General features: G+C 34.9%; 1 protein-coding gene, 1 long non-coding RNA gene and 1 other non-coding gene across 3 annotated transcripts; 1 reads left to right on the forward strand and 2 right to left on the reverse strand.

The window, feature by feature from the left end:
• Window positions 1–24,207: 24,207 nt before the first annotated feature.
• LOC107923569 (uncharacterized) lies at window positions 24,208–25,603 on the reverse strand. Its single transcript, XM_016853754.1, has 4 exons — window positions 25,427–25,603; window positions 25,110–25,178; window positions 24,340–24,383; window positions 24,208–24,232 (listed from the first exon to the last, which is right to left on the reverse strand). The coding sequence occupies exons 1-4, from the start codon at window positions 25,601–25,603 to the stop codon at window positions 24,208–24,210; spliced, it is 315 nt and encodes a 104-aa protein (XP_016709243.1).
• A 2,027-nt stretch (window positions 25,604–27,630) lies between these two features.
• On the forward strand, window positions 27,631–27,737 carry LOC121210742 (small nucleolar RNA R71). Its single transcript, XR_005905856.1, has one exon. It is a non-coding gene; the product is annotated as a small nucleolar RNA R71 (small nucleolar RNA).
• Window positions 27,738–29,075: 1,338 nt separating this feature from the next.
• Window positions 29,076–47,107, reverse strand: LOC121209736 (uncharacterized). Its single transcript, XR_005904828.1, has 3 exons — window positions 46,880–47,107; window positions 30,684–30,741; window positions 29,076–29,570 (listed from the first exon to the last, which is right to left on the reverse strand). It is a non-coding gene; the product is annotated as an uncharacterized lncRNA (long non-coding RNA).
• Between the last annotated feature and the right edge of the window lie 16,320 nt (window positions 47,108–63,427).

Raw genomic sequence — 63,427 nt, forward strand, 5'->3', positions numbered from 1 at the left:
TTTCAACACTTTTCAATTTAATCCTTAAAACATGTTTTTCCCTGATCTTGAGCTAAATTAATAATTTCTTTCAATTTTGTAATTTAAATAATAAAATAATCCATTTCATGCAAATTGGTCATTTCTAACATTTTTTTACAAAATTGCCCATAAAATTTTACTTTTATTCAATTTAGTCCATGAGCCTAAAACATACAAATTAGCCATGCTAGCTGAATATTCATACATATTTTCCTCCTCCTCCTCTCCATTCCACATCCTTCATTTATATAACATGCAACAAGTAACATTATCAATAATTTCACTATTTACTTATGTATATTCAAAACTGTCCATTTGCATCATAGTCACTAAATTATTTATATCTTAAGCTAAAGAAATCGAAATTAAGATCCGCTAATTTTCCCTGAAACTAGACTTACTTATCTTATTACCATAAAATTTTTAGAATTTTTGGTTTAGCCAATAAGTACAGTTTATTCTTTAAAGTTTCCCCTGTTCTGCTGTCTGACAATTCCGACCCTTCTTCACTAAGAATTTATTATCTCATAGTACGAGATTCGGATGATGTTCCCGCTTATTTCTATTGAAAATATACTCTTTAAGGATTTTAAACATATAATTTTAATCCCTTAATTATTTTTCTCCAATTTTTTATGATTTTCCAAAGTCAGAACATGGGAACCTGAAATCATTCTGACCTTGTCTCACAAAAGTTATTTTATCTCATGATTTACATTTCCATTGCTTACATAATTTATTTTATAAGAAACTAGACTCAATAAGCTTTAATTTTATATTTTATTCATCCTCTAATTCGGTTTATACAATTTTTGGTGATTTTTAAAAGTTAAACTACTGCTGCTGTCCAAAACAGTTTTAGTGCAAAATGTTGATTTCCATTTTACCCCAAGTTTCACAATTCATACAATTCAGTCATTGCTCAATTAACCCATCAATTAAGAAAATTTTCTCAATTAATACTTTTTCTAGACATTATAAGTTATTTCATAACTATTGAAATTCAAAATTTCCACATAAAACTCTAACTTCAAACTCTTTTACAATTGAGGTCCCAAACATTCACTTTCTATTCAATTCTTTCAATAAAATCAGCATATAAACAATTTAAAGCTCTAATTCTATGTCAAATCATCATATACTTCTAGCACATATTCATAGAAACTTTCAATTTCTTTCATAGAATCAAGAACTAATGAATTCAACAAATGGACCTAGTTGTAAAAGTCACAAAAACACAAAAATTTCAAGAATTAGTCAAGAATTGAACTTACTTGCAGTAAAAATATGAAAAACCAGCTTAAGGGAACTCTTCCATGGTGTTTTTGCTGATGAGAATGCAGAAAAATAAAGAGAAATCTAGATAATTCCACTTTAGTCCTAGCTTTATTAAGTAAATTTTGCAATTTTCTAATTTTGCCCTTATTTTCTTGGTGATTTCATGCTCTTGCCGTCCAGCCCAAATAGACCTTGGGTCTATTTGTCTTTTAAAACCCTCTTTCTTTTATCATTTAAGCTATTTAATCATTTTCCACAATTTTACATTTGATATAATTTAGTCCTTTTTGTTCAATTAGCTATCAGTACTTTAAAATTTCTTGACGAAACTTTAATACTAACTTATTAACACTTCATAAATATTTATAAAAATATTTATGGCTCGATTTAAAATTCCCGAGATCTCGATACCTAGTTTTCAATTCTAATTATTTTAATATATATATATTTTGTACATTTCACTATTTCAAAAATTTTCCTAACTTCACATTTAACTTATACTCACTAAATTATTAATATTTCCTACTCATTTGTCAGATTTAGTGATCTCGAATCACTGTTCCGACACCACTGAAAATTAGGCTGTTACACTAACAGTGTTCACCGAAACCGCTCGAACTGGTTCCTCCATCCTAGCTCTCTTAACAATCCTGTTTGCAGCACCAGCCGATCCAGTATCTCTCCTGAACCAGTTTCGATCCCTGTCGCTGTTCTGTCGTTCGACTTGCTTCACCTCTTCGGCTATCTTAGCCTTTTCTACCAATGCAGCAAAATCGCGCTCTCTCTGCGGAGCTATGAGCACCCTTAGCTCATCCCTGAGGCCATCCTCAAAGCGAACACTGCGTTCATATTCGGTAGAGACAATTCCACTAGCATACCGGCTCAATCGCAGAAACTCTGCCTCATATTCAGCAACGGTTTTACCACACTGGGTCAGGTTCAGGAATTCCTTCCTTCGCGCATCCACATAGCTAGCTCCGACATACTTCACCTTGAAGGACTACTTAAACAACTCCCAAGTTACCCTCTCAGCTGGGGTACCCTCTCTCACAGTGATCCACACTGATATGCCTCATCCCGCAGTAAGGACACTGCCCCTTTTAACTTTTGTTCCACTGAGCAGTCCAGATCCTTCATAATTCGCTCCGTGGCTTCCAGCCAGTACTCAGCCACATTTGGAGCTACTCCAGATACACCCCTAAAAACTTCCGCTCCGTTGGCTCGGAGTCGCTCAGAAATGGACCCCCTATTCATGGGCCCGATATTAGCTCCGGCCACCCTTTCCAAAACTCTTAGCATGGCCTGGGACAGAGCGTCATCCCCCGCGGCCCGATCATACGACCCATTCTCATCCACTGGTGGTGGTCGTGCTACCCCAGCGGGTATGTGCTCAGAAGACGAAGATCCAGCTTGAGTACTACCTCGGCCTCGACCACGGCCTCTTCCCCGAGTAGCTCTCGTACTCATATCGATTTATCTGATTACAAATTTTATACAGTTAGTTTACTGTTTCCACTGTTTATTACAGAATATCTTATGAACAGATAAGGTTTCAGAGTTGTTCTCTCGTAACCACAGTTTAGCTACTGACTTAGTTTCCTAGGGCTTAGTTTACCCTACAGTCTCAGTTTTGTAGCCTTTATGTTACAGTATCTATAGTACTATCGCTAAGGCTTAGTACTAACTACAATACAGTTCAGTATGTAAAACAGAAAGGTACTTACAGCCTTGGTGCCGGGGATTCAGTGTGCCACCTCATCAGGTTTCAGATAAACTCAAAAGATTTAGGATTTTTGAAATCCATTTTTCAAACATTTGAAAAAAAAAACAAGTTCGAAGATTATCCCCTTTTAAACAGAAATTTTATTTTCAAAAGTCAAGTTTTTCCGAAAATACCCTTTTTGGCATAAAGTTTTGAAAACACTTTTTGGACCCGATCCACAGACGAGTTATTGCAACTGCGCTCTGATACCACTAAATGTAGTACCCCAAACTCGGCCCAGACGTTATGGCCGAATTCGACATGCCACATTGAAATTAAAAAAACCCATGTTCCCTTTTTAGTATTTTAAAAGCCGACTTTTGTTAAGCTAACCAAGTGAATGAAAGCTGGGCACCAGGTAGGTATCCATAACAGAGGAGGTGAGCCATGAAGGCTGCTTAAGTACCAAACTCTTCGATTGGATCCAATCCTAGACATGCCCACATCCATTGCCACACTTGGTTATAACGGATTGAAACTTCTTTGAGTGGTTATCTTTGATAAATCGAATATTCGTGACGTCGTGTTATTTTAAAAACAAGTATCGTTTTGAAATTGCGCCCTAAGTCTAGCCCATTTGAATTATTATCCACCATAATAAAGTTATTAAAAATAATATAATCCCAGAAAATCAAAGAAGAAAATAAAATTAAAATGGCCTTATTACAACCCAAAAATTAAATAGTAAATAAAGATAACTTAAGGAAACCAGTCTCTTTTCAAACCCAAAAGCGTTCACCATGGCCACTCTGAATCCCCTCTGGCTCCAAGACACCCACATCAAGGCCCACCTGCAAGGTTAAAGAAGGGGTGAGTTTGGAAACTCAGTGTGTAAGGAAAACCCATTCAAAGCCCAGGTCAGCTCAAGCCCATCGGGCCTAAGCCCATTCAGATAACAGTGATACTGGGCCAGATCCCTTTTCAGATTACATTAAACTGGGCCTTAGCCCCTTATTCAGATAACAGTATGGCCCATAGGCCCATTTCAAATACATGCAACATCAATAAACATATGCAAGCCCATTTGGGAGTCTACTCAACCTACCAACCGCTACACTCCACCCGTACCAGCCCTACACTTCATGTGAGGAATAGCTCAACCCACCTAGCCCTACACTCCACAGTTGCAGCCTTGCTGCTCAGTTAACAGTAAATTAGGCAAAGCCTCCAGTACGTGGACAAGCCACTTTCAGTACTTCCTCCATCAATATCCCAGTCCCATGCATCAGATAATAACAACATGGCATGCAGTAAATAACAACAGTCCAACACGCATTTAGGTCAATTTACTCCTAGAGGTATTTCGATAGTTTATCTCCTAGGGGTAAAACTATAAATTTTCCACTTTTTAAAGGTATTTTAGTAATTTATCTATTTTAGGGTTTTTCATGCATATTCTTACCTTTCACGTACTAACAGAATCACTTACCGAGGGTTCTTACCGAATTGGGCCCGTTGGCCCATTATTCTAATTTTGGCCCATTAAGCCCAAAAATATCGAGGGCACAGAAATCATGCACTTTGCAGTCCAAACATTGCAGCTTACCAAAAACATTAATCGATTTACCACACGAGCATTCGCACATTCACAAATCTACAAAATACCGGTTTTCAGCATTTTGGCTTTTCAGCTTTTGCCGATCTAGACTAAGAAAGGGTGTCAGTTACACACCTGTTTTATGACGATTCGTTGACGAGATCCATGCTCGAACTACCTACAATTATATTACTACCACGTTAATCTACTACCGAAACGAACTACATAATAACTCCTTACCTTATTTGGCCATAACACCTTAGGCACTAGCAATCCTACCTTTGCCGAAGTTTGCGACTACACTTAGATCCCGTTGTCCCCACGCTCGAGACCGTCGCCGGAGTCGAGTATGAGGTGTTACTAAGCTTAGTTTAACATTTTTAGAACTTTGGATTATTGTTTCTACATTCATAGCTTTTAAGCTACTTGCATCACAGTCACAAGAAAAATCATATCTCGAGTTACGAAACTCGAAATTAAGATCCGTAAATTTTCCCTGAATCTAGACTCATATACCTATCTAATAATTTTTTTATAGAATTTTTGGTTGGGCCAAATTGTACAGTTTATTAGTTAAAGTTACCCCTATTTCAGGACTCGACTGGTCTGACCTCTGTTTACTACGAACCACATTTCCCTCTGTACAAAATTCATATGACTATGAGATTTGTTTCTAATAAAACTAGACTAAATAAGGATTCTTAGGATATAAAATACACCACCTAATTATATCTTTACAATTTATGGTGAATTTCTAAAGTTGGAACAGGGGATTCAAAAACTGCTATGACTCTGTTTCACTAAAATTCAAATATCTTCTAACATATAATTCCTTTACTTGTTTCATTTGTTTTATGTGAAACTAGACATAATAAGATTAAATTTGATATGGAGTTCATCACCAAATTCAATTTCTATGATTTTTAGTAAATTTTCAAACTCTCGTCAGTGTTTCTGCAGTATTCTGTTTATGGCAAATTTCATTCTTTTTATGAGTTTTTATGCACTAAATATCTTAATAGTTTTCCTTAACATCAAACATAATCTAAACTAACCATTTTCATAATTTATCATTATCAAGCATTTCCTCAACCATTCCACAACCATACCATAAGATCATTTACACAAAATAGGTATATTGCTATACATGCCATACTTAAATTTACAAGCCATTTACCAAAAGTCTTCCGGATAGTGTGACTGAGCCTTCGACCTATCCCGACTCCTGAGCTGGCTTGTCTAAAACTTGGTACCAAAATACAAAGATTTTGCAGTTTAGTCCACAATCTTTTCTTTTCCTCGATTGAGGTCGATTCCACGTCTTTCTTGATTATGAAGCTTGAAAGTTGAAGAAACCCGAGCTATGGTGAGAGTGAAGTTTCGGCAGCAACTAAATGGGGAAGATGACTATTTTGTGTTATTTTTCCCATTTTATTTCATTTAATATCAAAATGACCAAAATACCCTTAATACTAAACTTTCCAAAAATTCCTTCCATGTCCTAAATTTGTCCATGAACTTAAAATTGGTCAAATTGCTATTTAAGACCTCCTCATTAATATTCCAAAACAATTTCATACTAAAAATTTCTAGAATGCAAATTTTGCAACTTATTCGATTTAGTACCTACTTTCAATTTAAGCACTTTAGGCATAGAATTTCATCACGAAATTTTCACACAATCATGCAATCATATCATAATCATCAAAATAATTATAAAATAATTATTTCTATCTCGAATTTGTGGTCACGAAACCACTATTCCGATTAGGCCCTAATTCGGGATATTACACTCCACTTGTCCAAGCCATTGATCAGCAGCCTCTAGATCATATTATTATCAAGACAAAACAATTATCACAACCCCTTAGGGCTACAAGTCCAAGTCGACAGCCTCCCTAACCTTTAGGGGTTTCTATTTTTCTAAAATACGAAATAAAGACTAGATTGAAAAGACTTACCACCGGTTCCTTCTGTTAATGATCGCAATTAATTTCTACTCAATTTTGATGCCGATCTAAGCCCTCAAAAGATAACAAAAGTCGAGCCTTCAGTGATCTCACGATTCGTCCAAGTCCCTAAGAAAGTGGGGTTTTCGGCTTTTGTTGAAGCTGTGTAAAGAAAGATGAAGTAGGAGGGTTTTGCTATGGTCCTATCGATAGAACCTTGAGGTTTAGAGAACTAGAGAATCGGCCAAGAATGATGGAAAATATAATAAAATTGGCTAGGAGAAATCGGCACAGAAAAAAGTATAGTTTTCGGGATTTCGACTTTTTTTATGGCAATGGCTATGAAGGTTTTAGAAACGTCTGAAGAAAAAATGGAGATACACAGGTGGTTAGAGAGATTCGGATATGGAGGAAAAGAAGAAAAAGAAAAAGTTGAAGAGAAAAGGATAAAAGAAAGAAGAGGAGAATGGTCAGCAAACGGCACAACTTTCCCCCTCATGCCGAATTTATACTGGCACTTAACCTAGCCGAATTTTCCCATGCTAGAGGCCCTTGGCTGGCCAACTCCTGCTCCTTGATCAGCTCCTAAATCTTCTCCTTTATCAGCTCCTAAACCCTCTCCCTTATCAGTTCCTAAATCTTCTCCTGACAGCCTTTCACTTTAGTTCCACTGCTTACCTTTTCTGTACATAAAAATTAATATCACCAATTTGCTTACCTTGCGACTCGAACCTTTACTCTCCTTGGTCATCCACACGCCACCTCTCAAGCCCCCAAGTGACACCACAAGCCAACTTACCACGGGCTTCCTTGTGTTTTATTTTACCTAGTTAATACCTTAAAGCCCAACTAACCAGAACCCCTTCTTCTATAGAATTAAAATTAACTAAAATTACTGGATTTTAACTTAAACTTGGGCCTTCTAGAGACCCACTAACCTGATTAAATCTATGCCAAGCAGACAGAACACCAAAATTTAAAATTTTCCAACACTCACAGAATTCCCGAAAATTAGGGCATTACAGATAGGTGCGCTTGCCTTAAGTCGAATTTTTAGTTAGTTTAACAACCATCATAACCCTTGTTTTAATATTCCAGGATATTAATTCAGGTTTTGATGTGCTTATTTAGTGGAGTAAAAGTCCCTGTTTAAGAGGATATTCTTCATAATTAAGCGGAGTTGCATGCAATCCTAAAGATAGAACGACATAAATCTGCCGGATTACAGTCAAATCTAATAAGGGAATCCATAGATTGAGTTAATGCGACAATAGGGGTTTTAATTAGAAAGAGATTTCGATTAATCAACCTAGAGTCAGTTGTTTTTAGTCTCGAGAGAGATAATAACATAAACTAGAGATTTTTACGGATTAATTCAAGTGAATAAATCGTCTAATTCAGAAGTAATAAGTGAAGTCTAGGTGGATTCTTCCTTGGGTATTATCTTCTCCATCGGTTTTCCAAAAGTATTCTTCAACTTTCATCTCTGTCGCGTTCTTAGTTAATTAGATAATTAATTTTAGTTAGAAAACCTCCTTTAATTCTTAAGCTAGATAATAAAAAGATAGTAATTACTAGTACTTTTAGTCCTCGTGGATACGATATTTCCGGTCTCACCATAACTATACTACTGTTCGATAGGTGTGCTTGCCTTAGTCGAATTTTTAGTTAGTTTCACGACCATCAATAATACCTTAAACTACCTCACAAATCAGTGTAATTTGAAGATATGACTCAACTTAATTTATTACACCAATAAATTCTTTTAACCTCTTTAAGTATTTTTTCGTAAAACCCCTTTATAATATATCTCAAACACTTATGTATGATGACATCATGGACTAACTAAAATACGATAAAGGCAAGCGCACCTATTGAATGGTAGTATAGCTATGGTGAGTCAGGAATATCATATCCACGAAGACTAAAAGTACTAGTAATTACTATCTTTTTATTATCTAGTCGAATAAATTGAAGGGATTTATTTTAACCCAATCTTAACTAATCTAATTACTAAGAAAAAACAGAGAATAAAGTAGGAAAATATTTAAAGAAAACTAATGAGAGAGACAATACCTAGGAAAGAATCCACCTAGACTTCACTTATTATTCTAAATCTGAACTAAACGATTTATTCACTTTTCTTGATCCGTAGAAATCCCTAACTTATGTTAATATCTCTTTCGAGAATAAAAACAACTGATTCTTTGTTGATTAGTTGAAATCTCTTTCTAATTAAAACCCACATTGTCGCATTAACTCGAACTATAGATTCCCCTACTAGATTTGACTTTAATCTAGTATATTTATGTCGTCCTATTTCTAGGATTGCATTCAACTCCACTCAAATATGCCAGATCTACTCTTAAACAGGGGCTTTTGCTCCACTGAATAAGCACATCGATCATGAATTAATATCCTGAAAACATTAAAACATGAAATAAGAACACATAATTGAGATAAAGATCAAATATTTATCATGTAATTCAGAAAAATCAAATAATAAGATTCATCTTAAGTTTCATCTTCCGTAGGTATATAGGGAATTTAGTTCATACTTTGGAAGGAAAACATCTCAAAATTAGGAAAACAACAAAACACAAAAAAACCCAAAAACTTCGAGAGAAATTGAATGGAGATATTCAGTTTTGAAGGATATCCTGCTTCTAAGTTGAATCTGTTGGCGTCCTTCGAGTCTTTTCTTCGTTCAGCTCTACGTGCTCTCTTAGGTCCTCTTCTAGTATGTATTTATAAACTTTAGAACGCTCAAAAACACTAAAAATTGGCTTTTTTCGCGTATTAAGGAAACAGGGTTCGAAATCGACATGGGCTGGCACATGGGCGTGTGGCCAGCCCGTGTAGGAAAAGGCTTGGCCATGTGGATCCTTAAAATAGCCCGTTCTGTCTGATTTTGGCCCGTTTTTAGCTCCTCTTGTTCCCCTATGCTCTCTTAATTATAAAACATGAAATTAATGGATTAGGAGTATCAAATTCACTAAATTAAATAATAAATCAACCAAAAATACGCTAAGCATGGGATTAAAACATGTTACTTTTATGGTTTATCAAATATCCCCACACTTAAGCATTTGATTGTCCTTAAACAAAATCCTCAACTCACAATTAAAATTAAACTTTTTCAATTCATAATTCTCATTAATAATGTTTTGTCATAATTCACAAATAATCATACATTGATAATTCAACTAAAAGAGCACTAAAGATTCAAACAATCCAAGTCACACAATTTAAAAGTATGAAAATATATGTATTTCCCCTTATCTAAGTAATTACCTTCAATATAAAACTTGACAAGAATTGACATCCTCACTCAAGATTTACTCAAATAACTCAAGGTGTTTAAGGTTAAAAAATAAGCACTCAAAAGTCAAATGTGAAAAGTCATCACATAGGCTTGCATGAAACTCAAATCTCCACCACTATAAAATGAGATGATACACAAATCAAAAGGTTTTTAAAGGGTTATAATGGGGCTTGGGTTGAAGGTATGGATAAAGGTTGAAAAAAAAGGTTTGAGTCGAGATTGAACTAATAAATTACCTAACTAGAAAAATAACTAATGTTGAATAATTATATTCAAGGTCAATTGACATAGAACTACGAAATAATCAATAAATAAAAATGTAAATGAATATAAATATTTTTTTCATCATTTTTTTATATCAAAGACAATAAGAGATAATTTAATAACTGAATAAAAGAACATAGTTAGACAATTAACCAAATCACATCTTGACAAAAAAGGGAGTCAATAAAATAGGAAAAATTCTCAATGAATCAAAAAGAATGAGTTATGAGTTAAAATTAAGGGTATATTAAGAAACGGTTTATTAGGCTTAGAGTGGTTCAGTATAAAATTCTAGTGAAAGAGAGGTAAGTACACCTGTGATTTGATATACTGAGATGATAAAGTGAGCAAGAAAAGTGTATGCTCTAAAGGCTCAAAATCTCACAAAAATTATGGTTTGTGATATCAAACTTGCAAATTTCAAACTTCAAGGTAATACCTCAATTTAGGGAAACAACCTAGCAATTTTTAATTCTGAAAATAGACTCATCAAGCTTGATTCTCTGATGCCTTAAATTTTAAACAATCAATGCAAAATTACCTATGAATTTAATCTAAAACATATCAATAAAAATCACAAATCGATAAGAATTCATTCTAATAGTAACATGAGAAAATTACTGGAACACAAGACATAATTCAGGGATTTCCTAATGATCATAGAAATAACCTCTCCACACTTAAGATGTACATTGTCCTCAATGTAAAAAAATAGATAAACACAGTAGAAACAAAAAATATCATAAGAGAGGAAGAGAATTGAAACTGCCCTGAATATTGGATGAAATGCCCAGAATAGTGAAAAGTGGAATTGTAGATAAATATAGATGTAGGACATGATTCCGAGCAATTGATAAGAAAATAAACACAATGCTGAAGAAGATTAAAGGGTTACTCGATTATAAACAACCATAATAATTAAAAATACAGTTCAAAATATAAAATCAAAATAAGTCTAAAAAATAACCATAAACATAAAAATAGAAATAAAACTAAAACTAAAAATAAAAATAAAATAAAATAAAATAAAATAAAAATAAGTGATAAATGGACTCAATAGTCCTCATTGTCAGATGCATCAGCATCGTGAGTTGTCAGCGCTGGAGGAGTAATATGGAAATGCTGACAAATCTGCTACAATGTCGTGTCAATACTGTCGAACCTCTGAACGCAGTACTGACGGAAGCTAGTGAACTCCTCAGTGGATACTCTTCGGAAGCTAGCAACCGAATGAACAGGTCGGTGACTCAAAGGTGGAGGCTGTGGTGGGTCCTCGTGATAAGGAGGAACATCATCAGTAAAGTCCTTGGGTTCATTTCAGAATGAATCAATCTGTACTGAGGAAGATCTACTCCACGACTCCGCTCGATCATCCTCATGTGTATCATGCTCGAGATGCCCTGTGGGACATCTGGCTGACAAGTGTGAGTGTAGAGAACTGCTCCAGTGTGTCGAGGAGACCGAAGTGTCAAGCGAGGCGAGTTACGTAAGGGCCGAGACAGATGAGGCCCTTCCTATGGCGGTCAGTCTGATGGCAAAAGGCTAGAGCGATGAAGTATGCCAAATCAAATATATGCCCGTCCGCCATGCTCCATAAGAATAAGCGTTGTAACACTTCCTAACCCTTATCCGTCTCCGAAACAGGATTACGGGGCATTACCAGTCAGTACAGTTCATTTACGGTTATTAATTAAAATAATTATTTACACTTATCACAAATTTAACAAATTATCAAATAATTCAAATTTATACCAATTAAGCCAAATCCTATTATATGCCATTACCAAACCTAATTCAAAATATTTCATCAATACATTGACAATTCAAAATACACACACGTAAAATATCCTAGGTACATGCCATTACCAACTATTAACACGCTTTACCTCATTGAATTCGGGATCGGCCTGGAATGTTGATTCCACGTTCTAACTTTGACTTAACCTATATAGCTTTCCATGATTTATTCACAAGTCATTTCAACAATAATATTATTCACTTTTATCCAATATCATTCAGTAACGATCAATTGTTTAGTAACAGTCGATTATTTAGTAACAGTCATTTATTCAGTAACAGTTGTAATAGCCCAAATTTGACCGGGCCTTAAAACCAAAACAGAAACACAATAAATAAATAAATAAATGTTTGTTTATTTAAACAGTCCATGTTACAAAGCCCAAACCGTAGGCCCAAAACCGAAACAATTCAGCTAAGCCCGTTTACACCCTTGACCCAAACAACCATACCCAGCTATACCCTACGCCAAATATACTAAACTAGCCCAATATTTAATTGGCCCAATTAGCCTAACTTATTTTCAGTAGCAGAGAAACCCTAGCTAGGGTTCGCGCCGCAATCAGCCTAAGGGTTGCGCCTCTTCAACTCCCATTGTTTCAGCTGCCCTCCATCAGCGCCGTAACTCTGCCTCCGTGATTAGCGCACGAATCCACACCAGCACAGTCACTACCGGATTCCTCGATGATACCTGCGAGAAAAGGAAACAAACAGCAGATACGCGAAAAAAAACAAAGCAGAAATGGCAAGAAAATCATAATATATCAGTCAAAGATACAGAAGACATAGAATGGAAAGAAATCTAAGATTTCTTTCCCATAATATGTAAGGGACCAAGGCTATAAAGCCTTTCCTTTCACTTGTAAAAGTTACGTTCTGAAAAATACACATAAAGAAGTAATAAAAAATACAGAGGTTCATTACGAAAACAGCAGATTCAAAGGTTTTACTATTTTTATTCTCTATTATTTTCTTTCTTTTTTATTATATACATACATGTATTTTTAATACAACAAACGATCCAGAAACAGATTTTAAAAAAGCAAAGAGAAAACAGTTCATTTTTGAGTTGTAATACAGGAAAATACTTTTAAAAATAAAGAGGAGAAATTATACCTGTGATTTGCCTGGAAAGGGGAGAAATTTAGAACCTCCGACCACCATGTACGATGGCGCGTGAGGCGCGTGAACGATGGTCATCGGTCGTTGTTGGAACTCAGGCCAGAGGACGGAAAGGGGGTTTCAGAGTTTTTTGTTTTTTTTTTTAAAAAGGGTGTTAGAAATGAATTTTAAAATCAAAATTTAACTTATATAGGGCCTAAGATCCGACCCGATCCGACCCGGAGGGTCCGCGTGTTTTAAGAAAATGGGATAATTGTCCCTTTAGTCCTTTTGTCTTTTTATCTGTCAAATTAAGTTTATTGCAATTTTTAATTTTTGCCCATTATTTTTATTTTGATTTCTATATGATCCCTGACCTTTTTTTAAACACAGAATTAAAGCGCTGACGTTTTGGGAATAGGGTATTTTGCCCAATGAGTCCCTTTCGTTTTTCGCGCGTTTCAATTAAAACCTTAATCCAATGTTATTTCTTTTAAATTTGCCCTATAATTTTATTGAATTTCAAATCTAACCCTATATATTTATCATTATTATTATATATATATTTTACATTGTTATTTGTTTTATTTTTTTTAACCTTATTTTTTATGTTATATAATTAATTTATTATTTATTATGTATTATTTTTCATAAATTATTATTATTTTACATTATTATTTATATATTATTATATTATATATTTATTAATTATATTATATATTATTTATATATATATACCTTTATATTATACATTATAATTATATTATATATTATTATGTCATTTTTATATTATTATCCATTTTTATCTATATATTATTATCATTAAAGGTTTTAAACTTGTATTATATATTTATTTTTTATTTATATGTTAATAATTATTTTATTTATATTCTATTATTACACATTTTGAAGATATTATAATATTATAATTTGTATAATACGTAGATTTCATTATTAATTATTCATTTTAAACTTATATTTATATATTATAATTATTTCATTATAAATATAAATACTTTTACATATTTCATATTCTATACATTATTTTACTAAACCAATATCTTTTATATTTTTTTTATGTAATTATTATTCTTATAATTATTTTTTATTATATTATTAAATATCACATTTTATTATTTGTTTGTATTATACACATATTTTTTTAAACTTTTGTTTTTTTTATTATTATACAATATTTATTTTTACTTTAGTATTAATGTATTTTTGTTATGTTATATGTTATGTAATATCTTAGACTTTTATATTTTATGTTCAAATGCATATTATTTTTTTATGTACATTGATATATTGTATATCATGCATCATTTATGTGATTAAATATATGTTGAATTATATGTTTAGGGATTTTACCTATTTCTTCTTTAATATGTATTCCGTTTTATGTATATTTTTCTTATTTAAAAAATTGTCATATGTTTATTAGTGTATGATATTTATGCCGTTATGCTCTTACTTTCCTATCATTGTAACATGTTATCTCATATGTTATATTAATATGTACCTTCATGCATTGATTTAAAAAATGAGACTTCAAACTTTTCAAAAAATAAAAATAAAAAGGCAATGCTCGGTGTTTGGAAGCTTCGAGAAAAGTAGTGCCCTAACTTATTGGGTTGCGACTTTTCTCATTGAGTTCAAATAGTCAAGTACCATTCTAAGTTTTTAAGATTTTCAAAATACAAGCAATTGTCTTAGAATTTCAAAGCGTTGTGTCCTAACTTATTGGATGTGACGATTTGACGTTTCGAGATAGGGATTTCCAAAAGGTTAACTTAGTGTCAATGTTTTGATACGAGTGAACCCAAATTTTCAGAATCAAAGTATTTTAAAGAGGATTACATCTTAAATTTCTTTAAATTTCCGACATTAAAGACATTTGATAATCAATTAGGTACCAATTTTTTTTGGGCGTTACGAGGGTGCTAATCCTTCCTCGTACGTAACCGACTCCCGAACCCGTTCTTTTATTTCATGGACCAGAACTAATGATTTTAAAACAAAATGTTTTAAAGGTGATCCAATCACACCTAAAAAGATTTGTGGTGACTCCCGTTTTCATTTTTTTAAAATTGATTCCCATTTTACAAAACTCGATTTAAAAATGGTCTCGACAGCTTGGCGCTCCACTGGGGACTAATAAGAGAGTCAAGCCATATAATTGATTACCTTTTGTCTTAATGTCGAAAATTTGAAAAATTTTAAAATTCAATCCTCTTTGCATTACATGTGTTTGTATTATTGCATTTGTTATATATTCTGATACACATTGCATTTGCATGACCGTTGTGGTCACACCCTTAAGTGAGAGTGAGAAACTACGCCTTCGTGAGGTTTTCGCCTCCGTGCAGGATAGTGGATCACTTTCGGGATACATCCGTACCTATGGTTTCGTGAGATTTTCATCTCCGTGTAGCCATAGGGAAATGTATTCCCCTGAACTGAACTCGATTCAAATGAGCCTATAATGGGTGAGGATCGAGGAATCTGCTGGTTCAGGTACCTCAACTTTAGAACTAAAACCTCATATAGAAAAACCGTAAGAGCTCAACCTAGTTAGAATTATACTTTAGATATTACCCTTATAAATTATCGTTGAGATTTATTGATATCATGTGATACTAACTATTTCTTTTCTTTTGTTCGCATGTCATTTTGCATTTACAAAGGTATCGATTCACGGTCAGTTTCTAAGTTAGGAAGTTTTATTTTGGAGAACGGACTTCTTGATAGAGTGGAGGGCAATGCTAACGTCCATAGATGGTCTGAGCAAACTCAACTAGAAAAGGGGGACAGTATAACTATGGGATATGTGTCTGAGTTATCAGATTATACTCGTATTAGTGTCACACAGAATAATCTCCAAGAGCTTAAGGAAATTTGGGATCAGTGGGACAAAGAGACCAAGCAGTTATTCTATGGTAATTATGGAGACTTACCTTACTTACTTGATGTTCAGATAGACGAGCACTTATTCCGAGTCCTTGCTCAGTTTTGGAACCCGGCGTACAATTGCTTCACTTTTGGGGAAGTAGACATGGTACCTACTGTGGAGGAGTGCACGGCCTTGCTCCGTTGTCCCAGATTTCAGAATGATAGGATCTATTCTCGAGCTGCTTGTGTCCTTACCTTTTGGAAGAAATTGATGATTATTACGGGGATGAGCGAGCAGTGGACCACGGCCCGAATTAAGGAAAAGGGTGGGTGTAAGTGCATTTCGTGGGACACTTTGAAAGATTTGATTCTGACACACCCTGATGAGACGAAGAAGGTAGATGTTTTTGCCTTGAGTTTGTATGGATTGATGGTTTTCCCTAGGGCTTTGGGATATGTGGATGAGGCAACCACGGATCTTTTTCATCGACTCAGTAAAAAGGTCACTTCTGTCCCTGCAATTTTGGCGGAAACATTCAGATCTTTAGGTGCTTGTAGGAGGGCTGGTGCTGGCAGGTTTATAGGGTGTGCTCAGTTGCTTTTGGCTTGGTTCTACAGTCATTTTCAGTTAATAGATAGGGTGGTTTGTCGGGTTTTCTTTGAGGACTATTCACCGTTGAAAGATATAACAGCTTCAACTAGGAGAGTTGATGTTCAAGAAGAGAATTGGATAACGCTACTTCAGAACCTTCAGTCGAAAGATGTCGAGTGGAGGGCTCCGTAGATTATGCCTGGTGAGGTTCTTTATCGATGTGGCAGTTTTGATTGGGTACCCCTACTGGAAATTTGGGGTGCCATTGGTTATGCTCATTTGCTCATGCTGAGGCAGCATGGATTGAGACAGTTTGTACCAGCGACTCAGGGGTTGGCTCAAAGTGAGTTCGTATATAGAGGAGCCGATTACAAGAGGAAGGTTAGTGAAGTTTCTAGAGCTTGGAAAAAGACTTGTCGGTTGAAAGGAGTAGCTATTAGTCCTGCAACCACACCAGAATACATTGAATGGAGAGGCAGAAGGGTTAACGATAATATCCCTAAGCCAAGTGTAGAAGAAGCTCGACCGATGGAAGAATATCTGCAAGTAAGGCCCTCAGAGTCAGAAATTATGAAATAGGAGTTCGAGAGAAAGAACTTGGAGTTCGAGAAGAGGATAGCAAAGCTCAAAGAGGAAAAGATGTACTTGAGTTTGGACGTCGATGTTCAAAAGATGGAGCTCAAGAAAGAGAGAAAAGAAAATAGGAAGATTGAAGAAGATCGAGATGATCTAAAGGAACATTACAAAAGGGCACAATTATCCTTAAGAAGGGCGAGAGTAGGAGGATCTTCAGATCAGTTGCAGAAGGAGGTCTAAGAGGAAAAGGCTAGGGCCGAATATTGGGAGAGGAAGTTCCAAGAGATGCAGGTACAGAATTTGGCATTAGAAGAAGAAAATAAAGGGTTGAAGACTAGGGTAACTGAGCTTGGAAGATCCCTACATTGGCACCAAAACCATAACTCTACGGTCGAGTTAAAGGAGCTAAAAAGCAAAGTTGAGGATTTGAAAATGGTATTGCATGACGATGAACTTCGAGTTGAGCAGCTCGAGGCGCAGGAGGACTATTTGAAGGGAGAGCTTCATCAGGCAAGGGGACAGGTCAGAGAAAGGGATCATGTCATTGGTGAGGCCATAGCCCAGATTCGAGAGGTCGCCGAACATGTGCAAGACTTAGCAATTCAAGCTGATGTATTGAGTCTGATGTATTCATCATCGTCGGATGTAGGACGAGAGTTAGCCCTTTTATTAGATAGAGTTAAAGCTTTGGGCCTTAGGGCAAAAGCATATTTGTAATCCTCTTATATGTAAAGATATTCTTTTTCTAAATAAAATTTTCTAAATGAAGTTGAACCAGAATCGATATCCTTTTTGCATTCATGCATTTACATCTCATAGTATTTCATCATATCATTTGCATGCAAAGTTATAGAAAGACCCTGATTAGCTAAAGTTTACTTTAAATGGTAGAAAAGAAAATCTGGAAATCACACATCCTTACGGCACTCATACTAAAACTAAGAGCATGGATCAAAGGTTCGAGCAATTACAAAAAGACATGCAAGATCAAATGCAATAACAGTTGGCCAAAATGCAGAATAAAATGAGGGAGCAGATGCTAGAGGCTCAGAGAAACATGATGGCTGAAATGGCTCAGCTGCTAAGAACCACTGATAAAGGAAAAGCTCCCATGGCGATCACTGAAGAGGAGAATGAAGGTCCTCCTCCGGGTTTTACTTTGCCTCATGTGCCCCTGCAAACCGAGGCACCTCCTAGAAGGCCAACTGTCACTGTGAGGCCTCAACATGGGCCAGTGGATGCTGGAATCCCTGTAAATTTCCTATCTGGGTTGGGAAATAATTTAGGTGATAGCTCGATCAACCCTATTACTCCTGATTTGGATTTAATGGATAAGGAAAGAATGGCCACTGAATCCTCGAAACAATTGGAAGATCGTTGCAGGTGGTTAGAGGAGAAGTTTAGGGTTTTGAAAGGTGCTGGCAATTATCATGGGATTGATGCCAAAGACTTAAGTTTGGTTCCAGATTTGGTGCTTCCTCATAAATTTAAGATGCCAGAGTTTGAAAAGTACAACGGGACTACTTTCCCAGAGGCACACATAATGATGTTTTGTAAAAGAATGACTGGTTACGTGAATAACGATCAACTATCGATCCATTGTTTTCAGGACAGCCTAGTGGGAGCAGCGGCTAGGTGGTACAATTAGTTGATCCGTGCAAGAATCAGTTCATGGAGAGATTTCGCACAAGCTTTCATGCAACAGTATAACCATGTGACTGATATGACGCCAGATAGGATCACACTTCAAAATATGGAGAAAAAGCCTAATGAAAGTTTAGGCAATATGCACAACGATGGAGGGAGGTGGCAATGCAAGTACAACTACCATTGTTGGAAAAAGGAAACCACCATGTTATTTATTAATACTTTGAAGGCACCATTCATTACTCATATGATTGGAAGCACCAAGAAAAGTTTCGCGGATATAGTTATGGCAGGTGAGATGATTGAGAATTCTGTGAGGGGTGGTAAAATCGAAGGGGAAGTGGCTAAAAGATCGGCCCTAAGGAGAAAAGACAATGAGGTGAACAACATGAACAGTTTCAACTCTAGGGTAATCACAGTTGGACAACCTAAAGCAGCTATGGGTGAGCAACAAAGTACTCAAAGACAGGAATCGGGTACAAGACAGAATTCGGAGAGGATGCAATTCACTCCTATCCCTGTGACATATCGTGAGCTTTATCAAAGCTTATACGATGCACATGCCATTGCTCCGTTTCACTTAAAATCACTGCAGCCACCGTACCCCAAATGGTATGATGCAAATGCTAAATGCGAATATCACGCGGGAATATCGGGGCATTCAATTGAAAATTGCACTGGGTTCAAGAAGGTCATGGAAAGGCTCATCAAAATGGGGGTTGTGAAATTTGATAGTACCCCTAATACTGAAAATTCGTTACCGGATCATGGTAATCAAGGAGTGAATGCCATTGATGAAACAAAGAAAGGAAAAGTCAAGGAAGATATTGCTGAGGTGAAGACATCTATGAAAGTAATATGGAAGGAGATGGTGAAGAGAGGTATGCTGACCTCTAGAAAAGGAAGAGAAGGAATAGAGAACCATTGTGAATTCCATGGAGAGGTGGGTCATATGATCCAAAATCGTAAAGAATTCAAGGCTATGGTACAAGGCCATATGGTTAACAAAGAACTACAGGTTTCTGAGGGTAGTTCTTGTGAAGGACAAATATGTGTGCTGGGGAATGAACGAAAAAGAACCAGCCAACCAAGAATTATTATTATCTTTCCAAGGAATAATGAGGTGGGGTCGCAAACTAGGCCCAAAATAGTCATTCATAAACCCAATCCTTTCCCTTACAAGGATGACAAGAGGGTGCCATGGAGCTATGAATGCAATATAACAATACCTGAGGTGAAGAGTATAGCTAGCGTGGCCAGGGGCACGCAAAATGAAGGTTCCCATACACGAAGTGGGAAACGTTATGACGGGGGGAATATCAGAGTGGAGCCCGCAAAGACGAAAAATGCCGAGGCTGAAAAGGAAAAGGAGACTGAAGTACCCATCAATGAGCCGGTAAAGGAGGAAGAAGCTAAGGATTTTTTAAAATTCCTGAAACATAGCGAGTATGGCGTGGTAGAGCAGTTGCGCAAGCAGCCGGCACGTATATCAGTATTAACCCTACTCTTAAGTTCTGAGGTGCATCGAGATGCGTTGTTAAAAGTGCTTAATGAAACATATGTCACCCATGACATATCCGTTAACAAGCTGGACCGGTTAGTAAACAATATCAGTGTTGACAATTTCATCTATTTTAATGATGATGAAATTCCACCTGGGGGCATAGGGTCGACCAAAGCCCTACACATCACTACTCGGTGCAAAGGATACACACTTCCAAGTGTACTCGTGGATAATGGGTCTGCTTTTAACGTCCTGTCGCTATTCACCTTGAACAGATTACCCATTGACAGTTCACATATGAAAACATGTCATAACGTGGTAAAAGCCTTCGATCGAACTGAAAGGAAAGTAATGGGACGAATTGACATCCCTCTGGAGATTGGGTCGAATACGTATGAAGTTGATTTTCTAGTGATGGATATCAAACCCTCCTACAATTGTTTATTAGGGAGACCATGGATACACTCAGCAGGAGCGGTGCCCTCTTCATTGCACCAAAAATTGAAGTTAGTGACAGATGGACGCTTAATAATCATTAACGCGGAAGAGGATATCATAGCAGAAGTCACCAGCAAGGCCCCTTATGTTGAGGCCAATGAAGAGGCTATCGAGTGTTCTTTTCGCTCTTTAGAAATCATTAATGCCACCTTCATTTTGGAAGGAAGCGAGGTGCCGGTACCCAAAATGTCTAGAGCCACGAGGATGGCCCTGTAAATGATGATAGGGAAAGGAGCATTGCCGGGAAAAGGGCTAGGAAGACAGTTGCAAGGAGGGGTTCAAATCCCAAAACTGATTGAGAAGAAGGACCGCTTTGGCTTGGGCTTCAAGCCAGACCACAAGCACAAGAGGCAGGAAATAGAGAAGCGCCAAACGAGAAGAAATGCGCGTTTGAATGGAAGAGAAGTGGAGTGGGAACCGATGACATTCCCACCTATATCCAAATCCTTTAGGTCAGGAGGATTGCTGATAGAGGAAAGTCATCAACTTAATGCTGTACATAATGAAGGATCGGAGCAAGGAAACCTTGAGGGCATTCGCCCTTACGAATCGGGAAGTTCTCTGAATAATTGGACCGCGGAGGACCTTCCTGTAGTCTTTAGAAACTTTTCAGAGTAATTCTCGAAACATGTTTGTTACTCTAGGCCCTAGGAGTAGTAAGATTTTGTTTGTGAAAAAGGTCTATGTTCATCTATAATTATTTAAATAAAACATAACTTTTATCAATTTAAACGAGTATTGTTTCATTTTTATCAACCAATATTCCTTTAAATTCTGGCAATTCTTATTCTTTTATTCATAGCACATAAACAATCATTCTTAGATTCATTTATTCTTTGTATATTCTTTCATACCCCCACAGGTCCCTAGATATCAATGATATGAATGCTGATACTGCAGCTCCTAATTTCTCTGGCGAGCAAAACATGTGTTTAGAGGAACCTCAGGATTTTGAAGATGTTAAGATTGTGACATTTCTCTCGATCTGTTAAGAATGGTAAAGCAAGAGGAGAAACAAATCATGCCACATGAGAAAGAGGCAATAGAGAATATAACCCTAGAGGAAGGGAAAGAGTTGAAAATCGGAACCCTAATTAGCGAGGATACAAGACATGGTCTGGTTGAGTTACTTCGAGAGTTCAAAGATATTTTCCCCTGTTCATATCAGGATATGCCCGGATGAGTACCGACATTGCGGTATATTGACTTTCGATAAGATAGGATTGTAAGCCAGTCCAACAGAAGTTACGAAGAATGAGGCCAGATATCATTTTGAAAATAAAGGATGAAGTCAAGAAGCAGTTCGATGCAGAATTCTTGCAAGAAGTGAAGTACTCTGAATGGGTAGCTAACATTGTGCCTGTTTCTAAGAAGGATGGGAAATTGCGAATGTGTGTTGATTACAGAGATCCGAACAAAGCAAGCCCAAAGGATAATTTTCCTTTACCACACATTGACACTTTGGTGGACAACACAGCAGGATATTCGTTGTTCTCCTTCATGGATAGTTTCTCAGGATACAATCAAATAAAGATGCATCTAGAGGACATGGATAAAACCGCCTTCATAACCTTATGGGGTACTTTTTGCTACAAAGTAATGCCGTTTAGATTAAAGAACGCAGGGGCAACGTACCAAAGGGCCATGGTGAACTTGTTCCACGATATGATGCATAAGGATATTGAGGTATATGTTAATGATATGATTGCCAAGTCGCGTACAGAAAAAGAACATATTGAGGTTTTGAGAAGATTGTTCTTGAGGCTGAGAAAGTTTCAGTTGAGCATGTCCAGGCCATGTGGGTTACATGGCCATATTGCCAGGCCGTGTAACTCGCTATCGCACACCTGTTACGCCACACGACTAAGGACACGCCAGTGTGTCCAGGCCATGTAGGTCAAAAACCTGCATTTTTTATTAGTCAATTTTAGATAAATACCATGAAATGAAAATAAGGAAATTAGCGGTGTTAACACTCGGGTTGCCTCCCGAGAAGTGCTTATTTAAAGTTTAAGCTAGACTTACTTGTACACACGATTACGAAGGTTCGCGGAGCTAAAGCTCCTTTCTATCATTTCTAAAATCCTCACCACTATAAAGTTTAAGTTGATGATTGTTTACCTTGAATGTACCATATTCTAGATGAGTTACCTCTATCGTATTGTAGGGAAAAACGATTTGTACTACGAATGGACCTGACCATTTATATATTTATATTAAGTTTATATTAAGTATGGCATTAAAAATTAGAAAAAAATTCTAGTTTTTCTAAATTCGAGTTTATAATTCATATTAATTATGAACAACTAATAGATAGTAAATAGATAAGATCTAATAGTTTGCTAAATCCCTATGGATACCAAATTTCTATTATTTGGGCCCGCTTAGCTCAGAGGTTAGAGCATCGCATTACAGAGCCTTGAATTATATAAAAGGACAAAATCTCCAGCTAAAAATTGTTTGGGTTGCTTCAAACGAGCATCATGGCGTCACTTTGTCGCTTTTTTATATAATCGCGAGTTCTCATAAGCATCCACTCGCCACTCGTCTAACTCGTTCGGCTGTATCAATCTCTTTTTACCTACAAGTTTGAGATCATAGTTTAGGAATTTTATAACCCAGAATGCTTTGTGCTCTAATTCAAATGGTAAATGACAACTTTCTCCATAAACAAGTTTGTAAGGAGATGTTCCTATGGGTGTTTTAAAAGTAGTTCTATAGGCCCATAAAGCATCATCTACTTTCATCGCCCAATCCTTCCTATTTGATTCTACGGTTTTCTCTAGGATGTGTTTAAGCTCTCGATTTGCGACTTCAACTTGTCCACTGGTTTGAGGTTGATAAGAGGTAGTTATCCTAAGATGGACTCCATACTTCTTAAGAACTTTATCAAATTGAGCGTTACAAAAATGCATACCATTATCACTAATAATTGTTCTAGGTGTTTCGAATCGAGAAAAGAGCTTCTTGAGAAATCTAACTACCACTCTATCATCATTAGTAGGTAAAGCCTGAGCTTCTACCCATTTTGACATGTAATCGATCATTACTAAGATATATTTATTACCAAACGAGCTAGGGAATGGACCTATAAAGTCGATGCCCATACATCAAATATTTCACATGAGAGCATATACGTTTGAGGCATTTCATGACGTTTATAAATATTACATGTTCTCTGGCATCTATCACAAGAAGTAACATACCTATTTGCACTTTGAATAGTGTGGGCCAATAAAAACCTGATTCAAGTGTTTTATGTGTTCTCCTATTCCAACTGTAATGTCTTTCTATTGGTCCTAAGTGGCAGTGTTTCAAGATCTTACTCGCTTCTGATTTTGTAACACATCTTTAAATTACTTGATTTGCACATACACGAAAAAAAAGGTTCCTTCCAAAAATAATTTTTCACATCGACAAAGAATCGTTTCTTTTGATGATGTGTCAACCCTTTTGGTAGGACGCTAGCAGCTAGGTAATTCACAATATCTGCAAACCAAGGAACTTTTGAGTCAGTTATAACCAAAAGTTGTTCCTCGGGAAACGAGTCATTCATCTCATTCTCATCAAGCTCCTAGAGATGTGAATTCTCTAACCTGGAAAGGTGATCTGCTGCAAGATTTTCAGCTCCTTTCTTATCCTGGATTTCAAAATCGAATTCTTGCAATAATAAAATACATATTATAAGTCAAGGTTTTGTATCTGATTTAGTGAGGAGATAATGAAGAGCCGAATGGTCAGTGTAAACGACAACTTTAGATAATATTAAATATGACCTAAATTTATCGGATACAAAAACCACATCTAGCAATTCTTTTTCTGTAGTAGTGTAGTTTTCTTGTGTAGCTGTCAATATTTTGCTAGCATAATAGATCTGCTGAAAATGTTTATCTCTTCGCTGTCTAAAAACTGCACCTACTGCAAAATCACTCGTATCACACATTAGTTCAAAGGGTAAATTTTAATCAGGTGTAACTACAATCGGAGCATTAGTTAATTTTTCTTTAAGAGTATTAAATGCTTCTAAACATTCCTGACTAAAATCGAAAGGCACATCTTTTTCTAACAAGTTCGTTAAAGGCTTAGATATTTTAGAAAATTTTTTAATAAATCTTCTATAGAATCCAGCATGCCCTAAAAAGCTTCAAATAGCCTTAACTAAACTAAAGGGAGGTAATTTTTCAATGGTTTCAATTTTCACTCCATCAACCTCAATCCCTTTGCTACAAATTTTATAACCTAACACAATCCCTTCTCGAACTATGAAGTGACATTTTTCCCAATTAAGTACAAGGTTCATTTCCTCATATCTCATTAGGACTTGTTTTAAAATTTTAAGACAAAGATGGGAAGAATTACTGAATACCGAGAAGTCATCCATAAAAACCTCCATAATATCTTCTACGAGTTCATCAAAAATGGCCAACATGCAGCGCTGAAAAGTAGCAAGAGCATTACATAATCTAAAAGGCGTTCTTTGGTAAGAAAACATACCATATGGACATGTAAATGTCATTTTTTCTTGGTCCTCGGAGCTATCGAGATTTGGAAGTAGCCAGAGAGTCCATCTAGGAAACAATAATACATATGTCCAGATAATCTTTCCAACATTTGATCAATGAATGGCAAATGAAAGTGATCTTTTCTTGTGGCATCGTTCAACTTCCTATAGTCAATGCAAACTCTCCATCCTGTGACTGTTCTTGTTGGAATCAACTCATTCTTCTCATTTGCTACAACAGTCATGCCTCCCTTCTTAGGAACAACATACACAGAACTTACCCAAGTACTGTTAGAAATGGGATAACTAACCCCAACATCTAGAAGTTTAATTACCTCAGCCTTAACGACTTCTTTCATGTTAGGATTCAATCGTCTTTGAGCTTACACACATGGCTTGTATTCATCTTCCATTAAAATTTTATGGGTGCAAAAAGGACTGATCCCTCTAATTTCAGAAATCTTTCAAGCTATGGCTTTTTTATGCTCCTTCAATACTTATAGTAGCTTATCTTTCTCATTTGGCTGTAAATCTGACGCAATAATCACTGGTAATATGGAATTATTTCCAAGAAACGTATATTCTAAATGATTTGATAATTGCTTCAGTTCCAATTTGGGAGGTTCTTCAATAGAGGGTTTTAACTTCAATTCATCATTTACCTCAATACTCTTATAACTCCGATGTCCTAGTGAAGACTCATTAGAATCTAAATCAACTTTTGTCTTACCTATCACAGTATTATCATTATCTACATCCTCTCATTGAACAAGACACAGTTCCAACGTGTCCTTATGAACAATTTTTTGTAAAGAATCTTGAATAACATGATCAATAGAATAAAAAAATAACAGGAATCATCTTTTTCTCTAGAAAATCTCATGACATCATAGATTTTAGAAATAATTTCTTCGTCACCTACCTTAAGCACAAGTTTACCATCACCCACATCAATAACAGCTCTAACAGTGGCTAAAAATGGGTGACCTAAAATTAAAGGTACCTCAACGTCCTCATCTATGTCAAGCACAACAAAATCAACAGGAAATATGAATTTATCTACTTTTTCAAGCACATCTTCAATAATATCCCTAGGATATTTAACCGATCTGTTAGCTAATTGAATACTCATCCTAGTAGGTTTTCGTTCCCCAAGACCAAGCTGCGTGAACATTTTATAAGGTATCAAATTAATGCTAGCACCTAGATCAGCTAATGCTTTCTCAATATTTAAATTACCAATTAAACAGGAAATAGTAGAACTTCTTGGATATTTCATTTTGGTTGGTAGTTTATTTTGAAGAATAGCTGAACATTATTCGTTGAGTTCCACAGTAGATAGCTCTTCAAACTTTATTTTATTTATTAATAGCTCTTTCAAAAATTTTGCATATGTAGCCATCTGAGAAATAACTTCAACAAAAGGTAAGCTAATATGCAACTGTTTAAAAAGTTCAAGAAATTTACCTAATTGTGCAACAATGCGGTCTTTCTTCAACTTTGCTAGATATAGGATTGGTGGTTTATATTCCTTAAGTACCAGTGTCTCGCTCACTTTGGGTTTTATTCCCTCGTCCTTTTCCTTATCAGATTCCTATGGCAGCTTCTTTTCAGGTTCAGTTAACACTTTTCCATTCCTTAGTGCAACTACTTTCACATGCTCTTTTGGATTGGGTTCAGTGTTACTAGGTAAAAAAATTTTTTGCCTTTCTGAAACTAATTTAGCAAGCTACCTAATTTGATTTTCAAGCCCTTGAATTGACGCTTGCTGATTTTTTAAGGCCATCTCAGTGTTTTGAAAATGGGTCTCTGACACCAAAATAAATTTTGCCAACATCTCTTCAAGGTTCGGTTTCTTTTCTTGCTGATAAGGTTGTTGTTGTTGAAAACCTAGAGGGGGTTGTGGTTTTTGATTCCCTTGACCTCCCCATGAGAAATTTGGGTGGTTCCTCCATCCTGCATTGTAAGTGTTACTGTAAGGATTATTTTGAGGTCTAAGATTATTACCCATATAATTTAATTGCTCATTCTCCATGCTAAGACCATAGGGTGAATATTCTGAATTATTCGTTCCACCTCTATTTGCATCGCATTGCATCACAGATGTACCTGTGTAGAAACACATAAACCATCAATCTTTTTATTCAAAAGTTCTACCTGGTTTGATAACATGGTGACTGCATCAACGTTAAAAACACCAGCTGCTTTCATTGGCTTTGTCCTCATGGCTTACCACTGATAATTATTTAGTGATATTTCTTTTATAAACTCGTAAGCCTCTTCAGGTGTTTTGTTATTCAGAGTCCCACCGGCGGCTGCATCGACCAATTGCTTAGTTGGGGGGTTCAAACTGTTGTAAAAAGTTTGAACCTATAGCCATAGAGGTAACCCATGGTGAGGGCACATTCTCAATAAATCCTTATATCTCTCTCATGCATCATATAGGGTCTCTAAATCCATTTGCACGAAGGAAGAGATATCATTCCTCAGCTTGGTTATCTTAGCCGGTGGAAAATACTTTAACAAAAATTTTTCTGTCATTTACTCCCAAGTAGTGATAGAACCTCATGGTAAAGAGTTTAACCACTGTTTAGCCTTATTCCTCAATGAGAAGGGAAACAACCGAAGGCGAATGACATCATCAGAAATACCATTAATCTTAAAATTGTCACAGACTTTTAGGAAATTAGTCAAATGAGTATTTGGGTCTTCATCCTTCAAACCATCAAACTGAACAAACTGTTGAATCATTTGAATATTGTTGGGTTTCAGTTCAAAATTATTTGTAGCAATAGCAGGTCTAACAATACTCGGTTCAACCCCATTTAAATTGGGCTTGGTATAATCGTACATAGTACGATCAGCAGGATTTGAATTTGCAGGATTCACAGGAAGTAGCTGATTATTCTGATTTTCTACCATCTCCTCAGTATTAATAACTTTCTCATGCTCTTCTACTATACTTTGTCGGCTCTGCCTTGCTTCTCTACCGTTTCTGCAAGCTGTACTGTCAATCTCACTGTCTAAAAATAGCGGTCCTGACAGGTTTCTTCTAGTCATAAACTAAAGGAACCTGTCAGAAACAAATAAAAGAAAAGTTAGTAATTTAAAATAAAAAATAAAATGCAATAAAAATAAAAATGGCTAAATTAATAAAAATTAATTGTTCCTAATATCTTAGTCCCCGACAATGGCGCCAAAAACTTGATGAGGTCACGAACTAACTAAAATACGACAAAGGCAAGCGCACCTATTGAATGGTAGTATAGCTATGGTGAGTTAGGAATATCGAATCCATGAGGACTAAAAGTACTAGTAATTACTATCTTTTTATTATCTAGCTGAATAAATTGAAGGGATTTATTTTAACCTAATCTTAACTAATCTAATTACTAAGACGAAATAGAGAATAAAGTAGGAAAATATTTGAAGAAAACCGATGAGAGAGATAATACCCAGGAAAGAATCCACCTAGACTTCACTTATTATTCTAAATCTGAATTAAGATTTATTAACTTGTCTTGATCCGTAGAAATCCCTAAATTATGTTAATATCTCTTTCGATAATAAAAACAACTGACTCTAGGTTGATTACTTGAAATCTCTTTCTAATTAAAACCCCTATTGTCGCATTAACTCGATCTATGGATTCCCCTATTATATTTGACCCTAATCTGGTAGATTTATGTCGTCCTATTTCTAGGATTGCATGCAACTCTACTCAATTATGTCAGATCTACTCTTAAACAGGGGTTTTTGCTCCACTGAATAAGCACATCGATCATGAATTAATATACTGAAAACATTAAAACATGAAATAAAAACACATAATTGAGATCAAGAACAAATATTTATCATGTAATTCAAAAAAATCAAATAATAAGATCTGTCTTAAGTTTCATCCTCCTAGGTATCTAGAGAATTTAGTTCATACTTTGGAAGGAAAACATCTCAAAATTAGGAAAACAACAAAACATAAAGAAACCCAAAAACTTCGAGAGAAATTGAATGGAGATTTTCAGTCTTGAAGGAGATCCTGCTTTTGAGTTGAATCCGTTGGCGTTCTTTGAGTCTTTTCTTCGTTCAGCTCTGCGTGCTCTCTTAGGTCCTCTTCTAGTATGTATTTATAAACTTTAAAATGCTCAAAAACCCTAAAAATTGGTTTTTTCTGCGTATTAGGGAAACAGGGTTGGAAATTAACATGGGTTGGCACATGGGCGTGTGCTCAGCTCATGTGGGAAAAGGCTTGGCCATATGGATCCTTAAAATAGCTTGTTTTGTCTAATTTTGGCCTGTTTTTCGCTCCTCTTGTTCCCATTTTCTCTCCTAAGTATAAAACATGAAATTAAAGGATTAATAGCATCAAATTCACTAAATTAGATAATAAATCATCCAAAAATATACCAAGCATGGGACTAAAACATGTTAATTTTATGGTTCATCAATGTACATGTGATATCTAATTCCAAATAACCTGTATCATACTTACTTTCGAACATCAATATGTGATGAAATGTGTTGAGATCAAATCCTCGATAAAAAATTATTATCGATCCTTTATCTATCCATTTGAAAACAATGTGTTAAGTGTGAAATCTTAGTAACTACAAAAACAAAAAAAATTGAATCTTACCTTAACCTAAGAAAAATTAAATATACAACCACTAATCAATAGTGTGATAATTAAACTTAGATAACATTTTCAATAGAGTTTCAAAAAACTATTATTTATCTTTCTATAAATTATAAACCATATTCATATTAAGCATTGGACTTTTCTTTTATCCTTAATTATCTTATCATTGAAGCCCAATGTAGACTTAACTGAACATAAAGGATATACAAAATTAATATAGAGATGCAATGAAATGCAATAACAGAACATAATGGCACCGAATTGCATTAACAAAACAAAGAGTGCGCTAAATGTTTCCTAATGGCATGTGATCTATATCATACTACTTCATATATTATCTACATGAGCCAATATAACATAATCAAATTTAATTTTACATTTCAAAATTGAACTTACATACTTTTCAAATCTTTTCAATTTAGTCCTTATTATAAAAATTCAATAAACTCTATAGTAATATTGTAACACTCTTTAACCCCAAACTGTAGTCGAAATAGGATTACGGAGCATTACCGAACCTATCGGACAATTTACATAAAATACCTATGTTCAACCAATCTAAACACATTTAAATATGCTCAAAACTTGCTAAATTTACACATTTTATATATTATCCAATACTCAATTTTAATTACTTATCAAATATTATCAAATAAATCAAATTCATACTAAATTAGTCAAGTCCTATTATACACCATTACCAAAATCTAAATCTACTTATTTCACTTTTACATTCACCATTCAAAATGACACACATAAGACACCCTAGGTACATGCCATTATCAACAATTAACATGCTTTACCTCGTTGAATTCGAGATCGGCCTGGGATGCTGATTCGACATTCTCACTTTAACTTAACCTGCACACGAAAATAAACCGTACGCTGAGTATGTGTAACGACCCAAAATCCGTGGGCACCGAAAAAGTGTGTTATCGGGCCTCCGTCTTAGTGAAATAAGTTCGAAAATAATTATTAAAAAATATTTATGAGTCTAGTAGTGTGTTTAATTAGGTTTTAATTAAGTAAATTTAGCTTAATTTAGAGTAATTAGTAAAAAGGATTAAATTGAATAAGGGTAAAAGTTTAATTATAGATTAAAGAAAAACTAGAAGGACTTAAGAGGAAATTAAACCATTTCCTATAGCTGAGGCAGTTTAACGTGGAAAATATCAAAGATTTTATTGATTAAAATATATATATTTATTTAATAATTAAGTACATTATATTATATTATATTATATTATATTATATTATATTATATTATATTATATTATAAAAGAAACAAATAAGTTAAAAGAAACAGAAATGAAAACGAAAACAGAAAAGAAATAGGGGAGAAAGAAAAAAAAAAAGGAAAATTTAGGTTTCAAGGTTCAAAATTAAATTGGTAAGTTTAATCAAGTCCTTTTCTTATAAATTTGATGTTTTTAGAATCTTAGAGTGAAATACTTTTGAATTTAAGTTGAAATTTTGAAAGTTAATAGATTTTTGGGTAGGGTTATGTTGAACAATGATGGAATTGGGGGTTTATTGATAGAAATTTTGATTAGAATTGAATAAAGGATTGAATTGTAAACTAAGGTATAAGTTTTGAGTTTTAGGGATTAAATTGAAACAAATTCGAAATTATGAAAATATGATAAAAATTAAGTAGTTAGATGTGAGTTTGGTAAGAAATTGAGTAGTAAAAATGTATGAATTGAGAAAGAAAAATATATAGGTTTAGTTGGGATTAAATTGGAATTAAAGTAAAAGTTAGATGAAAATTTCAGCATTTAAATTGTGTTCTGCTAATAATTGTGAAATTATTTTAATTGTTCGTAGTTAATATCGAGCCTGAAGCATCGGCCCAAAAAGGAAAAGGAAAGATCGTCGAGGATTAAATCCGAAAATAATTCTGGTTTGTATCACTATAACTCAAGCTTTATAATTAATATGTGTTTAATTTAATATGAATATGTGGTAAGTATTTTAAGGTAAGTATTTAATGAAATAATAAAATTTGTGATTGGGTATTAAAATTGAGATTGATACTGAACTGAATTATTGGATTCTGAATATTGTATTGAATACCGAATTGAACTCTGAAATTACTGAATAATGTTACGTATATTGCATTGAACTGTAAATTTTCTAATGAAGTAAATTACTGTATTACTGTGAAAATTGATCAAAATAATAAATTATAATTAATATTAAATCGAAATGGAAATTACACTGAAAAATGATTTAAATACCCTATTAACTAGTCGGGCTAGTCGGATATAGTTGGCATGCCATAGGATATGGAAGAGTACGGGTTTTTGTCGGCTTACTGATCAGGCACTTATGTGCCGACTACTGTTACTGTTACCATTACTGTTATCGATTCGACACTTTGTGTGTCGAATATTGTTACCGTTATTTTTACTGTTACTGTTTCGGATTTGTTCCGATGAGGTACTCTGTGTACCGTACTGTTACTATTACTGTTACTGTTTCGGCTTCGGCCGATGAGGCACTATGTGCCGTACTGGTGTGTTGGTTGGAATCCGTGTATCCGCCGAGTCCGAGTCAAGTTAATAGGGATAAATGAAATAAATCTATTGATAAAACTATATTTGAATAATATGTCCTATGTGAAAGTTGAGAATTGAAATAAAGAAATAAGAATGGTATATATATAATTGAATGATAACATGAAAGATTGAATTGTTCATTAAGTGATGATAATTGTAATGTAAAAGTATGTGTGTGATTTAATATATTTAATTATAAACTGAATTATAGTGATACCACTGAGCATATGCATACTCAGCGTACGGTTGTTTCCGTGCGCAGGTTGTAGAAGTCAAGTACTGAACCAGCATTCAAAGCCAGACCCGACTTCAGCAAACTTTTTGGTGATGTATATTTTCTTTGGTAATGTGGCATGTACATAGGATGTGTATAAAGGTTATTATGTTTTGAATATAAATGTTTTAAAATATTAGAATTACAAGTCTAAGAATTATAATGAAAAAAAGTTTATCCATTTCAATTTAATTAGTACAATGATAAATTTAAATTGATATTATGTTGAGTAAGTTGATTAGAGGTATTTAGAATAGAAAATGAATGTGTGAAATAATTTGGTTGAATTAGTTATGCTTGAAATGGATATGGTTTTAATTGCAGGGGGATTTATGTAAAAATAAGCAGAAATGCTGTCGAAATTCATAAAAAAAATGGAATACTTCAACGAGTCCCGTTTCACTTAAATGTAAGATTTAGATTTGAATAGTTCAATATAGGGATTTAGTAATTAAATTATGCTATGAATGTTATTTTATTAGTGAATTATTCATAAGTTGTCTGATACGTTCGGTAATGCCTCGTAACTCTGTTCCAGCGACGGTTCGGGGTTAGGGGGTGTTACAATTATTGGTATCAGAGCTAAGGTTTAGCCGATTCTCAGACTAAATCAAGCTCGTAAATGAGTCTAGAAGTACATGCCACATTTAAATCGAAACTGAGTCGGGTTTTTGGATGCTAATATATTTATTTGATTTTGTTTTATAGATAAAATGTCAGATGAAAGAATGGATAATGTTGAACAAGAAATGTATACTGGAAGTCGAGAATTAGAAGAAACTGAATCTGCTACACCTAGTGTGAATCCGTTAGATAATCAACGTCCTAACGTAGGGAGAGAAAGAAATGCCTCACAACTGTTAAGAGTATAGCTGATGCATTACAGCATATAGTGAGAACTATACCTGCTACTACATCTGTACCTACTGTCAGACAGGCCCCGATTAAAGAGCTACGAAAATATGGTGCCACGGAATTTCAGGGATTAAAAGGAGTTGATCCGTCCGCTGCTAAAAATTGGATGGAAATGTAACACCTCGATTTTTGGGGCCTAGAAGAGTTAAGCTTTGAGTCTGGGATTCGGATAGAAAGAAACCTGAATAATTAGGAAGTTTTAAATATTACCGTTTAAGAAAAAAATTGAATTACTTCTAGAAAATTTTTACTATATTTATTATTACGGATATTTTAAATTTTTACGAAATTTTAATTAGTATTATGAGATAAAATTATTATTATTAGAAAAATATTACTGCATGTATGTTTGAAAAATTTTTATGAAAATTATTATTATTTACTGTATCATTGATATTTGAAATTTTTATTATTAGATATATTTATAAAACTATTATTATAATTATTATTATTAGATAAGAAAAAATATAAAATATATATATTTATAAAAGTATTATTGTTTTGGTGTTTAAGACTCTAGAAAAATTTTAATTTTATGCTACCTTAGGAAATCTGGGCAGCAGGCCTTATTAATAATTTGGGCTGAGTTTTAGCATAAAGGAGCACCTAGCCTAGTGGCTAAGCATGCTAGGTAGTGGGAAGGAGAGTTGGGGTTTGACTCCCAACATGTGCAAAAGAGTTTTATTTTTCTTTATATCAGGGAACGACACAGGGAAGTGTTAAAAGGTAACACAAAAGGGAAGCTCGGCCCAGTGGCAGAGGCGCTGGGAGTGTGGTATAGTGCCTAGGTTCGAGGGTTGGCACACGCAAAGGCTTGTTTTTTATTTTAAGAAGCCAGATCGCACTAAAGTAAGGCTTAAGTATAGTTGCAACCGAGTCATGCCACTAAAAGGCTTGTGGCGCAGCGGCAGCCGTGCGTTAGGAGTCCCAGGGTGGCTTGGGTTCGAGTCCAGGCGCATGTATGTTCTGTTTTATTTTTAAAAGAACTCAGGACGTCAGCAGGTAAGGTTTAAAGGTAAACACTACGCTATTGTATCAAAGAATGAGGCCCGTCCCAGTGGTCAGTAGTGTGTTAGGCACCCTGGAGGTCCCGTGTTCGAGCAGCATTGCGTGCAGGAGGGTGCTCCTTTTTGATGTGCGCGCACGAAAAGGGCCGTACGGGATTGAAACTCCCCCCAGCAGCAAGGTGCAAGGTGAGTTAGCTAAGCGGAGGACTCCTGCTGTTGTTTGCGCGAGGAGAGTTTGAATTAAATTCAAACTATGTTGTTGGCTATAAAGAATGAGATAGGCACGAGATTTAATTTGGGATTATTCTTAGCCAATTAGTTGAATCTGTTTCTTTTTATTTTCAATTGATTTTTATTTTGCTCATTCACTTTTCACAAAATCTTCTCCCTTATTCTTAATTTATTTATTCCTTTGATTTTCTTTCCCAATTAGCCGAATCTTAATCTCTTCTCTTTTGATAACCTCTTCTATTTTTGTAACCCTTTCTTCTTCGATTTTCTTTTTGAAAACCAAAATAAGCATACCTCAGAATGAGTTTTAGAAGCCGAAACTAGATCCTTTGTTGTTAATTTTCTCTTGGTTCAAACTCCTTCTTCCTTCCATTATTTTTAAGACTATAGCCGATTGCCTCAAATCCCGAAATCCCGAAAACTTGATTCCTCTTGTACCGATTTCCTTAGCCAATTCTCTTATTTTTCTCATCATCTTTGGTCGATTCTCTCATCCTCTAAACCCCAATTTTCTATCGACAGTACCACAGTAAAACCCTCATATTTTATCTTTCTCTACACTATTGCAAAAAAAGGCGAAAATCCCACATTATCCTAGGGACATAGCCGAATACTGAGATTACTGAAGGCTCGACTTTTGTTATCGTTTGAGGGCTTAAAGCTGCATCAGAATCAAGTAGGAACTAAGGGGGGAATGTTGACTGAAAGAATCGGTGCTAAGTCTTTCCAACTTAGTCTATCTTTCGTATTTTAGAAAAAAGTCGAAACCCCTAAAGGTTAGGGAGGCTGTCGATTTGGGTTTATAGCCCTAAGGGTTGTGATAATTACTTTATTTTGATAATAGTGTGATCTAGAGGCTGTTGATCAAGGGCTTGGACAAGTGGAACAACTGGATCTAAACCTAGTCGCTAACTTCGGCAAAGGTAGGATCGCTAGTGCCTAAGGTGTTATTGGCCGAATATGGTAAGGAGTTAATATGTAGTTCGTTTTTGATAGTTAGATTAACATGGTAGTAATACAATTGTAGGCAGTTTGTGCATGGATCTCGTCAACGAATCGTCATAAAACAGGTGTGTAAACGACACCCACTTATAGACTAGATCGGCAAAAGCCGAAAAGCCGAAAAGCCGAAAAGCTGGCATTTGTGAACTTGCGAGCGTGCGAGCGCTTGCAAGGTGGTTTGGTTGTTAATTTTGGTAATCGCAAGTAGTATGATTGCAGAGTGCGCAATTTCATGCACTTCGGTTTATTTGGGCTTAATGGGCCGAAAACGAGTTAGTGGGCCAACGGACCCAATTCGGTAAAAACGCTCGGTAAGTGCTTCTGTTAATGTGTTAATGGTTATAATATGTATGTAAACTCTAGAATAGTAAATTTTACTGAAATACCCCTAAGTATGAAAATTACCATTCTACCCGTAGGTGCAAAATGACCGTTATACCCCTAGGGTTAATTTTGACTGAAATGCATGATATTCTGATTATGTTTGTTGTATGCCATGACATGTATATCTGTTGCATGGGATTGGGTTTTGTTATGGAGGAAGAACCCGTTTTGGTGGCTGTGCCACGTATTCTGATATAAGCAGCTTTGCTGCGGATTATAGTTAGTGCCGCAACCGGTGCTAACACTGTAAGTGTAAGGATGGCGTGGGTGATTTATTCCCCACAAGAAGTGTAGGGATGGACGGAGGGAAGTGCAGGGTTGGATGGGGTTATCATGCATTAATCATATGAGACTGTTTTATTATGGGCCAACTGTATTAAAATGGGCCCAACTGTTTCAATATGGGCAAGGCCCAATATATCTCGACTTGTAATAGGGCTATGGCCCAAATTGATACTGATATGGGCTAGGCCCAGTATACTCTGTTACTGTAAGGGGCTATGGCCCAGATTAATATTGATATGGGCTAATGCCCAGTTAACACTAAATTCTGAATAGGGCTTAGGCCCAGTAAAGCTTGAACTGATTTGGGCTCTGGTTGGGATACTTTACACACTGAGTTTTCCAAACTCACCCCCCCTTTTTCCCATCTTTGCAGGTGAGCCTTAGATCGATGGACTTGGAGCTGGGCGGGATTCAGAGTGGCCACGAAGATTAAGTTTTGTTTTCTTTAAAATAAATTTCGCATTTATTATTTTGATTATTTTTATTCTGGTTAAAGTTGTAATAAGGCCGCTCTTTTTATTATTTTTAATATTTTGGGTTATTAAATTGGTTAGCTCTAGGGCGCATTTTATAAAAGTTACTTATTTTTAAAATATCACGATAACCGAGCAAAGCTTCCGCAACGTAAATGTTTTCAAAGGAAATAAATATTTTAAATAGACTTAAACTTAATTTATTGTTCGTGGACAAGTAATAGGCTTAAAGTGTGGCAATGGATGTGTGCATGTCTAGGATTGGATCATGGAAGAGCTAGGTACTTAAGTAGTCTAATTGACTCACCTCCTCTTTTCTTGAATCCTACCTGGTGCGTAGTATCCATTCATTTTAAGCCATGACAAAGAAGGTTTGATACTTAACTGTTTTTTGAAAATAACATGATTCTGCCACTACAAAGGTTTACAAGTTTTCAAAGTTTCCCATAAGATTTTACAAGGTTGTTAACAATGCTTTGATTATTACAATGAATCACATTTTAGAAAAAAATAAGGCTAAGGTTTTATTCAAGTTTAAACGATAAAAGTTTCTAAACATCAAGAAGGGTTTTCAATGAAAACATGGTTTTTGAAAAACACTTCAATGTGACACGCTGGATTCGGTCGTAACATCTGGGCCGGGTTTGGGGTGTTACAGGAAACAACAAAAAGAGTTTTGCAACAATTAGACTGCACCCCCGGAGAGAATCTGATATGTGTTGTATCACTGTTATAAAGAGAAGCGTATCACTGGTGGGAATCTGTGGTTAGACATTTTCCGGATGATCAGGTAACCTGGGACTTGTTTTAAAAAGAATTTCAGAAGAAGTATATTGCGGAATTGTACATCGAAGAGAAAAAGCAAGAGTTTTTAGTGTTGAAACAGGGGAATATGTCAGTACTGGATTATTAGCGAGAGTTTTCTAGATTGAGCAGGTATGCTTTAGAATATGTTCCACCTGAGGCTGATAGTTGTAAATAATTTCTACGGGGACTGCGAGATGAAATCAAGATTCAATTGGTAAGTCTCAGAATTACTGAACTTGTTGATCTGGTTGAACGAGCAAAAATGATAGAACAAGTACTGGGCCTAAATAAAAATTCAAAAATTGTAAATCAGCTATAAAACGTATGGGAACTACTAGTTCTAATCCATTACCGAAGAGATTCAGAGAATCAAGAGGTGGTTGGAGATCAAGCTTTCGGTCTGATAGGGGTGACAGAAGTAGAGGAAAACAGATTACTATCTCTACCGGTAGTGTAAAAGCTCTGCCCTGGGAAAGTGAAAATCCTGAATGCGATTATTGTGGGAAGACATTTTGGTGAATGCTGGAAGAAAACAGGAGGATATTTCCACTGTGGCTCTACTGAACACTTTGTTAAAGATTGTCCGAGAGCTCAGAGTAGTACACCTGCCACATCTCAGAGATCGGTATCGACTGTCAGAGGTAGAGGAATGTCCAGAGGAGGTTCTGTTTCGAGGAGAGGAGGAGTTGGTAGAAGTAGTGATATAGCTACACAGCAACCTGAAGCCAGAGCTCCAGCTAGAGCTTATGTAGTCAGAACCCGAGAAGAAGGCAATGCTCACGATGTGGTGACAGGTATATTTTTACTGTATTCTGAGCCTATTTATACTTTGATTGATCCTGGATCTTCACACTCATATATTAATTCAAAATTAGTAGAGTCGGGGAAATTAAAAACAGAAATGTCTAAAGTCTCAATAGAAGTATCAAGTCCATTGGGGCAAATAATATTACTTAATCAGGTGTGCCCGAGATGTCCGCTAATGATATATGATAAAACTTTTCCGGTGGATTTATTAATAATGCCTTTTGGGGATTTTGATGTCATAATGGGTATGGACTGGTTAGCTGAACATGGGGTAATTTTGGACTGTTATAAAAAGAAATTTAGCGTTCAGATTGAAGATGGTGATAGTGTTGAGGTAAATGGAATTCGTACCAGTGGGTTAGCTCAAATCATATCAGCGATTAAAGTTAATAAGTTGCTCCATCAGGGTTGTACAGCATATCTGGCATATGTTATTAATTCTGGTTCAGTCGGAAGTCAATGTAACGCCCTAATTTTCGAAAATTCTGTGAATGTTGGCATAGGTTTAATTATGTTAGTAGGCCTCTAGAAGGCCCAAGCTTAAGATAGAACCCGACAATTTTAGTTAATTTTTGTTCCATAAGAAAAATGGGGTGAAATTATGAAATAGAACCTATGTGAAAATTTTTGAAAATGCTATACGCTAAATTGAAGTGCCCAAATAAATAGGAGTACAAAATAGGAAGATTTACATGACAAACCTCCCATTTTACATGAAGTGGCCAGCCATCATGTTGTTGTAGACAATATGAGCACTTGATATCCATAATTCATGGTACAAATTGATAATGGGTTAGGTAAATGTTCCATGATAATGGATTAGGTAAATATTCCATGATAATGGGTTAGGTAAATGTTCCATGATAATGGTTTAGGTAAATGTTCCATGATGGGCATTTCATGTCTTTTGTATTAAAGAATTAAATGGATGAAATATGAAATTTTATTAAAAGAAAAAGGGGTGAAAAGAACAAAGTTTTGTCCATCTTTGTTCATCATAGCCGAAAGTTAGAGAAGAGAAAGGAGAGGAGAAAGCTCTTGAATGTTCGGTCACTTGGGGAAGAAAATTGAAGGTAAGTTCGTGGTAGTTTGCTTCTATCTTGATGTTCATGAGTTCTTCTTGATTCTACCTTAACTCTTGAAGCATATTTTGGTTTTTAGTTGTGTTGTAAGCATTTAGTCATGAATTAAAATGAAGCAAAAGGTTGTTGTTTCATGTTCTTTTGATGAAAAATAGAAGATAGGTGAAGTTGAGCCAAACAAATGAGCATGCATGTGCCTTAGATGCTAAGGGGAAAAATCGGCTAACATGTTGTGCTTTAAAATGATGAAATGGAAATTATACTTAAGTAAAATCATAGATATGTGATGATTGATTGGAGATATACATGTTTAAATAACAAGCATGCAAGTTAGGTGTGAAAGAGTGATTTGGTAATAAATCTGCTTGGGACAGCAGCAGTAACGTGACTTTGGAAAATCACCATAAATTATGGGAGATGAGTTAGAAGCTGCATAAATTATATAATTAAAGCTTAATGAGTCTAGCTCCAAATGGAATAAACGCGAACATATTTTAAATACTGTACAATGAGAAATTTGATTCGTAATGAAGAGTGGTCAGATTAGTCAAACACTGAAACATGGGAAACTTTGAGAAAAATCTGGTATTGATTGGCTAAACCAAAAATTCTAAACATTTTATGGATAGAAGATATATGAGTCTATTTTCAAGTAAAATTAACGACACTTGATTTGGAGTTTCGTAGTTCCAGTTATAAATGATTTAGTGACTGTTGCTCAGGAAGACAGCTTGCAGTGAAATTATGATTATGTGGTAAATATTGACAAAAAATTGTTAATGAGTTGCTTATTGTTTTCTTATAAGCTTACTATGATCTGTAGGTGTGGTTGGCCGAATATTGTAAGGGGTTAATACGTAGTTTGTATTTGAATAGTTAGATTAACGTGTTAGTAATCCAATTGTAGGCGGTTCGTGTGTGGATCTCGTCAGCATATCGTCGCAAACAGGTGTGTAACTAACACCCTCTTATAGACTAGATCGGCAAAAGCCGAAAAGCTGGTATTTTGAGATCTTGTGAGTGTGCTAATGCTCATGAGATTAATAGTTTGATGTATATGGTAAATTAAAGTGATAAGACTACAGAGTGCGCGATTCCGTGCATTTTGATATTTTTGGGCTTAATGGGCCAAAAACAGGATAATAGGCCAACGGGCCCAAGTTGGTAAGAAAACGCGGTAAGTGTTTCTGATCGTACGTAAATGGCTATGTTATGTATGAAAACCTTAAGAATAGTGAAATTACTTGAACACCCCTATGTATGCAAAATTACCGTTATACCCCTAGGGTTATTTTTTCTGAAAAGCATGATGTTCTGTTTCTGTATACGTATGCCATGACATATCATTTCTATTGCATGGGAACATGGGTTATATTATGGAGGAAGCGTTCTGGTGGCTATGCCACAATTATCTGATCTGGTGGCTCTGCCACATATATCTGTTCTAGTGGCTATGCCACGATTATCTGATCTGGTGGCTCTGCCACATATATCTGATCTGATAGGCAAAAGTCGTATGCAGATTTGAAGCGTAAGGAGATTGAGTACTCAGTAGGTGATATGGTCTTCTTAAAGGTTTCTTCTTGGAAGAAGATATTAAGGTTCGGTAAGAAGGGCAAGTTGAGTCCGCGGTTCATTGGGCCTTATCGGGTTTTGAAGCGAGTAGGCCCAGTGGCTTATCAGTTGGAATTGCCTCCAGAGTTAGACAGGATTCATGATGTTTTTCACTTCTCCATGTTAAGGCGTTATCGTGCTGACCCTGCTCATGTCCTGCCAGTTGCAGAAATTGAAGTTCAGACTGATTTGACCTTTGAAGAGGAGCCTGTGTAAATATTCGCTCAAGAAGTTAAGGTTCTCAAAAGGAAATCTGTCCCGTTAGTGAAAGTACTTTGGCGTAATCATGGAAGGGAAGAAGCTACTTGGGAATCAGAAGAGACAATGCGTCAACAATACCCTCAACTAGTTGGATCAAGTAAATTTCGAGGACGAAATTTCCTTAAGGAGGGTAGAGTTGTAATGCCCTAATTTTCGGGAATTCTATGAATGTTGGCATAGGTTTAATTATGTTAGTGGGCCTCTAGAAGGCCCAAGCTTAAGATAGAACCCGGCAATTTTAGTTAATTTTTGTTTCATAAGAAAAAGGGGGTGAAATTATGAAATAGAACCTATGTGAAAATGTTTCAAAATTCTATACGCTAAATTGAAGTGGCCAAATAAATAGGAGTGCAAAATAGGAGGATTTGCATGACAAACCTCCCATTTTACATGAAGTGGTCAGCCATCATGTTGTTGTAGACAATATGAGCACTTGATATCCATAATTCATGGTACAAATTGATAATGGGTTAGGTAAATGTTCCATGATAATGGATTAGGTAAATATTCCATGATAATGGGTTAGGTAAATGTTCCATGATAATGGTTTAGGTAAATGTTCCATGATGGGCATTTGATGTCTTTTGTATTAAAGAATTAAATGGATGAAATATGAAATTTTATTAAAAGAAAAAGGGGTGAAAAGAACAAAGTTTTGTCCATCTTTGTTCATCATAGCTGAAAGTTAGAGAAGAGAAAGGAGAGGAGAAAGCTCTTGAATGTTCGGTCACTTGGGGAAGAAAATTGAAGGTAAGTTCATGGTAGTTTGCTTCAATCTTGATGTTCATGAGTTCTTCTTGATTCTACCTTAACTCTTGAAGCATATTTTGGTTTTTAGTTGTGTTGTGAGCATTTAGTCATGATTAAAATGAAGGAAATGGTTGTTGTTTCATGTTCTTTTGATGAAAATGGAAGATAGGTGAAGTTGAGCCAAACAAATGAGCATGCATGTGCCTTAGATGCTAAGGGGAAAAATCAGCTAACATGTTGTGCTTTAAAATGATGAAATGAAGATTATACTTAAGTAAAATCATAGATATGTGATGATTGATTGGAGATATACATGTTTAAATGACAAGCATGCAAGTTAGGTGTGAAAGAGTGATTTGGTAATAAATCTGCTTGGGACAGCAGTAGTAACGTGACGTTAGAAAATCACCATAAATTATGGGAGATGAGTTAGAAGCTGTATAAATTATGTAATTAAAGCTTAATGAGTCTAGTTTCAAATGGAATAAACGAGAACATATTTTGAATTCTGTACAATGAGAAATTTGATTCGTAATGAAGAGTGGTCAGATTAGTCAAACAGTGAAACATGGGAAACTTTGAGAAAAATCTGGTATTGATTGGCTAAAAATTCTGAAAATTTTATGGATAAAAGATATATGAGTCTATTTTCAAGGAAAATTAACGGCACTTGATTTGGAGTTTCGTAGCTCCATTTATAAATGATTTAATGACTATTGCTCAAGAAGACAGCTTGCAGTGAAATTATGATTATGTGGTAAATATTGACAAAAATTTGTTAATGAGTTGCTTATTGTTTTCTTATAAGCTTACTATGATCTGTAGGTGTGGTTGGTCGAATATTGTAAGGGGTTAATACGTAGTTTGTATTTGAATAGTTAGATTAATGTGTTAGTAATCCAATTGTAGGCGGTCCGTGCGTGGATCTCGTCAGCATATCGTCGCAAACAGGTGTGTAACTAACACCCTCTTATAGACTAGATCGGCAAAAGCCGAAAAGCCGGTATTTTGAGATCTTGTGAGTGTGTTAATGCTCATGAGATTAATAGTTTGATGTATATGGTAAATTAAAGTGATAAGACTGCAGAGTGCGCGATTCCGTGTATTTCGATGTTTTTGGGCTTAATGGGCCAAAAACGAGATAATTGGCCAACGGGCCTAAGTTGGTAAGAAAACACGGTAAGTGTTTCTGATCGTACGTAAATGGTTATGCTATGTATGAAAACCTTAAGAATAGTGAAATTACTTGAACACCCCTATGTATGCAAAATTACCGTTATACCCCTAGGGTTATTTTTTCTGAAAAGCATGATGTTCTGTTTCTGTATACGTATGCCATGACATATTATTTCTGTTACATGGGGACATGGGTTATATTATGGAGGAAGCGTCCTGGTGGCTATGCCACAATTATCTGATCTAGTGGCTCTGCTACATATATCTGTTCTGGTGGCTATGCCACGATTATCTGATCTGGTGGCTCTGCCACATATATCTGTTCTGGTGGCTCTGCCACAATATCTGTATCTGGTGACTTCGTCACAATATCTGGCAGCCTCGCTGCGATTTCTGTGGTGTGTAACGGTTGGGTGGGTCGAGTAGTCTCCCCATATGGTGTAAGGCTGGTACGGGGTGTTATGGATGAATCTGGGTTGGGTTTCTGCATAAACATGTAATATCTGTTTTGTTCTGTTCTGTTATGGGCCTATGGGCTTTATTCTGAATTTTTGTTTTGGGCTAAGGCCAACTTATTCTGTTTCTGTGGGTTGAGCTAATTTAGACTGTGGTTGGGTTATTTTATACACTGAATTTCCCCAAACTCACCCCTTTTATTTTCATCCACGCAGGTAATCCCCAACCATAGTGGGCTTGGAGCTGTGAGGGAATTCGGAGTGGCCACCCGTTCTGAAAGTTTGATTTTCTTCTGGTGAACTGGACATCCTTTTAATTACGTTTGAGGTTTTGGGCTTTTAAATGTAATAAGGCCGCTTATTTATTTTTGATGGTTTTTATATGTTTTATTAAGATAGGTAATATTTATATTTAACTGTTGAAATTGGATAGCTTTAGGGCGTGTTTTCAAAAACAGTAATTGATTTCAAAATAACACGAACACAAGCAAAGCTTCCGCAATGAAGATATTTTTCAAAATTAATCACTTTTCCTAAAAAGGACTTAATCAAATCGATTTCCTAGAAATATACATGACGTTAAGGTATGGCAATGGCGGTTTGCATGTCTAGGATTGGATCCGAAGGGAGTTTGGTACTTAAGCAGTCCGATGGGCTCACCTCCTCTTTTCCGGTTTCCTACCTGGTGCACAGCTTCCATTCATTTTACCCTATAATGAAATCATCTTTTAAAACACTCAGTAAGTTTTCTTTCTGGATCGAAAATGTTTTGAATGCTTCGATGTGGCATGTCGGATCCGGCCATAACGTCTGGGCCGGGTAAGGGGTGTTACAGTCAGTGTAGTCAGATTAGAACTGTATGTGAATTTCCAGATGTATTCCCTGAAGAGTTACCGGGATTACCACCTGACAGAGAAATAGAATTTGCAATTGAAGTATACCCGGGTACAGATCCAGTATCAATACCTCCATATCGTATGTCACCTACTGAATTGAAAGAGTTGAAGGTACAACTGCAAGATTTATTAGAACGAGGTTTTATACGACCTAGTACCTCACCGTGGGGAGCTCCAGTGTTATTTGTTAAAAAGAAAGATGGTTCGATGCGGTTGTGTATTAGGGACGTTAAGAGGAAGTTTGAAAGTTTTTAAATTTAAGCAAAATTTTACGACCCAAAAATGTTTATATGTATGTGTTTAAGTTTAGTAAAGCCTCGTACCCTGCCCCGGCGTGGGATATGGGTAAGGGTTGTTACACCAAGAGTGGTCATATCCTGAATTTTTAGTTTAGATTGTGAAAATTTTATCGAGTTAATTTGGTTTAATGGTTAAGTGTAGAGTTTGTGTGAGAGAGGTCTTATGTTCAAATCATGTGTGTGCAAAGTGAAAATTATTTTTGTTTTTAACTCTAAGGAAAAGTCTAATATGGATAATTAATAAGTGTTAATGGGTTTTTTTTAATAAAAATGAGGGATTAACTCCTAATTTCACTCCACCGTTCACTAATTTCCATTTCCCCTTCTTTTTGTCAAGTTTCTTTTTCCTCTTTTTTCCCTTTCTTTTGTTTTTCTTGAATTTCTTTCATCTTTTTTCTTCTTGTCATTAAATCATTGTAGAACTACCTTTTTTACTCTTCTTTTGCGATTATAAACAATAAGTGTAAGTAAAGTTTTTTATTTTTTTATATTAAAATATTTAACTCGTTCTTGAAGAAGGTATAAGTTGTTAGTGTCATTTTTGTTTTTTTTTTTTTGTGGTGTTAAGTGTTTCTAGTGGTCTTTGATTAGGCGAAGTGTGCGACATTTAGGATCTTCTGATGGAGTAGCTACTGTTTTGGCACTGTTTCGTTGTGAGGTAAGTGCTCGTAAATTGGTTTTGGGACTAATTTTTTGAAAAAAGAGGGTTATCAAGTGAAATATTAGGGTTAATTTGTGTTTTTTAATCAAGGCATTTTGGTGTCATATGTATGATTTGGAGTGCGTTATTGTGTGGCCTATAAAAATAACATCAGGTGTGTGAATCTAACCCGAAACATCGATTAGAACTCGAAAGAACTCAAAAATAAAAATTTTTGAAACTGTTCTGTGTCACACGGTCATGTGGTAGGCCATGTGGCAGATCGTTTGAATCACACAATCATATGGTTGGTCGTGTGGGTCATAAGCCGTATGGCAAACCATGTAGGTCACATGCCCGTGTGAGTCACAAGGGTGTGTGTTAGGTCGTGTGGGCCACACAGGCTGGGCTAATTAGGTCGTGTGGGCTACCAGCTGTGTGGGACCATTTTTTAGAAAATTTTACCTAGGCCTGTTTGACTCCGAAATTTGTAATTAGACCTTTCGTGAGGTCTGTTTGGCTCAAATAAGATTCAAAGTGTGACATCTATCAATATATGATATGGTTAATGTAATAGGCCAAATCCGTCCGGGCCTAACACAATGGCCCAATGCCCAAAACAAGCTCAAATAACCTAAAACTTTCGTCGACTGCCCCCTCCATGCCCCCGTACACCCCGTACCTACGAGTAAGCCAAAACCACAGTAGCAAATGCAAACAAAAGGCAACAGCAGAGCAGTAGCAAAGGGGAAATAATGAAAATTTATATTTTCTTTCTTTCTTTTCTTATTTTCCTTCTTTTCGGCTATAAAGGCCTAAAAATTTCATTGTATTTTAGTTACAATACAGGCATAACATAGAAAAAAGGAGAGCAATAGAATACAAAAAATCAAGGTGTTTCTTTCTGTTCCGTTTTCTCCATTTCTTTTGCAAATCCAGTTTCGAATATAACATATATATAGATATTCAAAGAAGACATAAAGGGACTCTTTTTGAGATCAGGGGTTTTAGTTTCATTTGTTTTTTTTTTATTTTTTGCTTAGATAGATAAAAATTTTAGTAAAAAAGGAGAAAATTTACCTGTGTTTTGGGGGTTTCGGACTGGTGCCATGGCGGAGGCAGAGGCGGAGGCGTCGAACGCCGATGAACGCCGAAATCGGCTAAGACCGACACGCTATGGGCATCGTCTCCCCCTCTCCCTCTTTTCCCTTTCTTTTTCCCTTTTCAATCTGCAGAAACATTCTAGGCTTCCCCTTTCCTTTTTTTTTTTTATATCTGTTGAAGCGTTTAGGCTTTTAAGAGATTTTGTCCTCTTTTAATTGGCAACACAAAGTGACGCCGTTTATGGCTTGTATTTGTAGCCTTGAAATGGAGAGGGATAATTGCATTCCAAGCCCTCCCCCATCGCACAAGTCTTTGATTGCACCTTGTTTATTTCATTTGTTTTTTTAATTTGGTCTTGTAATTTGTGCTTGTTTCCAACTCGGTCCGTGCCTCAACAAGGATCTGGAATATTTCCAGTTTTACTCCTTATGCATTTATGCACGTTGCACGCTGGTCCCCATGTTGGTTTCTTTATTTTTAAATTATCTCTCTCATTTTAATTCCATTTTAATTCAGTCCTCTGTTCGTATAACTTACCATTTTAAAATACATTTAATATTTTTTATATGTTTTGATCCATTTTGATAATTTAGTTTGTTTTTATTTATACAATTATTTTTTAAGTTTCTTTTATTTTATCATTTTGACGTTTTGTGTAATATTTCTTCAAATATTCTATATATATTAGTACATATATTATTTTGATTGAGATTTTAATTTGTAAATGCTTGTTGTTCTAAAGTACTTAATATTTTATATATATGTGAGATACCTTAATAACTCTATTTTATGTCTTATAAAATCACCATTCTGAAGTTCTTTTTATATCATATTATTTAACATTTTATATAGTATTTTTGTTTAAATGTTTTTATGTACATCGATACATATTAGACTCATGTTTAATTCCATGCTATTTTTATACATATTTACTTCTAAATTTATTTGTACAAATGTATATGTTTTTTTAATCTATTGTGTACATAATTATGTTTTTTAAAAAATCTGTTACATATGGAAAATTTAATTTAGTCTCATATACATTCTTAATCTCATGCAATTTTTACAACTAATTATTTCTAAATCTATTTATAAACATATATTTTGTGAATCTACTATGTATACCTCCTAAAATTATATCTTATTATGTATTCCTGCTATACTTCCGTATTCTATATATTATTAAATTTTTCTTTATCAAGTGTATTTTAATAAATATTTTTACATTTATATATTATTTGATTTAAAAGTTTTCATTCTATAATACATATGTTAGTGATTGCATGTATATCTGTAGTTTCTAATTTGTCAATCCATCAATGTATATATTGTGTTCATCATTATTTTAAATCTGTCTTATACCATAGTCCTTTTTAAATTATTATTATTATTATTATTGGATATTTTATATTGATTGTAATGTATTAGGCTATGTATATTATAGTGGCATATTATTTTCGCTTTTATCATTATATCGATTATTCTCCATGCATTATTGAACATTGAGTTATAATTTTTAGTTTAATTATGTATTTTGATTAGCCGATTAAATAAGATATATTATCTTCATTCATCCATCATTGTATTTTATGCATACATATTACCCTATGCTTTTATTTTTGCCTTTGGTTTACGAAACATCGTTTTACAAGTTCTAACTCTTTAACAACAATCATTCCATTTTATTTCAAGTCAAATTAATATGTCTTAAGCCGGTTTTACAATTATTCATTTGAAAATCCCTTAAAACGAAGGCAACATTTGATGCTTGAAAACTCGGGAATTGTGCCATATCGTGTTGGGTTTCGATTTCCCGTTTGTTCAAAATAATCAAATATTCCTTTAGAATTTCACTCGCATTTTTCTAAATCCTAAACGAAGGCGATATTCGATACTTGGTAATTTGTGGAATCGTGCCCTAACGTGTTGGGTTGCAATTTTTCGTTTGCTCAAAGTAATCGAAGGTCCCTTTAAAATTTCACTTATGCCTTTTAAAATCCCTTAAACGAAGGTGATGTGCGATATTTGGCAATTCGCGGAATCGTGCCCTAACATGCTGGGTTGCAATTTCTTGTCTGCTTAAAATAATCAAATATCCCTTCAAAATTTCACTCACATCTTTTAAAAATCCTTTAAAACGAAGGTAATACTCAGGGTTTGACAATTCGGGAATCATGCCCTATCGTGCTGGGTTATGATTTCTCGTTTGTTCAAAACAATCGAATATTCCTTTAGATTTTCACTCATGTTTATTAAAAACCTTTCAAAACGAAAGCGATGTTCGATGTTTGGCAATTTGAGAATCGTGCCCTATCGTGCTGCGTTGCACTTTTTTATTTGTTCAAAATAATCGAAGATCCCTTCGGAATTTCACTCGTATTTTCTAAAGCGAGGCAATGTTCAATGTTTGGAAATTCGATGAATCGTGCCCTACTGTGCTAGGTCTCAGTTTTTTGTGGGACCAAATAGTTGGGCATCCTTTTTGTAATTTTCAAATGATAAACTTTAGGACGTCGAAACAAAAAGATTTTTGGCAACCAACTCGGTTTATTCAAATGTTATTAAAAAAGAACCACATTTCAAAAACATTTTTAATTTTAGACATAAGGACAGTATTTAATCGATTTGGTACCAATTTTGGGCGTAATAAGGGTGCTAATCCTTCCTCATATGTAACCAACTCCCGAGCCCGTTTTCTCATATTTTCGTAGACCAGAATCGTTGTTTTAGTAAACCAAAATGTTTTATTAAAATAACCAAATTCTTAGGTGACCCGATCACACCAAAACAAAAAGATCGGTGGCGACTCCATATTTCTGTTTTTCAAAAGTCGATTCCCCCATTTTTTTAAAAACTTAAAATTTTAAATATAATGGATGGTTTCGACAGTTAAGGTAGGTAAAAAACTTATGGGCAATCTGTGTTCTAATAACTCTGAAACCATAATTATGTGTAAAAACATATATGACACCTGTATGTGGAATAATTGTTAGTATAAGCTATATGATATGTTATGATCTATAAGATATGGTTAGGCGTGCATGTCGTACCATTCATGTGATATACATTATGTTATTGTGACTATGCATGTGCATTGGAGTGGGTTTTGATATGATGAAGGAAGTGTATTCTGGTAGCATTACTGCAATTCTGGCGGTTAAATCGCAATATCTGTCTGGCAGCTCAGCTGCACCATTATGAGTGGCATACCACCACGACTCGGTGTGATTCGATGGATGGACTCTTATAATCCTATTTGGTGTGATTAGTTGGGGAGATGGTGTGTAGCGGATGGGGGTATGACTTGCTTTGATCTGGTATGACATTATAATTTTATATAAGTTTCTGGTAATGTGACATTCTAATATGATATTTTGTTTGTGGGTCGAGTCACACACTAGGCTTTTAGCTCGCTCATTTGTTTAATACGCTTCAAGTGATCTTCGGACTTTGGACCAGACGGCATGCGGTAGCTTGGATTGTTTTCTCAGCTAATTAAATATGGTGATTTACATAGTAATTTACCTGAACTTTTGGAATTGTAATTTGTTTTGTGTTTTTGATTTGATTTTTGTTTTATTCTTCAGTATTTGATATTTTTAAATGTAATAAATAAAAATAAAAATTGCACGAGTTAATAAACTAATATTCAGATTGCAAAACTGATACTTTGAAAGTTTTCCGCTGCATAATTAAGTAATCACTTAAGTGTTTTTCTGTAAATAAATAAATAGTTTTTAGTAAAATTTAGCGTTAATTGTAAATGATTTGCCCAAAATTGATACTTTCAAACTCTAGGTTTAAATAAGTGTTTCTGGACTTAAGTTTTTCCTAAACATTTGTGAGAGTTTTGCCAAATTTTATGCTTTCGAAACGCACAACTAAGTTGATTAAGTCAAAAGTTTTTAAACAAGTTAATGTAATTCCTCAAGATTCAATCTTAACGTCTAGGCCGAGTTTAGGGTGTTACATGCTCAATAGGATCTTCTTTCGGTCTCACCTATCTATGTTTTCCCCTAAAGGTGTCAATTCTAAGTTCTGAAAATTATTCGATTTAGTCTAGTTTTTACAATTTAGTCTATGTACACTAACCAAGCAACATTACCATTAATCAGCCACTATAGGTTTAGCTACTCAATATCATTTCCATACAAGCAACAACCCCACATATATTCAAAGCAGACATTAAAATAATCACAAAAAATAGGGTTAAAGAAAGTTTAGTATTTTCTTGATGGTTGCTTGAGGAAAATGAAGGTGGCAACAATGGAGGTGAAAAATAACACTAACGTTCAAATTTTTATCTAAGAAAAGAAAATGGAGTTGGGCTGTATTAATGGCTATGGATTAAATTGAAAATACAAATAGAGTTAGAGTACCAAAATGCAAATAGAACCAAGCTACAATAAAACTAACTAACCAACACTAAACCAAAAAAAAAAGCTTGAAACTAAACCTAGAAAAGGAAGAATAAGCTAACTAGAAAGCTAAAAAGATGAAAAGAAAGTAAAGTTAACAACCTTCTTTTGTTCTCAACCAAAAGTAGCTTTAAAAAATCTGATTACAGTAAAAAATTGTTAACTGGAATGCCTCTAAAAGCAATGTTTTGATTGGGTAATGTGTTGGGCAAAAGACTTGTAACGCCCCAAAAATTGGGCCTAGAAAGAATTGGGCCTTAAGTCTGAGATTCGGATAGAAGAAAACCTGAATAATTAAGAAGTTTTAAATATTATTGTTTAAGAAAAAAAAATTGAATTACTACTAGAAAATTTTAACTGTATTTATTATTACGGATATTTTAAATTTTATTAGTATTATGGGATAAAATTATTACTATTAGAAAAAATATATATATACTGTATGTATGTTTGAAAAATTTTTATGAAAATTTTTATTTACTGTATTATTTGAAAATTTTATTATTAGATATATTTATAAAATTATTATTATTGGTAATTAAATAAGTAACGAAGGGCTTATAGTGTGGGGAAAAGTCCAGGGTTCGGCCCACAAAATTCTTAAATTTGGCCTCTTAAGGAAATCTGGGTAGTAGGCCTTATTAATAAATTAGGCTGAGTTTTAGCATGAAGGAACGCCTGGCCTAGTGGCTAAGCATGCTAGGAAAGGCATGCGAGGTGCCTGGGTTCAAGGCACGGCGTGCGCAAATGGTTGTTTTTTTTACAACCAAGAATTTCCGCAAGAAGGCCTTATAAATATTTCGAGAGGAAATGTGACACAAAAGAGGCACGTGGTCAAGTGGTAAATATTTCGAGAGGAAAGGTGACACAAAAGAGGCACGTGGTCAAGTGGCAAGGAGGCGTTAAGAGTGTGCATGTGGTTAGGAGTTCGAGTCTGGTAAGTAGCATATTTTGTTTTACTTTTAAACAAAATCGAGACTGCAGCAGATAAGTCTTACGATTAGTTGTGAGCAGATTATATCATGAGAAGGCCACTGCGCGTTACAGGGACTGAGAGGGCACGAGTTCGAATCCAGGTGCTGGCGTTATTTTGGTTTGTTTTTAGGCGGACCAAGACTTCAGCAGGTAAGGTTTAAAGTTAATTGCGACTGTCATATATCCAAGAGCAACCTACGACGCAGTGGCCAGCAGCGTGCCTATGCGTGTGGAAGGCCCAGGTTTGAGCTGCTGAGCGCACGGATGCCCCTTTTTGCTGTATGCGTGTGGGAGAGTAGTAGAGTTGGACCAAAACTCTTCCCAAGTAGCAGGCTGAAGCGGTCAAACGGTGGATAAGGCTCTGCTAGATGGTTGGATGAATTTCAAATGCCTAATTCATGGAGCAAAGCAAGGGAATTTGAAATTAGAAAGAATTTTTAATAAGCATTAAGTTCCGTATTTGTTCTTTTAATTTTGGCTTTTATGAATTATTCCCTTTTTGTTCGGCTTTCCTTCATCGATAATAACCGAACCTATTTTCTTCTACTCTTCTTTTCTTTCTTTTCTTTTATCTCATCTCTTCCTTCTTTAATTTCCTTCAAAGTCGAATCTGTACTGTCATCTCCTTTTTTCTATTTTTCTATTTTCTCTTTTTCATTATACTAAAATCCGAAACATCCATACTTTAGTGATTCGGGAATTAATTTTTAGATATATTTCCTACTTGCGATTAAGATAAATTCACAGTGGATCTAAGATTTGAAAAGTGTTGGAAACGCTTCTGACAAGAACGTCTTTGGTGGTAAGCATTCAGATCTTATTTTTTCTTTATTTAGTAATTCAAGGATAAGCTGAAAACCCCTAAATACTTTAGGGAGACTATCGATTTTTGCCAAGATTAAAATTAAGTATTTTTCATTCGGTTTTTTTATATATGCGCATCGAAGGCTAGCGATCAAGATCTATTTGGAGGCTAGTAAGATCAACAAGGTTAATCATGGGGGAGATCTCGTTAGCGAATCGTCATAAAACAGGTGTGTAAACGACACCCACTCATAGACTAGATCGGCAAAAGCCGAAAAGTTGCCATTTGTGAACTTGCGAGCGTGCGAGCGCTTGTGAGGTGGTTTGGTTGTTAATTTTGGTAATCGCAAGCAGTATGATTGCAGAGTGCGCAATTTCGTGCACTTCGGTATATTTAGGCTTAATGGGCCGAAAACGAGTTAGTGGGCCAACGGGCCCAATTCGGTAAAAACGCTCGGTAAGTGCTTCTGTTAATGTGTTAATGGTTAGAATATGTATGTAAACTCTAGAATAGTAAATTTTCTTAAACTACCCCTAAGTATGAAATTTATCGTTTTACCCCTAGGTGCAAAAATGACCGTTATACCCCTAGGGTTAATTTTGACTGAAATGCATGATATTCTGATTATGTTTGTTGTATGCCATGACATGTATATCTGTTGCATGGGGTTGGGTTTTGTTATGGAGGAAGAACTCGTTCTGATGGCTGTGCCACATATTCTGATATAAGCAGCTTTGCTGCGGATTATAGTTAGTGCCGTAACCGGTGCTAACACTGTAAGTGTAGGGATGGCGTGGGTGATTTATTCCCCACAGGAAGTGTAGGGATGGACGGAGGCAAGTGCAGGGTTGGATAAGGTTATCATGCATTAATCATATGAGACTGTATTGAAATGGGCCCAACTGTGTTGATATGGGCAAGGCCCAATATATCTCGACTTGTATAGGGCTACAGCCTAGATTGATACTAATATGGGCTAGGCCCAGTATACTTTGTTACTGTAAGAGGCTATGGCCCAGATTAATATTGATATGGGCTAAGGCCCAGTTAACACTAAATTCTTAATAGGGCTTAAGCCCAGTAAAGCTTGAATGATTTGGGCTCTGGTTGGGATACTTTACACACTGAGTTTCCAAACTCACCCCCTTCCTTAACCTTGTAGGTGAGCCTTGAAGTGGGGGCTTGGAGCCGGAGGGGATTCAGAGTGGCCACGGTGATCGCTTTTGGGCTTTTGAAATAAGTGATTGGTTTTCTTAAGTTTACCTTATTTATTATTTATTTTTGGGTTGTAATAAGGCCATTTTAACTTTATTTTCTTCTCTTTTCTGGGATTATTTTATTTTAGTAACTTTAAACTGGTTGATAATAATTCAAATGGGCTAGACTTAAGGCGCGTTTTTAAAACGATACTCATTTTCAAATAACACAACATCACGATTAATTGGTTTATCAAAGATATCCACTCAAATAAATTTCAACTCGTTATAACCAAGTATGGCAATGGTTGTGGGCATGTCTAGGATTAGATCTAATCGAAGAGCTTGGTACTTAAGCAGCCTTCATGGCTCACCTCCTCTGTTATGGATACCTACCTGGTGCCCAGCTTCCATTCACTTTGTTAGCTTAACAAAAGTCAGTTTTTAAAACACTAAAAACGAAACATGGATTTTAAATTTCAATATGGCACGTCGAATTCGGCCATAACGTCTGGGCCGAGTTTGGGGTGTTACAAGAATACACCTGCAGGTAACTTTTCCCCATAGACAGCAGCATTGCGACACCCAGGCTTCGATGTCATGATACCCAAAACAGTGGCAAATTTAAGGGTCTTGAGGTCTTAGTGTCGCGACATCACTAGAATTGGCCTCAATTTTTTTCACTTCAACACCTTTAGGGTATCACGACTTTGGAGGCTCAATATCGCAACGTTGGCTCGGTATTGTGACATCCATCTCTCGATATCGAAACCCCCACGATAGTAGCTTCCATGTTGACTTTTCATTAAAATTTTGCATCTTCAAGCTGAAATGTCTAGGTGATGCAACTTCCATGACATTAGTGTCGCGACACTCACTTTGAATAATGTTTTTCTTAAGGTTGCTACACACGCTCAATCACATCATTAGGTCTCCTATTGGCCAATTAAGGTCTCAAAAGGGGCAAAACTTGGCGAAAACATTTATTAATGCTTGAAACAAAAAATCAATAAAAACATTTAAAAGACACTTAAGTTGCTTGAAAATAAACTCCTCGAGTGTAATGGAGAGCCTAATTGGATGTATCAAATTACGATAGATCAATCATCACTTAATTTAGTAAAATTGCAATTTAGTCTCTCATATTTCTCCACTTATTCAATTTATTCCCTACTTACCAATTTATTTTGCACTTTGGTCTTTTCCACTTTTAAAATGTTTGCATTTTTAATCCTTTAATTTTTTTAATTTTGCATTTTAACCCATCAACTTTTACTTAATTTCACTTTGGCCTCATGACTTTTCACTTCTTTATGATTTAGTCAATACCTCAGATTTGTTTCTCTCAATACATGAGTTTTTTCTTTTCAATTTCTTCCAGCATTCAACTATCTTCTTTACTAACACAAATAATTTTTATTTTATTTCCTTCAAAAATTCTTACACATGTCATCTCGTATTAGCACTATTCTCAACTTAGGGGGTATTAGGGGTGTTACATTCACAACCAAATCTTTCACGACCACCTTTATCACATCGATTCAAGCACCTATATCGGTTGCATACCTATTCATATCGTACACCATTATATTGAAAATTTGAAATTGAGTTGAAAAAGGTATATCTTTCTTTCACTTTGTAATCTTTGATGATTAGAACTATGCTTAGTAATTTTGAACTACAATTGTGGGAGACAGGAGGTTGCTAGAGGAAATGTGTAAAGCAAGTCAATTGTGGTTTTAAATAAGAAATGAAACTAGAATCTGTATAGAGGAATGAATTGAGGAATGTATACGGTGCAAGCTGCACAAGAAGAATCCATATAGAAGTTTACTTCCTTTGTTTGATATTGATTCGAATAAGGTGTTTCAACCTTGGTGCATTACTTATATTAGATGTTGATTAAAATAAAATTTTTTAAACCTATAAATAGACACAGTCTATACTCATTGTAATTATTCGAATTCGACATAGTGAATTTTCTTCTTCTCTGCCCGTGGTTTTTTCCCCGAAAGGGTTTTCATGTAAGATCTGTGTGTTTTATTTTTATCTCTTTTCTTTCCATTATAGACATTCTATTTTTTTCACTAACGATCACATAGGGGCATTTTTTTTTATATTTGGCCTTTCAGTCTTCAATAAGTCAAATTTTAAGTAGGGATATTTTGGACATTCACCTACTTAGTATAAATACTCTATTGCATCAAAATCAACAGGAGAGAGGATTTTGTAAAAAGTTAGAAAGGATTGTTCACATTTTCTCTTTAAAATTTTTGTAGGAGTGTTCTAGCATTAAGTTTAGCTTTTCATATTCTTGAATACTATGATCTACTCTTTCTTGTGCTGATGGTGTAAGGTTAGGAATTATGAAAATTTTGGCTCTAAGCTACTTTTGCTAAGCCCTTTCTAGATTCAAACTGTATTTTTCATATTCAATTCATGTTTAGAACGAAGATTTGTGATTGTTTTTTATGTGGTTTTATGATGTTAGTTTTAAATAATGTACTTGTGTTTGACTTGATTGTATCAATTGCCTGGTTGTGTTAATGCATTTAATATACTAGAATTGACAACTTTAGTGGAAAATCTAGATAGAGGAGACCAATAGGAGACTTTATCGAGTAATCGTTAGTACAATTGTATTAAGTAATGAGATTGAGAGGTGAACTATGTACTTAAGTGAGACCGAGAGGAGATCTTAGGTAGTAAGATTTAACTTAGAATGAGACTGAGAGGAGATTTCTAGTTAAAAGTAATAGTTGATAGAATCAAGGCATGTGAGTAGTTCATGAGGAATTAACAGATTAAAACCATCATCTTAATTCACTTGCATAATCTAATCAAGAAAGAGGTTATAGAAAGATAGATTGTTTTCATTTTAGACAGAGATTAATTTGATGCATTTCTTAATTACTTTGCATTAATGACCTTTGGGTTGAGTAGGCTAGTAATGTGCTAATCAATTAGTAACTTTTTACTTACCACTCCCTAAGGAAAATGACTTTTGGAGTACTCCCGTGAGTAATTTATTTTATAACTATATTACAATTTGACACCGTCATATTTGTAGTAAAGTTATGCTTGAATTGTGAATAATATTGATTACATTTGTTGCTTTTTATGTGAGTGTGTATGGCTCAGTCAATTATCAAGGAATAAAAAATTTCAACAATTTATTTAATTTATTTTGATGATTTGAAATTTAAAATTTTAATATTAAAAAAATAGAATTTTTAATAATGGGATAAGCAAGTATAAATTTGACAATTTTTGTGTATTATTTTATTTTATACCGTTCTTTCATTTTAATCATTGATGTTTTTCTATCTCAATCAATACCTAAAAAAAATATTTTTTTAGGTGACTAAAATGAAAGTGACTTTAAAAAGTAGGTAACCAAAATGAAAGTGCAAAGATAGTGTAGTGTGTATAATTAATTTTAACAATTAAACCTAAAAAAAACATAATTCAAGTAAGTGATAATAAATATTGAAATTGAGGTTTAACTCTAAAATTTATAAATAATTCTATGGTTTTTTTACAGGAAAGACAGATCATCATGAATAAATCTATATATACAAGAAAGAAATAATAATTATGTGAAATGATTATGTTAAACTAATAAAAAGAGGAGAAAAAAAAAGTGTACAGACTGGAGCATCTTTGTGAAATTAAGACAAAGCATATGGTAAAGTAATCAACATAAAAGTGTTCCCATCCCATCAAATTGACCAAAACAATGTCATTATCAGTGGGTTCGGGAGACTGGATAAATTATGATATCACCGGCAGTGGCAGCAGGTTAAACCGGGAAGTTTCCTGGAACTTTGTTTCCCCACATACAAATGAAAAAATATTTTCAATAGAAAGTAATTATTTTTTTATAAAGACAAATGAAAGACCCTGACCATATGACTAACTGGTAACTACCTAGTTAGCAGTCAGTCCTATCCGTTTAACTATTCTAATGAATTAATCTTGTTTTCGGAAGGTGAAAAAGAAAAAAAAATTTCAATACCAAATTTGATTGCTGAAATCTCTAAAGTTACTATTTTTTTTTTTGGTTAATATCACTATGAAGAATACTTTTGAAATTGAAATATTCATTAACAAATATTTTTATAAAAATAAAATAACTTAAAAAAAACGAGTTTGTTGAATACAGAACCTTTCTTAAAAGTTGATTTATCAATATTTTAAATAATTAATTTACATCTTAATTTATGCATAGATATTACAAAAATTCTTACTAACAAATCTCGGTTAATTAGCTAAAAACGTCAATTTTAAAAATTGATTAGAGATTTAAGTCATTTTTTTAAAATTTAAGGAAATAAGTTGATTTTAAAGAGAGAAAAAAATGCATTTTCATCAAACAGTAACTTTTTGCCACAGTCAAAAAATCCAACGGCTAATTTCCAATATTTTTTTCGAATGGCTAAAATTCTTTTCCTAAGGGCTAGTTTATTTGCTATATATACCCAACTCATTTTCTATCTTTTTTATCCAAATCTTATTCTCTCACTTCTCTCAATGTTATTCATCTATTCACTCAACTATTTTATTCTCAAATTTTCATTTAATTTCTCTCAAATTCTTCTTATGTTAATTTTATATTTTGTAATTTTATTATTACTTTATAATTTTAAAAATGTCCATGTCTCTTTTTTGTTTGAATGATAAATACATTTTCAGCGTCCAATTACAAATGGTAAGAAAATATTATTATTATTTTAATTAATATAATTATTAAGTTGTTAACATTATTAATTTTATAATTTTTTATAATTATATAATCTGACCAAAGATTGGATTATCGATATGTATATACATAATTTAAGTGCAAGGGCACCGCATGTTATTGAACAACATTTGCAAGAGGCAAGATTCTTGCATGTGTCTCGTATGCTCAGGGGACTAAATTGAACCCTTCACTTATCAGCGCTTTGGTGGAAAGATGGAGACCCGAGATAGACACATTTCATCTTCCGTGCGGTGAGTGTACAATTGCACTCGAAAATGTAGCATTACAACTTGGCTTACTGGTTGATGGGGCAATCGTTATGGGGGTAGTGGGCGTTGATGATTGGAGCGCACTTTTCAACCTACTATTTTGCAAGGTGTTAGACAAATTTAACGGTATTCGAATAGAGATAAAATGGTTAGAATACAATTTCTCATATATCAATAGCTCCACTAGTGTCGTCGAAAGACAATAATACGCGCGATCATTCATACTAAGGTTAATTAGGGGTCTTTTAAGGTTAATTAGGGGTCTTTTAATGTCAAATAAATCTTGAAATTTGATACATTTAATGTGGCTGCTACAACTAGTCAACTTAAAAGAAGCGGGGTGATTCAGTAGGGGATCAGCTGTGTTGGTGACATTATACTGAGAGATGTGTCAGGCAACAGAAGCACAAGAAATTAAAATCGATGGTTGCATACTCCTTCAATTATGAGCATGGTACCGACTACCATTTTTACTTCCCTGAGTAAACGTCCTTTATGAATTCCTACTCTTAATAATATATTATTTAAATAGGAAGAACAATGATGTGAGCATGTGGGTATATCAGATAAGCTCAAAGATATCCAACTATTATTAGATTAACAATCAGAAGCCAAAGTTAGCATTTGAATTTTTTAATTATATAATATTTATGTAAGGATTTTAAATTTAATATCAGGTACGTAATAAAATTTATAATTTCATAATGTAATTTGAATGGAAGTCATACTTTGATTTGAGAATTCAAGAATGCACTACGGTCTATTTTTTGACAAATCACAATATCTGGCATGTGAAAGTACCATTGATAGTTTTTTTGCAATGTTTGAGATGCACAAATCTAATTGAATGATGCACTAGTTCAGGTTTATGCAAAGTATTTCTTCATCACTTAGGAGCCCGATGAACTTCATAAGATTGACTTATGGGAGAGAATCAATGAAGATTGGCTTAAATTTCATGCCAAATATATCTACATTTGGGAACATAGGTATGATTTGATATCTACGAGCAAACCAATTGTTTGAACGGATTTGGCAACCTCTTCGAATTACATGACATGGTTTAGACTTCATGGTAAGCCGTATCTATTGTCGGAAGAGGAGAGGAGTAGGCAATGTCATCGTAGAAAGCTAAGACGACCCTACATAAGGCCGTGATCGAGAGTACATGCGTTGAGTTTATCATCATCACCTCGTACCCCACATGAGGCACAGATGAGTGCACCACCTCTCGGTCAGTATGGTTCATACTTTTTTGGTCTTTTCACTAAACTTATTTTTTTTACACAAGCATCACATTATGCATCATCATATCATGCATCAACACTTTCTCCAAATATATTTTTTTGCATCACTTCCATCCTTAGGACCATATTATACGCCATTGCCGACAACAACACCAATATATTCCCCATCGCCTACAATTCCAACATTCTATCCCCAACCAGATTATTTGACACTAGATACTTCTTCGTCGATAGTGTCGCAAACACTAATGACATCATTATTTTTCAGAGGTGGGTCATCTTCACAACCACCTATTACAACTACAGATGATATACAATGGGAACCTAGGACACAAATGCAATCTAGCATTAAGGAACGAGATGAAGGTGGAGGTGAAGATGAAGATGAAAATGAAGAAGATGAGAAGCTGAAACCCCAATTATGATGAAATGTTCCTCGAAACCGACACCCATCAAGTTGTGGCACACATTCGGGCCAACAACGTCGATGAATTTTTTATTTTAAAATTTTCTCATGTAAATCATCATTTAGTTTGTTAACTTTTAATTTGTATTATATTCAAATTTTCCATTCATAATGTACTTATTCCAATTTATCAAAAATTTTCTCTATCTTATTTTACATCAAGAATATACTTATTTACAATCTGTGAAAAAATTTTAAAAAAATATTTGTATTGTATTCTATTGTATTTTATATCAATAATATATACTTATTTACAATCTATGAACGAAAATTAAAAACATTTTTGTATTGTATTCTATCGTATACCTTCTCAATAAAATATTTATTTACAATCTACGAAAAAATGAAAAAATTGTTTATATAGTATTCTACTGTATTTTATATTAAGAACATATACTTATTTACAATTTACCAAAAAATGAATAAATTGTTTTTTTTATATGCTTATAAAAAATGAATAAAAGTTTTAATTAAGTCTTCCCCTCAATGTTGCCTCTAAGTGTAGGCATATTGGCTTATTATGTCTTAGGTTTCTACAATAATTGCATAACCTCGATTAGTCTATTTTCTGTCAAATATTCATATTGTCCCATATCCGAATAGAACTCAGTCGACCTTTTGGCTTGCGATACAACGTAATATCCGGTACTAACTTGAATGAAGCGCTCGAGATAGGCAACCACATATTTCTATTTGGGGCAGTGGGAATTCAAATTTCCATTATTTATATATACGGTTTAGTTTGTAAACTTCGTCAATATAGCTCATGCAATCCAGACGTTTCGAAGCATATGTAACAATTGCACGTACGTATAGAAAACGAAGTGCTTGAAATCTCCCACAATTGTAGGTCATTCGTCTCAGGTATACACAGTATGATCCCCTGATAATACCTTCATTGGGCATATCAAACTTCGTAACCTGAAATATTTGATTTGGACGCGAGTGACACACTGCAGACATAGAATTTGCTCTTTTTGCATTTTCTCTAATATCTTTCATCACCTCCTCATACTAAATGTAACTGTCATTTATCTTTCCAACATATTTTTCCGCTTACTTTGGAAATAAGGTTGCTAAGAGGAAGTATGTTTCTTTAACCACCGACATTATTGGCAAATGACGCGTCATTTTCAATACGGAATTTATGCATTCCGCTAGATTCATTGTCATGCGCCTGCATCGTAGACCTCCATCATATGATTAAATTCACTGCTTCTTAGGTATCCCATTAAGGTATTCCGCATCGGCTTTTTTATAACCTGCAAGTTCTCCAATATTTCATGGAATAGATGTTGAACGAGCTCGAACCCTGTTAAAGAAAATAAAGCTAATATCCATGAATGCAAACAATACATATGTTAAATAATGATATAGAAAATAATATTAACTACATACTCATGTTAATAACATGTTGCCACTCAGCATCCTTATGATATCAGCCTATGTAATTTGACCCTATATATCATATACAATACTTATGGTGTGTACGATTCTAGAAACTTCCACATCAATCAATTGAAGCCTATATTCCGGGTCCCCTATCATAAATGATGTATACATCGGGTTATTGCACAACATGCTATCTCAAGTTAGTTAAGAAAAAAATCCCAAGCATCAACGGTTTCTCCTTCAACAATTGCACAATTTATTGCAAGGATTTTTAGATTACCATTCTGTGCAACAACCAACAAGAAGCCATTCTCATATCTCCCGTACATGATTGTGCCAACAATTTGGACTGATGACTTACAATACCAGAATGCTTTGATGCATGGCTTAAATGTCCAAAAAGGATGATGGGAAACTCTTTTCCCTTGGACCATTCGAACGCCATAATACATAGGTTGCGTTTGCAGTTCAATAATGGTACTTGGGACAAATTGATTCAGTACCTGATACCATTGCCACAAATCATTATATGATTTATCCCACCCGTTATATTTTTTTTTCATAGCCTTCTGTTTTGCAACTCGTGCATCGTAGTACAACTTGGTGTAATCGTACTGGCTACGGATATTGGAAATCAAAATCGGCACCAAAATCTTAGGATTCATTTTCACCATAGATAAGATAATGTAAGAAATCGTGTCAGAATTCAATTTTGGATGATTTTGTGACATACTTGCAATAACACAAGTATTTAAAAATAAGTAAGATAATGTCAGAGATCAAGTCAGAATTCAATTTCAAATGATCCTATGACATACTTGCAACAACACAAGTATGTGGAGTGTTCTATTTCTTAATTGTCCAAAATCCGTCTTCTTTCTCACAAATGCCATACTTTTCTATGGACATCTACTTATGCACATTGTGCACTTGGCCTTGTATTTTTCTAATCAAGATTTTGTAACATTGAAGTTGGCCCCATACTTTATGCTATATCACTTCACTACAACAA

The sequence above is a fragment of the Gossypium hirsutum genome, chromosome A11 (genome assembly GCF_007990345.1).
Source record: "Gossypium hirsutum isolate 1008001.06 chromosome A11, Gossypium_hirsutum_v2.1, whole genome shotgun sequence".
Classification (NCBI taxonomy): Eukaryota; Viridiplantae; Streptophyta; class Magnoliopsida; order Malvales; family Malvaceae; genus Gossypium; species Gossypium hirsutum.

Coding starts and splice junctions, on each gene's coding strand:
- LOC107923569 (XM_016853754.1), bottom strand. CDS start 25,603: ATGAAAGAAGTCGTTAAGGCTGAGGTAATTAAACTTCTAGATGTTGGG. Junction 25,179..25,426: donor GAACAGTCACAGGATGGAGA/GTTTGCATTGAC, acceptor GCTACTTTTCAG/CGCTGCATGTTGGCCATTTT. Junction 24,233..24,339: donor GCAGCAGATCACCTTTCCAG/GTTAGAGAATTC, acceptor CTTGGTTTGCAG/ATATTGTGAATTACCTAGCT.